Source organism: Carettochelys insculpta, chromosome 1 (assembly GCF_033958435.1).
Source record: "Carettochelys insculpta isolate YL-2023 chromosome 1, ASM3395843v1, whole genome shotgun sequence".
Lineage (NCBI taxonomy): Eukaryota > Metazoa > Chordata > Testudines > Carettochelyidae > Carettochelys > Carettochelys insculpta.
Window position 1 is genome coordinate 231,214,576 of NC_134137.1, and position 56,731 is coordinate 231,271,306.

General features: G+C 46.5%; 1 protein-coding gene across 10 annotated transcripts; it reads right to left on the reverse strand.

Moving 5' to 3' along the window:
• Nucleotides 1-483: 483 nt before the first annotated feature.
• ZNF384 (zinc finger protein 384) lies at nucleotides 484-37,147 on the reverse strand. 10 transcript variants are annotated; one of them, XM_075001473.1, is made up of 10 exons: nucleotides 36,691-36,707; nucleotides 33,593-33,673; nucleotides 32,213-32,283; nucleotides 31,827-32,067; nucleotides 31,151-31,469; nucleotides 8,543-8,767; nucleotides 7,775-7,957; nucleotides 6,914-6,992; nucleotides 5,819-5,977; nucleotides 484-5,644 (listed from the first exon to the last, which is right to left on the reverse strand). In XM_075001473.1, exons 3-10 carry the CDS (start codon nucleotides 32,276-32,278, stop codon nucleotides 5,372-5,374), a joined length of 1,545 nt encoding a protein of 514 aa, XP_074857574.1. In that variant the 5' UTR covers nucleotides 32,279-32,283; nucleotides 33,593-33,673; nucleotides 36,691-36,707; the 3' UTR covers nucleotides 484-5,371. The 10 variants fall into 10 exon arrangements, with proteins under 10 accessions (XP_074857574.1, XP_074857537.1, XP_074857555.1 ...); XM_075001436.1 differs by lacking the exon at nucleotides 36,691-36,707 and adding an exon at nucleotides 35,517-36,656 and having other exon boundaries at nucleotides 32,213-32,279; XM_075001454.1 differs by lacking the exon at nucleotides 36,691-36,707 and adding an exon at nucleotides 35,517-36,656.
• Nucleotides 37,148-56,731: the final 19,584 nt, after the last annotated feature.

A 56,731-nucleotide genomic window follows, 5' to 3' on the forward strand; every position in this document is an offset into this window, starting at 1 on the left:
CCGAACAGGATGAGTTACCCCTCAAACACCTACCTGATTTACAGAAAGAAAAACTGTACTGATACCAGGAACTTCAGTTTGCAAGACAGCAGCTTGAGGACTCATACAACCAGTAGAAATTGTTTCTAAAAATTATATACAATAATTTCCTAACAAAAAAGGTATTGCACCCAACATAAGGTAACATTTTAGATCTCATTATTATGAATAAAGATGAAAGTCATTGTACTTGAAGTTGGCAGCGGCTTAGGGACCAATGATCATTACCTATTCCATATAATACAGGCAACGAGACAATGGTCCCAACCAATAGTACATAACTTGATGCTTTAAAGGTGCTAATTTTCCAAAGCTGAGGAAAACTATGAGTGAAATTGATTGGGAAGAAATATTCAGACAGTAAAATGTGAGTGAAAATTGGGCATTCTTTAAGAAAAGTTTATTTGATGGCCAAAAGGCCATGATTCCACAATCATGAAAGAGGAATACTTTGGGTAAAAGACCGTCCTGGTTCAGTGGTGAAGTGAAGGCAGCAATTAGAAATAATATTATATATCTCTATATATATGTGTTAAAAATTGGAAAAGGCAGAATATATAGCAATTTATATAAATTAGAAGTTATGAATATAAACAATCAATAAGGGAAGCTAAAGACATCAAGGAAAAGTCCATGGCTGGCAGAGCTAAATGACAAGAAACATTTAAAAGTATATAAGAAACAAAAAATATCCCAGCAATGGCACAGGCCCATTACTGGATGGAGATGACAATATTATTAATGATGCAGGAAAAGAAAAGTTCAATAAATATTTCTGTTCTGTATTTGGAAAGAAACAGGATGATATTAACGATGACACTGAAGTACATTCCAATTCACTAGTAACCAAGGAGAATGTTAAATATAATCTATTTGGGATACACCTTTTTAGATAAGGAGGCCTGGGTATGTAAGAATCCTAAAAGGGTTGGCTGATATCTCTGGCTCATTAGTTAATTTTTGATAACTCTCAGAATACTAGAGAAATTCTAGAGATTGGAGTGCCATCATGCCAATATTTTAGGGTAAGTGGGATGTGTGACAGTCCGCAGCCTTACATTCACCTCTTTTTTAGGGGTATGATAAATTTTATACTTTAATACTCAGAATTTGCTGATCGTTATTGTCCTGGCAAAATGCGTGTAGCAACATGGAATGTAAAATTATAAGCTTTTGCTGTACAATGTAAGATTTCCAAATCTGGGGAAACGGGTATAAACCTGTTACTTTGAGAAAATAGCCAAACTGATGCTTCAGCCAGGTGTCAGTGAATTAAATGGACAAGCACCTGGTTTTTGGGGGGGAGGGGAAATGTAAGTGAGAAATTTACATCTTACCCAAAGGAACAGTTGGAATTTTTAGTCCCCACAAGCTTCCTGTCTCTTGAACTCCAGTTACAGATGATTCTCAAAGAACAAGAAAAGATACAAGAACAGGGAACAGATGCCCCAACATACTCCTTCCTGTCTACCTATGACAGTCAAATATCTCGGGAACAAAAAAAAACAAACAAAAACAAAAACCACACTTTGAACTGCAGAATGGGTCTTATCTTAAAGTAATTCAGCGAGACTACTGCAACACATGGTGAGCAAAACTATTGTTTTGAATTCACATAGCTTATCAAGTTAGGTATTGGCTTACCTTTTATTTCTTTGTAACCAATTCTGACTTCAATGCCTCATTACTTGTAATCACTTAAAATCTTTGTGTATTTAGTAAACTTGTGTTATTGACTTACCTAAACGAGTGTGCTTGGACTGAACTATTTGGGACACTCCATTTGCAGTAACAGAATTTATGCATATCATTGCCTACTAATAAATGACAAATTTTATAGATTTTGTGTTGCCCAGGAGAGAGCTGGGCATTGTAAGTCACATATTTCTGGCGGAAGTCTGAGATTGGGAATTTCCTGGTGTTTTCCCATAGTGTATTAATAAAGTAGCTGGCCATAGCACTCAGGACATAAAGGACTAATTTACATGCTGGATACTGAGTGAGAGCAGACCAGGAGTGGTACTCTCAAATGACGCAGTGCAGAAGGCATCCCAGCTTGGAGAATTGAGGACACAGCTGTTCAACAGTCTAGGCTGTGCCTTCTGGGTAATGTTGCAGGATGACCCAGATAACTATGGAATGGTTAGCCAGATAACAATTGCAAGCAAAGTAATGGAAAAAGACTAAAAGTAGATTTCTATTAGCAAAGCATTAAAGGTAGGAAATACAATGAATGCCAGATAAGATGATTTCTTGGAAAACAGGTCTTATCATGCAAATTTGATTTCATTCTTTGTTTCAATTACACATTTTCTTCATAAAGATAATTGCATGGCTGTATCAAGCTTTTGCAAAGTGTCTGATTTAGAAGAGCACAAGAATATTCTGATTTAAAAATAGCACTATTTAATACCACTACAGCACGTGTTAAACTGGGTGACATCTCAAAAAGTAGTTGGCAGTGGGGAATTATCATTGAAGGAAAGCATTTCTACAGGGGTTCCACTAGGCCAGATTTTAGTCAGTGATCTGGACATATTTATAAAAAAAAAAATCACTGTTTGCACAATTTGTTGATAAAACACAGATTAGCAGAATGAGGAGGACAGATCAATTTTACAGGGCAATTGAATTGCTTGGTATTCTAGGCCCACTGAAAAGAAAATTAATTTTAATACAGCCAAGTGCAAAAATTACACATCTAGGAACAAGGAATGATGGTTCACACCTACAGACTGTATCCTGGAAAGCAGGGACACAAAGGAATTTAGATGTCATAATAGACATGCGACACCCAGTGATACAAAGAGGACCAATATGATCCTTGGCTACATAAACAGGGGAGCACTGGGGAGAAGTAAGGAGGTGATTTTGCCCCTGAACATGATAGTAGTTAAACTGAATACTGCATCCAGTTTTGGGGTCCATATTTTTAGGATGTAGACAAGCTGGATGAGTCATAGAGAAGAGTCACAAAAATGATTACAGGGCTGTAGAGAATGCTTTATAGTAAAAGATGTAAAGAGCTCCATCTGTTTACCTTCTCAGATTGAGGAGTGAGTTGATTTTAGTAAGTATCTAATTATCTTTGTGGGGAGAAAACACTGTGTACTAAAGGGTTCTTTAATCTGGAAGAGAAAGGCATAATAAGAATTGCTGGCTAGAGTCTGGAGCTAGACTGATTTAAATTAGATATTAGACAGGATTTTTAACAGTGAAGGTAACTAGTGGAACAAACTGCAAAGGGAAATGGTGGATTCTCTACTGCTTCAAATCAAGCACGGGTGCCTCGCTGGAAGATAAGCTTCAGCCAACACAAAAGTGATTGAGCTCCACAGAGCAGTAACTGGGTAAAATTTAATGGTCTGCGATATACAGATCAAAATAGATGACCTACCTAGTCCTTCCCAGCCTAAAAATGATGATACAATCCCATGGCTATTTGCAGCACTGCATGCAGAGGAGCATAAGGATGTTAAAACTCACAGCTCCAGCTCACTCAGGCCCAATGCGCAGAGGCAGGAGCATGTTCTTCACTATCAGAGCTGTTCACAGTCGAAGGTAGAGATGCACGTTTACAGTTGCTTACATGGATGCCCTGGGGCACATAGGTAGAAATGGAGTTCTCACCCTCTTACCTTGTGCATAGGAGCAGAAAAATGCTCATGCTCACCTCAGCATCTCCATGCCTCTGCAAGCCTTCTACCCCAATTTCTTTCTGTACAACGTTGGAAAGCACCCCTCTGTCCTCCCCCCAACCCCACTCGTTATAGAAGCCTGGGGTCTTGCAGGGTTGGCATTTAATCCCCCAAAATAATTCTTCCCTTGCTTCTTTGTTCTCTTTCTTCTGAGCCAGCTTTCATGATCCAAGTAAAAGTCAGGTAATTACATAATACTCCAGAAACCACAAGTACCAACAAAGTAGGGCAAGGAAAAAAACTTGACAGAGAGAAGGGGGTGGGAATTGAAGATTGAAAATAAAAACTTGCCAGGATAATGCATTTTATAAACACAGAGATAGAAACAGTTACAGCAAGGACAGAGCGGGCCGGGGTAGGAAATAGATTTTTTTTTTTTTAATAAATTCAAGGGGCCTTCAGTTCATTCTTGGTAGCTCCCCCACTTCATTAGTTTGGTCTCTCCTTGCAGGGTGCCTGTTCCTTTCCCTCCATCGTCCACCGTCTGGGGAATCCATCTGGTCCTGTTTCTACAAGAGGCCACCATTACCATTTGAGTCCAGCCCATCTTGGCAAAAGGGAACCTGGAAGAATGCCCACGGTGAGACATGAGCAGGAGGAATTAGCCTTTTCCTGCCTCCTGCTGGCTCCTTGAAGAGGCTGCTCTGTTCTGCCACTCCCTTTAGGAACCAGAAGATAGGCTGCTGAACTGAGAGGAGGAAGGGTAAGAATCCCTGCCTCTCCCTCCTGGGAAGGGGATGTGGGAGCGGTGGGGCAATGAGTACTGAGGGAGTCTCTTACCCTCCCACTGCTTTTTTGGTTTCCTGATGCTGCCCGCAGACTCTCTTTTTGGGGGAGAGGGAGACTGAGCTACTATTGCATTAGCCACGGAGGGGAGGTCCAGCAGTGACCTGGAACCTATTCCCCTGCATCTCTGTGGGTCTCTCTCCTACAGTTGGGGTGGGAGACAGACAACGACCAGACCAGAGACAGACCCTGCCCATGCTCTTCAGTGGCAGACAGGAGAAATTGCAGCCCTGCCACATCCTAGGCAATGTCAAAAGCCCAGAGAATATGCCTCACCTCACATGTGCCCAAGAATTCTCCCTTCCACCCAAGGAGCAGGGGAGCTATCCTCGCTTGGGGCAGGGGAACTGCCACTTCCCCACTTTCACAAGCAGGCGAGAGAATGTTTTCCTTTAGCCACTTAATGAAATCCAAAAAAAAAAAAGAGCCCTCTCACTGTGAACCCTGTCAGAATCTTCAGTGCCAGCATGTGTCCAAGCCCCTCTGCACACGAACAGCCTCCTTCCATCCCCTCCCGCCACATGTGGCCCCAGAGGATGCCCCCTCCACCAGCCTTCAAGACTTGCTTTAAAATTACACAGGAAGCAAAAACGAGGCCTTTCCTCTGCGTGTGAGCTCAGGGGCTTTTGCAGGCGAGAGTATCTCCCTTTGAACAGGCTGTTGCACAAGATGCCTGCGGAGATAGGCTATCACTCCAGGAACTGCCATGAACAGGGTATGCTGCCAGGAGAGGCTGCTGCACAAGGAGAGGCCAGAGGCTGTTGCACAAGGAGGGGCCGTTGCACAAGCATTGCCCCTGGGCGCAGGCTATGCACGAGAGGTTTTCTGCTCCCTGGGTCAAAGTCTCCCTAGGAGCTGGAGAGATGTTCCACCTGGATGGTGCTGGTGCTGACAGTGAGGCAGATGTTCTTGTGGTGCTCTGAAGTCTTGTAAGGGGTCAGGTCAAAGGAGCAATGGGATGGAGGGTTGGGGGGGTTAGTGTCTCCAGAAGGGCCCCCTGCTGCCCCACCACCCTGCGGTTGGAAGTGCTGCTGCTGCGAGGCCTGAACCTGGGCCTGCGCCACTTGCTGTTGTGGGTCAGGGATGTTGTGTTTCCGCATGTGCTTCATCAGGTAGGTCTCCTGTTGTGGGGAGGAAGGGAAGATGAGGGCGCGCTCCTGGGAAAGCAGGCATCAGCGATCCACTGGGGACAGATCTCAAGGTCTCATCCACCCAGCATCTCCTCAGGATGAGAACTAAATCTCTGCCCACCAGGGGAATTCAGCCCTGCCTGCCCCTCCTTAGGTGATACTCACTGAGGTGTAGGCCCGGCTGCAGATAGAGCAAGTATAGACCTTGGCGTGCTTCACTGTGTGCGTAGCCAGGTGAACTTCCAGCGAGGCAGCATCTGTGTATGCGCGGTGGCAATTGTGGCACTTGAACGGTTTGTCTTTGTTGTGCTGCCGCCTGTGGGACTGCAAAGGGGTGAAAGGAGATGGGGAGGGGAATTGGATGTTAGAGCTAGAGTTGCCCCCTCATGACTTACACCATCTCAAGCCACAGGCCTCCTGTAGCCCAAGCAATGGGGCTCGGGCCTCTTTGTTTGTGACAGAGCTCTGAGTTCTAGTCCCCCACCATCCTAGTCTCCCACCTCTTGGTATACTGGCATTACTTGAAGAGGGGACTCCCAACCCCTCTCTTCCATCCTTCCCTACTCCCACATCCCCTTCTTCTCCCAGGCTCCTGCATCCCATACTGCTCTCCACACCAGGCTCTACCCTAGGCTCCCACATCTGCCAGATTCACTTCAGCCCTAGCGACAGAACAATTCCTCCAGAGCCTCTATTCTTTCCTATTTACAGCTCCTCTCCGTTTAGTGTCACCTACAACCTCCATTAACATGTTGCGCACCCCCCCTTACGGGGTACCAAAGGCAGCCACGTTCCAGGCCACCACCAGTGACATCTCTGATCCCTCTGGTCCTCCACCTCTTCTCCTTTCCTGCCACATCAACGGGTCAGCACAGAGCTCCTAGCTTTTGTGACCTTACCAAAAGTTTCAGGTTATCTGGTGTTTTCCTGAAAGCCCCAGCTCCAGAGTATCACAGGCTTCGCTAGAAAAAAAGTTGCTAGTCCCCATCACTGGGAAGAAAAGATCGAACACGTGACCTTAAAGGCCAGACAGCAAATGAAAAGAACCCAACATTTAAAAAAAAAAAAAAAATCTCATAACATTATGGAGCTTGACTTGTTTTGGGGGTAGCGGTGCTGAAAGAGCCTCGACCTAGGCTGCAGCTCCGGCACACTCAGAGCGGCCCCCCCAAATATCTCTCTCTCTCCTCCTCACCCCACTCCTTCTCCGCAGTCCTGTGTGCTCCCCCAGTGAGGCTTGAGGTGAGCTCACACCCTTACCTGCAGATTGGAGAGTTGGGTAAAAGCCTTTTCACACCCTGGGTGGGCACATTTGTAGGGTCGGTCCCCAGTGTGGATGCTGTCGGGGAGGAAGAGCACAAATGGGATGCAGTCAACAGGAAGTCTAAAAGGATCTCCGTGACCCTGATATCCATAGCCACTCAAATAGGGGTAGGTTCAGTGCTATCTAGACACCACTCTAGCCTGACTAAAACAAGGGAGCCCTGGCTCTGCTCTTATGCCCAGCTGGAAGAGAATCTGGAGACTACATAAAGAAGGCGACAAAGGCGGGAGTGACAGGCCAGCTTGGTATCTGTACCAGTGCCGAGAGAGGTTGCAGTATGTCCAGGTTCTCTGCCCCCACCATAGGCAGCCACACAACTAGAAGTGCCACCTTGGTGCCCCACGTAGCGCCATGAAAAGACCTACATGCTTCCTGCTCAGTGCATGTGCACACAATTCTCTGCCTCTCAGGGTGATCTCATCAGAGGTCAGTGTTGGTGCCTGTGCCCCCTGCAATGCCAGAGAAAGCTTCCACACACTCAGGCTCAGCGCCCAACCCCCACAGTGCCAGGCTGGGATCCCTCATGACCTTTGTCTCTCTCTCTGTGCCCCCCATGGTGCAAGACCAAGGATCCCCCAAGGCCAGGATGTGCCCACCTCTGCCCTGACGTGGTCAGTGTCTCCTGCGCAGCCTCCACTCCGTCCTCTTTCTGGTGGGTGTCCTCCTGTGAGTGCAGCCTGCCGCATCCCCTACCCGCCCCCCGCATGCTTGGCGCGTGTACTCCACAGGTGCATGCCGGCGGTTGGGGAGGCGGGGGGCGGGGCCAGGGCTATGCCCCAGCCTCCTGTGCCCCTTACCGTGTGTGCTGCTGCAGGTGGGAGAGCTGGCGGAAGGCTTTCTGGCAGTAGCGGCAGCTGTAAGGCTTGGCCCCCGAGTGGATACGGAGGTGCTGGGCCAGGTAGGACGTGTTGGCGAAGCTCTTGGAGCAGTGAGGACACTTGTGCGGCTTGACAATCGCCGTGTGAAGCTTGGAGTGGATCCTGCCGAAGAGGAGGAGGAGCAGCAGCAGTTGGACACGACCACCATCTGGCTAGTGTGGGTGGAATGAGGGCACCAAGGGGGTGGGACAGCACCACGCTACCTGGCTACACACAGGAACTCCAGACGTGGACTGAACCCACACTCCCCCCAGGGGTGCAAAACCAAGGCCTTAGCTGCACCAGGGGGCCAGAGAGAGGAGCTACGCAGTTTAGACTGAGGGGTGCTGGCAGAGCTGTGTGTGGGAAGCCCAGGACTGAAATAGCAGAGGGCTGGCAAGACAGGTGGTATGGGCAGAACTGTGCTGGGGGATATGGACACAGCCCTATACCTACTCAAGCATCCCGCTGGTTCCATCAGGCTAGGGTTCGCAGCAAAAATCACCTCTCTCCAGATGTCCCTAAGAACAGGCTGTCCTGACTTTCCCCCCCCGGCCCCATGTATGTGGGAGAACCGCTACAGACCTGGTGTGTGCAGGAGGTACCCAGCCTATGGCAAACAGTGACTGCCCCAGCCTAGTGGGTTTGCAGCATGCTGGGATGACGACAACATGCAGTGTGCAATGCTCCGGCCTTCTCCACCCTTACCGTGTGTGCTGCTGCAGGTGAGAGAGCTGGCGGAAGGCCTTCTGGCAGTAGCTGCACGTGTAGGGCTTGGCCCCTGAGTGGATGCGAATGTGCTGGGCCAGGTAGGAGCTGTTGGCGAAGCTCTTGGAGCAGTGAGGACACTTGTGTGGCTTTGTCTCCGTATGAGACTTGGAGTGGATCTGCATCTCCGACTTGGAATAGAACGTCAGCGAACACATCCGGCACCTGGGACCGGGGTGAGGGGAAGAGAGAGTGTCATATGGGACAGGCCCCAACATGCACTGAAATGAACTGGGTGAGGTCCTCAGCACCAGACGTTGTGTGTCCCAGAGCTGGGAGGGGATAGTCCCTCTGTTTCTCAGGAGAGACTCCACCTGGCTTACTGCACGTATTCCTGAGATTGTGGGCCCCTCAGTCTCAGAAAAGGTGCGACAGGCTGGGGGAGATCAGAGAACAGACATGCTCCAGGGACCAGGCTGGTTAAGTTCTTGGAGAGTTAGAACTAAATCTACTTAGCTTGGTGAAGACATGAGAAATGGGAGACAGGATAGCAATCTAGAAAGAGCATAAGCAGATAGTCATGATGGGAACAGAAATAATTCCCAGACAAAAAACACTGTTAATCTATTATTTATTTGTTAGGAAAGTCTGCTTAAGCAGTTAAAATAACCACCATCTTAACTCTGCCCCCTTTGGGGAAGATATTGTATTTGTACGGTCTGAGTAGAACACTGAAAATGGGAACTCCAGAGAACGTTTTTACAAATGGTTTCAAATGTGCCTTGAATACCAAACATGATGCTTCAGCAACTCAGTTCTTTCACTCTAGCCATAGCATTGCCATATTCCATTGCTTTAGGATTTTGGACACAGTAGTGCTCTGGTCAGATGTGTATCTGGTGGCCCATGGGCTCTTTGAACAGGGAGAAACCTCTGACCTCTTGTTTGTAATCTATCAGGAACTGATAGACAGGTTTTTTCCGAGGACTCCACATGGCTCCAAAACACCATTTGTTTAACGGTGTCCAAAAGTTTTATGATTGCTGCTGCAGTGGCAAGGTAGAGCTCTGTCTCTAGCTACTCTTCTGGATGCCACTACAGGGGCAGAGTTATGTTTGTTGTGCCCTTAATTATTCACTTGCAGACTTTTCGATATTTTCTGGGGTTTTTAGCAAAATGGAACGTGCACTTGGAACTCCCAGGCTAATGTCTGAGAAATAAGAAGGCCCCTGAAGGATTTTTGACTAATTCAAATATTTTTCCAACTTTCATTCTATTTTGATGACTTTTTTTGGGGGGGGTGGTCTGGGAGTTTCCTGCATGTTTAAGAATTGCTTGGTGATAGGAGTCTCAGTAGCTACTTTAAGTCAGCAAGAACCATTACGTGTTCTGACATCCCACTCAAATTCAAAAGCATCTTTTTTTTCTCCCCAAGAGACCGTGCCCCTCTCCCTGTGTTTGTGTCCACCCCCTTTCCCCACATCACAGCTAATTACATTGGGGCAAGGTGGCATTTATAAAATATGGATCAGTTTGACGAGTGTACACAATGAACAAATACGGTTACCCAAATCTTACCTGACCTTTCCCCAGGCCCCATCCAGTCATGCCCTTGTTCCAAGTCCTGTTGCTGGGACTCCCACTTCCTGTGCAGATACCCACCAGTGCCACGGATCACAGCTTCTTCCTCCCCCTCCATTCATAAATTCACCTTTTTTTCCCCCCAGTCATTCGCACATTCATCTTCCCCTGCTTCTCAATCAATCTTTTTTTCCCCTCAGATCCTAGTAAAATGTATGCATCTATATAATGCACTGATAAGGCACTCGGCTACCTAACTCACATGCTACCTGCATGTATGTTGTCTTTTCAAGATAAGACACGTATCTCCTCAGACAACCATGGGCACCAGTGTTCACCACAATCAGAGTGTAAGATATTCTGAAAGTCAACATGAAGTTGTTTTGAAGAGGAGGATCCAAAAGAAGAATAAGAATGATGTCCGAGAACCAGAAGTCCACTTATTATCCCAAATATCTTCAAATGTTTTGTTCAATTTGCCCCAAACCTTTCAAAGGGTTTCAATCTTGGGCTTAAATACAGTGTGAACTTTTGGGGGAATTTTCACCCCATACTTACAGGATGGCTGACTGTACCCTTGAAAGCAGTGATGCTGAAAATATAACTAGTTAAACACAAGCTCTCAATGCAAGGTTGTAGTTAGGAGGGATAACATAACCAGAAGCTGCACAAGTAGTGGAATGTCATGTAGATGTGACTACTGGGTAGGAATAAATACTACCTCCAAAAAAAGATTAGTGATACTGGTACTGAACACTATGTCATGTTTATGGTATCCATACTTCAAAAACGATACCGAAAAAAATAGACAAGGGTCACAGAAGGCCTGTAAGAATGAGTTGCAGCCAATGGCAGATGTTCCCAACACTAACAGGAGCATCTGTTGTGGACTGACAATGGGAACTTTGTCCACCAACCTAGAGAAGCGAGGACCCGGGAAGGCACCCTTCACGACTGAGCCTAGCAGATAGCTCAGCAAAAAGACTGATGCCAGCCCATCCTGTAGAATTATAGGGACAGTCTGGTATACTGAACTTGTAAACGCACGAGGCCATCTGTTCTGAGGAGCCTCAAATGGGTACATGGTGTTGTGATCAAGTGAGCTCCGCTATATATAACAACTGATCAAATTACCTAAAAGCTTGAGTCTGGAAGAAAAGCGCTGGCCTGAGTAGACTCCAGTAGAGCCCCTGTAAAACTGTGTTCTCTGGATCAGGGAGAGGAGAGACTTGTCTGTGTTGACCAGCAGTGCAAGAGCACTGAATGTTGACTAGATCCCAACCAATCATTCTTCCAAGTTGGGGTACACATGAACTCCAGATTTTCTGAGGACAACAGCTATTAAGGTCACAACTTTTGTAGAGACTTATGGAGTTGCTGACAGGCCATATGGTAATGGTAACCTGGTAAAGATTTCGATTTACCAGAAATCTGAGGTACTTCCTGTGCACTTGGGTGACTGCCACATGAAAACAGACATCTTTAAAGCTGATGTAAACATACCAACCTCCTTCCTGGACGGTGGGGACAACAGAAGTTAAGGTAACCACACAAACTTTAGAGAATGTCTTAAGTTGACTGAGGTCTAAAATTGGTCTAACACGCCCCATATACACTCTCCATCCATTTGCTTTTGGAAGAAGAAAATTGATGGAATAAAACCCTGTTCCTCTGACACACTATGGAACTTTTCTAGGAGAGATTGTACCCTGTAGAGGAAGAGTTCCTTGAGAGAGTGGTCCCAGAAGGATGAGGACAGAGGGATTGAAAAAAAACCTGGAAAGCACAGGCCACATCAACAGCATTCAAGACACACTAGTCTGAAGTAAACTGGGACCAAACACAAGGAAATGAGACAGAGTGTTCGCAAAAGTGAAGAAATTTGGGTCCAAAGAGCTGGAGAGTGGAGTGGAGACATCAACAGGCCAACAAAATAACTGTTTGGCATTTCCCGGATATCTTACAGGGCCAGGAGCCAAAGCAGCAGGAAGGGGAGGCCTACATATATGACCTCTGAACAACTTTTTGACAAATTCTGTCCAAGACATGCAACAGAAAAATGGTGCATCTGCTAAGGCAAGCAATGCTTTTTGACTGGACCAGGAATATATAAATCTAATGACTTTAAGGTACTCCTTCAGCCCATGAAGCTTGCTGTCCATCTGGTCCAAGAACAGAAGACTCTTCAAAGGGCAAGTCTTGAATAGCATTCTGAACACTGCAGGGAAGAAGACTGTAACCAAAAGGGATCACCTCACGGCAACCACAGAAGCCACAGCTCTTGATGCTGAGAAAGCTGCATCCAGCCCAGCCTGCAGCAGCACTATCATTCAGTCTGCTCTCATTCGCCAAGGAAGAGAATTCCTGCCTAGGGAAGGAGTTCTTTGAACCTCTCCATGAAGTCTCATGGGGAGAGGGATAGCTCAGTGGTTTGAGCATTAGCCTACTAAAGCCAGGGTTGGGAGCTTAGTCCTTGAGGATGCCATTTAGGGGCTAGGGGTAAATAGATTTTGAAAGAAAAAAAAAAATCTGTCAGGGATGCTGATGAGTCCAGTTCCCTGCCCTCACAGCAAGACCTGATGACCTCTCAAGGTCCCTTCCAGTTTTGTGAGCTAGATATAAATTAAAATCATGCTACCCCAGCAGAACCTGTGCCATATTGGCTATTGAAATCTACAGTCCTCCAGTTAAACAAGTTTTCTGTTAAAGAAGTTCAATCTTTGTAGCCTTTGATTTTTTCTTGCAGGCAGGGGGGTGGGATGGGGAGAGGAGAGGAGAGGAGAGATAGCAGGGACAGCCTGCTGCCCTGTCATACACTCTTATAAGCTCCTGTAATGACTTGCAGGTGGTAGGAATAAAGATATTCAAATAATCAGAAGGGAACCTAGGACTTTGACTTTGCCTGCTTTGAGGTGGGAGGCAATGAAGGTTGTGTCACAGAACCTTGATGGGGGCCCTAATAACATGTCCGACAATGTGAGAGCTCCTTGACCTTCTCAAATATGAATGCCCAAGTCTGAAGCCACCTCTAATGATTCCTGATAAGCTTGAAAGTCACTAGAAGGAGGTGAAGTTGCTTCCAAGGAAGCCATCCCATCCAGAGAGTATGTGGAGGAAGACAAGCCTGGAGGGGGTTAAATTCCTTCTGCAGGCTGTTCTTCTACTTCCAGTGTCTCTTCTTGATGCTCAGTACCGGGCATGGTACTAGACACTACAGATGGAGCAGCTGAGCGTGATGTCACCACCTGCATAGATGAGGGCATGGAGTCAGCACAAGGACAGGAAGATTCAGAAGCGGGGTGGGGAGGGGGGGAATCCCAGAGGTTCCAAAAAGGCCACTGACGTGGGACTAGACCTCAGTGGCCCCCTGACCACAATCCCATCGCAGCTCCCATCATGAGATGACAATGGTAGGCACAGGAGGAGGCGCTCAAAGGGTACTGCTGGGGGGTTGTAAGATGTAAGATCCAACCTCTGAGTGTGAGGACACTTTCCCCTTCCTCTGACCATGGATGGGTTGCTCCAGGCGGTGCGTGGGACTAGCACCAAGAGCCTGGTGACAGGTAAAGTATCACCCTCATTGCTGACTTCCACTTAGATCAGGAGCCGGCAACCTGAGGCCCCAGAGCCACAGGCAGCTCTTTATGGACTTCTTCACAGCTCCCGATGTTATAATTGCAAAGCTACAGAAGAAATACCCTCCTAGTTATTTTTGATAAATGGTGAATGTCTGAAAGACCAACAATGAACAACTCATATCTAAACAGCAAACAACATGTGATCTTGAAACTCTGGATAACTCCCATGAGCATCCTCCAAAGAGAGAGAGAGAGAGAGAGAGAGAGAGAGAGAGAGAGAGAGAGAGAAGGTTCAGGAGTGAAGGTCAGGACGACAGTGGTACAAACACACATGCAGTGCTAGGAAATAGAATATGTAAAAGTTTGTGAATGTGCTGCAGCAAACATGTATCACATTACAAATCACTGCCTGGGGGCTGTTCTTAAAACAGGGGGTTACAAAAAGTACGGTTCGACATTTATTAAGGACCGTTTCATGTGCATTGCAGCTCTTGAATTACTGAGTTTGTTATATCATATTTGGGGGAAAAAATGGCTCTTCTTGCCTTAGATGGTACCGTTGGGCTGACTGTCTCGGAAGTAGGCAGCTGGTGGAGTACTACAACTTGCACCGTTGGTGCTCGTACCAGGCAGGACGATGATACCAGAGGACCTAACTCCTGAACCAACAACAGCTTCAGTATCGAGAGGCAGAGCACTTGCCACCGTGAATGCCTTCAGGACAGCTGGCATGGAGCTTGGACCTCCCCATGGGGCCGTTGCAGTTGATGGGCTGAAAGGTTCCTGAGCCAAGTGTGCCAGCTTCAGCAAGGACTTGGAGGGGAATGGCTCAGGTTTTAGATGAACTCTACTCGTCCCGTTCTTCTGCCAGATTTAGAGTGGAGAACGACTTCTGATCACAGCCTCTTTGGAAAACTTATTTCTTCTTCAGCACACATAGAGGGGATCAGCACCAGGACTCTAGACACGCTTCTCACTGAAGCTGCGCAATTCAGAACCAGATTGGACTGGGACAGCTCCAGTGTTGTGTTGAGTGCCACTTCCCTATCTTTCCTCATTCTAGGTTTGAATTCCTGGTCTTTCATGTTTGCTTTGCTCAGGCACTCAAGACAACTAATGCCTGGGTCACTCACTGGCCCAGGCTTTGAACAAGAAGTATATTACTTGAAACCCAGTAACCAGGGCACAGAGAAAACAATTCTGGACACGAACAGGGGCTACAACTGTCTCTGGCAATAGCAAGCAATAAGAACGAGGGATGGGGTAGCTCTGCCCTTTATACCTGCACACACTAGTGTGTGGCAGCACAGGGTGCTCGAACCGCTCTACAGGTTCCACTGAAAGAAGTTGCTGATTGCCATGAGCAGTGTGCACAGACAGCAAGAATGGGATGCTTATGTGCAGTCACTGGAAAAACTCTTTTTCCATTATAAGAAGCTCTACTCTGCAGACAAAATTAAACCGATCAACTGGAAATTTTGCATATGTGATCCTTGGGTAGAAGATGAGTTTTTGGGGCCACTGTAAAGAATTAGTTTGAAAAACAGGATGTTTTTCGTTTTTTCTAAAAAGTTTTCACAAATATTTTTGTGCCAAATATTATGCATCAAAGGAACAGGGACAAGATACTCACATATTTGTTCTCTTTTGATCACCAAGGTCCAGGGCTCTAACAGAGCAGGCTTCTAGTTCTTGTACAGCAGCTTTTCAGCTATAACTCTACGAATGATTTACAGAAAGGTCTGTGTCTCTCAGCAGTCACTCGATAACGAGTAGGACGTCTTCATGTCACCCTCCTAATGCGAGTCTGTTGATGGCTGACCAGCCCAATTCTGGAGCCACGGCTCTTATCACAGAAGGAGCAGGTGTGGGTAGCTGTTAGAGGGGTGCAGGGCAGGTTCTGCCATTCTTTTCTTCTCCTGAGCCTCTCATCTACACTGCAGCGGGACTTCTCAAATTGCGCCAACACCTCAACAGATTACTGCTCTCCACTGGGGCTGGTCCTGGGCAATGTTCTCCCTAGTGTCGACACTGATGCTGGACTTGTTCATGTGTGCCTTCAGCATGTCCTTGTATTGCTTTCTCCGGCTCCCAACTCTCTTCTGTCCTTCCTCTAACGTGGAAAACAGAATCTGCTTTGGGAGGTGCTGATCAGACATCCAAACCTTGTGACCAGTCCAATGAAGTTGTTGATGAATGATAATGGTTTCAATGCTGGTAATGTTTGACTCTTCCAGGATGCTAGTGTCCATGCGCCTATCCTCCCAAGAGATATTTAGGATTCTCCCGAGGCAGAGTTGATGATATTGCTCAAGTGCCTTCAAATGACGCTTGTATATTGTCCAGGTTCCACATGCATATAGTAGCACTGGGACAACCACTACGTGGTATTCAAGGACCTTTGTCTGGGCACAGATGTCCTGGATCTTGAAGACCAATTGTCTCAGGTGGGCAAAAGCAGAGCTTGCACAGCTCAAACGATGATTTCCAAGGTACGGGAAATGCTCCATACTTTCCAGCAGTTCTTCGCTGACTTCAATAGAAGGTACACAAGATCGTCCCTTTGGCGAGGGTTGGTGGAGCACCTTGGTCTTTTTGACGTTCAGCGTGAGGCTGAGATTCTTGTATGCTTTTGTGAAGGTGCTTAAGACCCCTTCTGGCAGGCCACTGGCACTTTATTTACCACTATGTCCATAGGTATGGCCACATGAAGCTCCCACTGACTGCAGATTGCTGTTCTCAGCCAGTGGGAGCTGTGGGAAGCAGTGTGGACCAGGACATTGCTTCTTACAGCTCCCATTAGCCAGGAATGATGATCTACAGCCAACCAGGACTTGCTAGCGGCCATACCTGCAGATGCACAAGTACATAATGTGCCAGCAGCCTACCAGGGGCTAACCCTAGCAAACTGCATCTGGCCCACGGGCTGCTTACAGCCAATCTGTGGCTTTGCTGAATTCAAAGCATGTTAGATATTTATATGGATAATGAGACAATCCAGTTACATCAGCTATAACAAATAATTTCCATTCATAATTTTTTAATTTTCTGCCTCTCAATTTTATTGAAGGTCTCTTTGCCCTTGCATTATGAAAAACTTTAATGAGGGCATCTTAATCAGCCTTTTTTCCACTTCAGTCATTAGTTGCCTCTAATCATTTTCACTGCCTCTCTCTAAACACCACTTTTTTAGTACATTCTTTTTGAAAGGCCCAGAAATCGCAGATGAAGTCCTTTACACAATAACATTATAATATAGTCTCAGAATTATTTCCCATCCCACTGCATGTCTGTTCCAGCACTGCTTTGTTTTGCTTAACTGATGCTGTACCATATAGAATTTAAATGAAAATTTGTTCTCAGTAATGCCCAGGTCTTTTCCTGAGGGGTTATAGTTAATTTAGTTCCCAACATGTAAAAAGGAGTTCAAATTACTCCTTCCAGGTGCATTATCACCATGTTCTTGAGAACAATGTATTTCATTTAAAATAAGTAATTTTTATTTTTAAAAATACCTTTGAAAAGTAAAAACTACACAGAAGCCATCCCAGCTCAGGAAATGCCAAAGTTAATCATGGATGTTCAGCCTTAACTCTGTGTCTATAAACTTATGTGATTGTGACAGTCTTCAAGAAAACAATCACGCTTATATCCACGACATCAGGGGTTAGCAAACTTTTTTACGCTGGGGCCTCCAGCTCGTCTAACTGAATCCAAACTGATAGAAATTTCAGTCATGTTCAGATTAAAAAAAAATCCTTTTGGCATGTGTGGAAAAAATAAGTATGTAGAATGTAAAAGCTTTCTTAATCATTATTTATATGTTAATACACACACAAAAACAAGAACATAATTCAATATTTTCAATTAGACGGATGAGGCTGAGACCCAGCAACAACCATACTGTGCCCCTGCTACTTATGAAATTTCACCCCTCCCCCAGGCCTGCTCCCCACCGTGCTCACCCCTGCACTATCTCACTGCTTCATCTGGTGCCAGGGGTGACAACTGAACAGCACTCCCCACCCCACCCCACAGCGCTCAGTTAACAGTTCCTCTGCCTTATTCATAGACACTGTTTAACTGTATGAGGCAGGAAGCCTGCAGAAACACAACCAGGTAATAGTGATCTAGGCAAGGATTTTGAGTCCAGGGCTAAACCACAGAGTGTATTGTATTTAGTTATTAAAGCCAGTTTTTACAAGATTTCAAATGTATGTATTTAACAAGTCAGCAATGGTTCAGCACACAAAATAAGGGCCTGAGTCAAGGTTACACATACACAAGAGTACTTTATGAAGAGGAAAAAAAGAGCATTCCAAATTACAAATAACCAATGCCTGAAGGCCAGAGATCAGTCTTTAAGAACAATACTACAAAAAAGGGAAATGTTAAATCAAGCAGCTTTAGCAACTTTAACTCTGACTTCTGAGACATCTTCATTCAAAATTTAAGGTTGAATATTATGCCTGCATGTGACAGGGCATTCACAGTATCAGTGGTCTTTATTACACTGTTCAACATTAATCCTACTGATATACATGCTATCAAAGCTATATGTGCCACCTACACCCAACAAGCGAGGCCAGCCATGTCCAATCCCCCTATCACCTGAGGTGGCTTGACTAAACCAGACAACACACTACATCACCTTCCTCACAACACAAAGCAACACAAATACCTACTTGCTTTCCGTAAAAACACGAGTGGCCTGTGCTGTTATTTAGCTGTAAGTTACCCCTAAGTATCTTCTCAGAGCCCAGTAAACAGAGGAAGTGTTGGTACCGTGCTAGACAACATTCACCTCCCGTGGCCTGGGAAATGTCTCATTCAGCACCAGCCAGGTCCTGAGGGTGCCGAACAAGAGATACTCAACCTGTAATCTATGGTCTAGTCTTGATTTTGCAGCCCTAATTTTCTTTTAACAAGTGTGTGGGTGTGGGTGTTTTATTACATATTAAAAATTTTGCTGGGTTTCTTAAAAAAGCTAACTGGAAAAACAAAAACAAAAACAAAAGAATGCCATGCTGTGGCACTGACATCCACACGGGTCATTACATCCACTGCACTGATCTATGCTACTTGAACTAAGAGTAACTGACAGCAAGTTGTCATTCCTTGTGCGGAGTATCACTAAAGGGGGAAAAGACAGTTTGCCAATGAGTTTCACAGGTATTTGCTGACGGCAGAAGAATGAGACTCAAGCATGTTGGTTCCATTCCAGGCTCTCTAGAGGAATGTTCTCTAGTGGTCACAGAGCCCTCTGCCTGTTACCCTCAAAGCTGACCTCATCTGCCCAACCCTGTTGCATTCCCTCCCAGGATCCTCACACCAGATCCATTTTCCTTGTAGACCTCATTCACATCTCTGCTCCTTAGGCCTGTCATCTCACCCTCTTTGCCCACGCAGGACTTGTCTCCCCTTCCACACCACCTCTTCATCCACTCTCAGATGCTCCTTGCTCTGCTAGTCCCAATTCCCCCTGCTCAGACTCCTTGTTCAGTCTGTCTCTTCCCTCTCCCCCTTGTTCTCTCAGACATCCTTGCTTCAACTGTTCCACCTATAGTCCCACCAGCTCCTTGTCTTCTCTCTTGCCATCAAATTGTATCTCAAAATCTCTATGGATTGAAATTCCATGCTGGAATAACAAGAATGGAGCAGTGCAAATTCACCACCACCAACCTGACCAGGACGGTGATGGTGACTGTGAAATGCTCAGAGAGATTAGAAATAGGAAACTCAGTATTAATGGGGGATTTCAACACCTGACTGGGTATAGTTCTTAATTTAGTCCTAAGTAGTGACCACGATCTGATCCAGGAGGTGAATACAGTTGAACTGCTCAGTAATAGCAGCCATAATTTTCTTAAATTGATATCCTTGTGGGGGAGCGGGCACTAAAAAGAAACCCACCATAGGAGGATTTAGCTTCAGAAAGGGGAACTACACAAAAATGAGGAAGCCTGTTACACAGAAATTAAAAAGGACTATCACAAGAATAAAATGTCTTCTAGCTGCATGGAAACTTAAATACACCAGAATACATGCTGCGCTTAAACATATATCCCAAATTTCAAAACAAAAAACCACAATGAAAGCATCAAAAAGTGCCACCTGGTTAAACAGAGGCATGCTTCAAAAATAAGTTAAATCCTTCCAAGGAAAATAAAGTGTGAACTCTGCAATTGGAAGTGTAAACCTATAATTGTGCAGGCCAAAAAAGAATCTGAAGAGCAATCAGCTAAATTATCAAAAAAAAAGTAAGTACATCAGAAGCAGGAAACCTCACAAAGAAGCAAGTGGGGTCACTGGACAATTGAGGTACTAAAGCAGCATTCAAGGAAGATAAGGCCATTGTGGAAAATAAATTATCTGCATGTGTCTTCCCTGCAGAGGATGTGACCCATTCTGACAAATCTGAGGGCAAATCTACACCCAAAATGCTCCATCAATTCAGCTGCACAGCTGCAGAACTCTAATGAAGACACTAACCAGAAGAAGCTCTCCTGCTGACATCGTGCTGCCAACATAGCTTTGTAGTTCTATATAAATACAAAGCTAGAGTGCAGATCAGGTCCGAGAAACCATTCCAGACTCAGGTGTGGACAGAGGTAGCTATGGAATAAACTGATAAACTAAACAGTAATAAGTCAACAGGATCATATGGCATTCACCCAAGAGTTCTGAAGGAACTCAATTCTGAAAATGACGAACTACTAATCTGGCATGTCATTTAAATCATCTTCTGTGTTACTTTACTGCAGTTTCAACCAGTTTGCGGGGTACTTGACGTCAGGCTTACCAGCCTGTAATTGCCAGGATCGCCTCTGGATCCTTTTTGAAAATTGGTGTCTCATTAGCTCTTCTTCAGTAAATAACAGAATTTGAGACACAGCTGAACGTGATTTGTTGCAGAAGAGTCAACACGGCTTTGGTAAAGGGAAATCATGCCTCACCAACATATTGGAATTCTCAGAGATGGATAACAAACATGTGGACAGGGGTGATCCAGTGGACATAGTATACCTCAACTTTCAGAAAGCTTTTGAAAAGGTCCCTCGACCAAAGGTTCTTAAGCAAGGTAAGCTGCCATGAGGTATATGGGAAGGTCCTCTCCTGGATCAGTAACTGGTTAAAAAGACAGGAAAAAATATAGGAAAAAATGGACAGTTTTCAGAACGGAGAGAGGTAAATAGCAGTATCCCCCAGGGAGCTGTACTGGGACCAGTCCTATTCAACATATTCATAAATGATGTGGGAAAGGGAATAAGCAGTGAGACAGCAAAATCTGCAGACAATACAAAATTACTCAATATAGTTAATTCTAAAGCAGGCTAGAAGAGTTAAAAGGAATTTCATAAAACTTGACAACAAAATGGCAGATGAAATTCAATGTCGATAAATGCAAAGTAACACACACTGGAAAACTTAATCCCAAATATACATACAAAATAATGGGACATCAATTAGCTGTTACCATTCAAGCAAGAGATCTCAAAGTCATTGTGAATAGTTCTCTGAAAAGATCTGCTCCTTGTGCAGCAGTCAAAAAAAAAAAGCTAACAATGTTAGGAACCATTAGAAAGGGGGCAGATAAGGCAGTAAATGCCACAAAACCTCTCTCTCTTACCCTGGGGAACGGGGGATGCTGCTTAATAAAATGAGCTGGATATTCAAGCTGCAGTTGGCATCCAGCCCTGCTCTGCACCCCTGGCCAGGCAGTGGGCAGCCAGCCTTACTCCGATGGCCCCGGATGGGCAGATGGCTTGCTTTGCCAGTTCCAGCCAGTCAGCCCACAGCATGACAATTAACTAAACGTGCATGTTATGCAAATACCAGATAACTGAGCTTTTACTATACTATAAGGACACTATGTAAACCTATGGTACACTGACACTTCAAATACTACATGTAGTTTTGGTCACCCTATCTCAAACAGGATATACTGGAATTGAAAAAAAATAAAAGACTGGGAAGAACAACAAAAGTGACTAGATGGGTGGAACACCTTCCATGTAAGATCAAAAAGACTGGGATTTCTCAGCTTAGAAAACAGATGAGTAAGTGGGGCTATAAGAACATAAGAATGGTCATACTCAGATGAAGGGTCCATCTAACCCAGCAGCCTGTCTTCCGACAGTGGCCAATTCCAGGTGCCCCAGAGGGAATGAACAGAACAGGTAATCATCAAGTAAACCCTCTTGTCATCCATTTCCAGACAGAGGCTAGGGACACCCTTCCTACGCACCCTAGCTAACAGCCACTGATAGCGCTAACCTCCATTAACTTATCTAGATCTTTTTTGAACCCTGTAAAAGTTCTGGTCTTTGGAATATCCTCTGGTAAGAAGTTCCACAGGACCGCCATGTGCTCCATGAAATAAAACTTCCTTTTGTTCGTTTTAAGCTTGCTACCCATTATTTCCATTTGGTGACCCCTGGTCCTTATGTTATGGAAATAAATAACTTTTCCTTATTCACTTTTTCCACACCAGTCATGATGTTATAGACGTCTGTCATATCCCCCTTTAGTCACCTCTTTTCTAAGATAAAAAAATCCCGGTCTTCGATGTATCTTCTCATTTAGCACCTTTTCCAAACCCCTAATAATTTTTGTTGCCTTCTTCTAAACCTTTTTCAATGCCAATATATCCTTTTTGAGGCGAGGCAATCACATCTGTATGCAATATTCAAGACTGCATGTAGGTATTTATAGAGAGGCAACAAGACATCCTGTCTTATTCTCTACCTCTTTTAAAATGATTTCTAACAGTATGTTTGCTTTGATCTTAACTATCATGAGCATCTTCGTATCATGCAAATTTTGCCACTTCACTATTTACCCCTTACTCCAGATCATTTATAAATAAGTTGAATAGGACTGGTCTCAGGAGGAACCCTTGAGGGACACCACTAGTTACTTCTCTCCATTCTGAAAACAAAGAATTTATTCCTACCATTTATTCCTTGTCTTTTAACCAGTTATCAGTACCCGAGAAGATCTTCCCTCTTATCCCATGACAGCTTACTTTATTTAAGAGCCTTTGAAGAGGGACCTTGTCAAAGGCTTTCTGGAAATCTAAGTACACTAAATCCACTAGATTGTCTTTGTAAACATGCTTATTGATCCCCTCAAAGAACTCTAGTAGATTAGTAAGGCATGATTGCCTTTTACAGAAACCCATGTTGACTTCCCCAATAAATTGCGTTCATATATGTGTCTGTCAATTTTATTTATACTATAGTTTCAACTAATTTGCCTCATTCTGACATTAGACTTACCGGTCTATAATTGCAAGGATCACCTCCACAGCCTTTTTAAATATTGGTGTCACATTAACTATCCTTCAATCACTAGGTACAGGAGATGATTTAAAGGACAAGTTATCAACCACAGTTAACAGTTCCACCGTTTCCCTTTTGAGCTCTTTCAGAACTCTTGGGTGAATGCCATCTGGTCCTGGTGACATTTTACTACTAAGTTTATCAATTTGTTCCAAAACCCCGAGTAATGACGCCTTAATCTGGAACAATTCCTCAGATGTGTCACCTAAAAAGAAGGGCTCAGGTTTGGGAATTTTCCTAACATCCTCAGCCGTGAAGACCAAAGCAAAGAATTTATTTAGTTTCTCTGCAATGGCCTCATTGTTTTTGAGTGCTCTCTTTGCATCTTGATCATGCAGTGGCCCCACAGGTTGTTCAGCAGGCTTCCTGGTTCTGATGTACTTAGACATTTTGTTATTACCTTTTTCAGTTTTTGGCTATATGTTCTTCAAACTCCGTTTTTTGGCTTTTCTTATTCTGTTTTTACACTTAACTTGACAGAGTTTATGCTCCTTTCCATTTCCTCACTGGGATTTTACTTCCACTTTTTGAACAATGCCTTTTCATCTTTCATTGCTTCTTCTACCTGGTTGTTAAGCCACAGTGTTGCTTTTTTGGTACTCTTACTGTGTCTTTTAATCACAGTATACACTTAAGTTAGGCTTTTATTATGGTGTCTTTGAAAAGTTTCCATGCAGCTTGCAGGGATCTTATTTTTCACATGGTACCTTTTAATTTCTTTTTAACTAACCTCTTCATTTTGGTGTCATTCCCCTTTCTGAAATTAAAACCCATAGTGTTGGGCTGCTTAGGTGCTTTCCCCATCACAGGAGCATTAACTGTATTACAGTAAAACCCAGATTTACACAATTTTGACTTGTGTGTTATGTGGATTAACGCGAGTCGAAATCAGCAAGTGAAGTCATCCAGGTGGTGCAGCACTCCTCCTGCCAGCCTCAGTCCCTGGCTCCCCGAGCTGGGGGAAGCCGGGAAACAGCCACACTGGTCTGTCCCCCACTCCCCCGCCACTCACTGGAGCCGGAAACCAGGCAGCAGCCTGGCTCCCTGCTCCCCTCCATTTGCACTGACCAGCGCTGCTGTGCTGGTCAGTTTCCGGGCTCCAGCAAGCGGTGGGCAGCTGGGAGCCTGGTGCAGCAGCAGTCAGTCAGTTTCCAGCTCCCCACCACTTGGGGGAGCTGGGAAACTGACAAGCGCTGCTGCACTGGTCGGTTTCCTGGCTCCCACAAGTGGCAGGAAGCTGTAGGGAAACTAGCCAGTGCTGCTGTGCCTGGCTCTGCACTCCCAGCTGCTTATGGGAGCAGGGAGCCAGGCGCAGCCAGGACAGATGACCTGTCCTGACTTATGCAAACTTTGAATTACATATGGTTGCTCAGGTACGCAACTTACACGTAAGTTGGAGTTTACTGTACATTATGGTCACTATTTCCACACAGTCCAGTTATATTTACCTCTTGGACCAGATCCCGTGCTCCACTTAGGACTAAATCAAGAATTACCTTTCCCCTTGCGGGTTCCAGAACCAAGCGTTCCAAGACACAATCATTTGAGGTCCCAAGAAATGTTCTCTGCACCCCACCCTGAGGTGACGTGTACCCAGTCAATATGGGGATAGTTGGAATACCCGATCATTGAGTTTCTTATTTGTATAGCTTCTCTAATTTCCTTTAGCATTTCATAGTCACTATCACTATTCTGAGCAGGTGGTAAGAAATATATCCCTACTACTATATTTTATTATTATTAGAGCATGGGATTACTATCTGTAGAGATTGTACAGAACATTTGGGTTCGTTTACTTCATTTGAGTCTACATTTTCTTTCACAAATAGTGCTACTTCTCCACCAGCAAAACCTGTTTTGCCCTTTGGATATATCCTGTACTCTGGTATGACTGTGTCCCATTGACTGTCCTCATTTCACCAAGTTTCTGTGATGCCCATTCTATTAATATCCTTCTTTGCTATGAGGCACTCTAGTTCACCCATCTTATTATTTAGACTTCCAGTGTTTGTTAATAAGCACCTTCAACATTTGTAACTATTTATCTGTCTTCAATTTCCTGATACATTAGACCTTTTCATTTGATTGTTTCTCATCTGATCTTACCCATAGTTTATCATCTTTGAGCCTCTCCTCCCGGCTAAAGACTAAGTCCCCTCTAAGCTGCACTGCCACCCAGATTCCTATTAAGCCTGCACTGGGACTCAGGGCTGCAGTGGGGAAACAAGACTCTCCAAGCCCTGCAGCTGCAGTGGCCGGGAGAGACACCTCTCTCCCAGGTCCCACCACAGAGCAATGACAGGGGGAACAGGAAGGGGAGGCAGGCCTCATTGGACTCCACATGCTGCCCCCATCCTGAACACTGGCTCTGCATGCCCATTGGCCAGCTCCAGGACAATGGAAGCTGAGCGGGTTGGGCTTGTGGCTACAGCAGTATGCCAGGGAGCCTCAAGCCCTTCCCCACAAGAGAGGATACAATGCAGTGCCCCAGGACAGGCAGACACCAGGCAGTCTGCCTCAGAACCACTGGCCAGAAGCCAAACAGGTAAGCTCTAGCCCCAACTCTCTGAGCTCCCTCTAGCCCAGAGCCACCTCCTGACCTTCAAACCCCATATCTCTGCCCACCCCCACAACCCAGAGGCCATGCCCCACGCCCTGCACTCCAACCCCTAGTCCAGAGCCCATACCACCACCCTCCCTCTTCTCCCCAAACCAGAGTCACACCCCCTCCTGCACCACAACCCTGGCTCAACAGCCACCTCCCTCCTGCATTCCAGATCCCTTGGCCTCACCCCTCAGCCAGGAACCTCCTCTTGCACCCTAAGCCCCTCAGCCTCTGCTCCGAGCCAAGGATCTCACCCCCTCCTACACGCCAACTAACTGCCCCAGCCCAGCTGGAGACCCATTTAGAGCCCTCACTCCAATCCCTCAGCCCCACCACACACTGTCAGAGTGAAGAACGTTTTTTGTTATGAGATATCCGCATCATCTCCATATTGGTGCACATAATGAAAGCCATTCCGCAAATGGACATAAAAATTAGAGGGCAGACTGACTAGAGGTCTATAAAATCATGGAGTAAGTGAATAAGGAAGTCTGATTTACCCCCTCATAAAACACATGAGCCAGGGGGCACGCAATTAAATTAACAAGTAACAGGTTTAAAACAACCAAAAGGAAACTTCTTCACACAATGCCCACTCAGACTGTGGAGCTCATTGCCAGGAGATGTGAAGGCAAAAATGATAACGGGGTTCAAAGAAGAACTCATTAAGTAGATGGAGAATAGGTCTCTGGACAGCTATAAACCAAAATGGTCAGGAATAGAACCCCATGCTCTAGGAGTCCCTAAATCTCTGACTGCCTGAAGATGGGACTGAACAACGGGGTGTGGATCACTCAATGAATTACCTAGTATGGTTACTTCTCTCTGAAGCACACGACATTGCTGTTGCAACACAAAGTCCTGGGCTAGGAGGGACCGTTCATCTTAGTATGACTGGTCTTATGAGAGTGTTTGCACCAAATTAGAACTTTAACCATTTCCGTGATTCTGTGGAATGCATTCAAGTAAATATCAGTTCAGAGATTAACTGGTTTTTAAACAAAACTTATAATTTCCTTGTGTATTTAGCTGACAGAAAGCTCTAGGAAGCAGGATTTCCTCTCTCCAGCCTCTGTGTGAGGAGTTCTACGACACCAAGCCAAAGAAAGTTCATTGGGACGCAACTCTAGCCCCCTTTGATTAGACAACCGGAAGCCTTGGGCTGGGGCAGGAGAAATGGAACTGGAGGTTCAAGGTAAAAGAGAAAAGTTAGCCATCTTAAAGTCCTGTATAACCGTGGTACCCCAGCCCAGGGCTCCTTTGTCCTGCCCTTTTTCCTGGACCATGGGGTCCCCCAGCCACTCAACTCTTCGTCTTTTCCCAGAAACAATCCTCTGCCCCACATTCTGCACCCAACCTCCAATCCAAACTCTGCAGCTCCTCCATCAATATCATGAACAGTGCGACCCTTGACCACTTTCCAAATTCTTAGTGTGCCCCCATCAAAAATTACCGCCCACATCCGATCTACGCTGTCCTCCCTCCACTACAACACCTACAGCAGAGCATCTGAAGGTGTGGGGAGAAGCAAAGTGCTCCACTGAACCCCACAAGCCACCACTGAGCTCATCCTCCACAAATGCAACCAACACCATCCCAAGGATGTCACGATGCTGCGATCGGCACTTAGCCAAGGCAGCAGCTGGCAGACTTCGCACTCAGGCCAAACTAAAGTGGTGCTATTCAGAAGGGAAGAATTTTCAGAGAACTGGTTTAGACGCCGTCCTCTGTCTCTGCAGGACAATGAAAACCCTCGGGGTCTGGTGGACTCTTCGCTAACCCTAGAGGAGCAGTTAGTGACAGTACCAAGATGATCCTTCCATCTCCAGCTCGCTGAAAACTCCACCTTTCCCTCTCACAAGATTTAGCCACTGTGGAGACTCACAATTGCCTCCAGCCCGAGTTTAGTGCAACTTCCATGCTAATTGCCGTCCACTCCTCTGTGGGCCGAGGTGCTGAGCTGTGTTCCTTCTATTTTTCACCTCCATGTGCAGCATGAATTTTGTTATGTGTACCAACATGGAGGCAATGGGTGACAGTATCCCGACTGATGTACGTAACAAAAGTCATTCCGCACATGGAGGGCGTGTGCTGGGAGTGGGGCTGGAGGGTTCAGCCTGTGAGCAGGGTTGGGATGGTGGCAGTGCAGGCTCTGGCTTGGAGTGTGGGGTCCGGGGCAGGGCAAGGAATGAGGGGCTTGGGGTGCAGCCTGCCCCAGGAAGAGAGGACTACCCCCAGCACTCTCTCACTGCAATTCACGAGATGCACCACTCCATGGCTGCAGCAGGTCCTGGCTAAACTGGATGGGGAGGGGTGCCTCTCCCTTGCCCGGGGCAAGTCCAGAACAGGTCCGGGTTGGGGCCAGCAGGAAGAGGTATTGTGCAGCAGATCCATGCTGGCAGAAGAGTCGTCTTCCCCCAACACAGCCCTGAACCCTTGCACAGGGCTTAATAGGCAGCTGTGTGGCCATGCATCTTAGGTGCTGTGAATACTCCACCTCTGTGCTCCCTCCCTTAGCCCCAGCCTATTTCTTTGCTGCTCCGGGGCCTTAGTCGTCATCTTCTTTAGCGAGCCAGAAGCTAGGCACTACCAGTCACAAGCACAGAAACAGGGGCCGTGCATCTCAGGAAGGCCACAAAGAAACACACGGAAGCCAAAAATTAAGTCACCTTAGGGAAGGGAGCTGCAGGTGGAGAATGAACTCCTAGACAGTGGACCAATCTAACTCATCCCTCTTCAGAGCACCTGGCCAGACTCAGCAATGAACCATTTCTACGAAAATCAGTGTTTTTTATTAAAAAAACCAGCACACAGCACAAGCAAAGCTCCCTCTGCCGAGGGAGGAAAAAGAGAAGATAGCTAGGAACCTCACCTGGCTGAGATAATTTACCTACCAAGCACGTTGATACCACAGCAGTGAGCGCTGCAGGAATGCCACTCGATCAAGTGACAGCACCTGGGGAACCTCAGCAAAAGAGCCACTTGGAAAGTCTGGCCAGATGTGCCCTCCTGGGGGCACAAGTTTGATGTTACCCAACAGAAGATTTTGCTCAAAATTAAACAAACCAATCAACCAACCTTCACTTGCCTTTGGACTGAGAGTAAGCATAGAAGATGGCAGCAAAGTGACCAGAAAGGGGGCAGAGCTGCCAGTGAGCCTCAATTCAGTTTCCCTTCCTCCTGGCATAAGTGCCTGAGGAATGACTGCTTAGGATCCAGGGGAGAAGACAGATTTCACAGCCACAGAAATTGGCCCATCATAGGGTTCATCCTGGTCACTGGTACCTGGTTACAAATCCATCTTCCTTTGTTGCAAACATTGGCCCGAGAGGGAAAAGCACAAACTGTGACTTTGTGCTCAGGTTTGTGCTGAGTCATTCCACCTACTTAGAAGCACTTCTTACACTTATAACCCAACAGGGCTGTCACTGAAGTCTTGGTGTAGCTTTAATTCTAGTGTTCACGGCCAAGCACACCCTTTATAACCTAACGAGCAACCCAGAGTGCATGATGCTTGAGTCACAGAGTTGTGGTTGGTGCCCAGAATAAATGGTGGGCCTGAAAGCAGCAAATTTCCCCACACCTCCTGCAGGATGATATTTTCAAAGTGTAAAACCAGGACACTGGTCAAAGGGCTGGCTTCACACCTAGTTTGTGTGTCGTTTTAACATATCAGTGCAACTGAAGTGATACAACCCCCAGTTCAAACACAGTTATACAGTAAAAGATGCTCGCACTGACATAATGCAATGTCTGTAACGAAGCTGTGTCAGTACAAGAACTCTGCAGAGAAAGCCAAAGGGCATTAAGGAAAGGTAATAAAGAAATGAGAAAAACGCTCCCGCCCCAAATGCGGAACTGGGGCATTTTGCTGTAAAGGGCAGAATGGGAGAAAATATTTACCCTTACGACCCCTTCAGCTCTCCCAGCCCCAAATTCTCCAGACTTACCACTTATCCCACTGCCACCCGCTCTCTTCCCCACTCAGCTCAAAAACACCCCAGGCCTCCTCACCAACATTCGATGCTCATCTTTTCAGAAACACTCACGCTCTACCTCAGGGCAGGCAAAAATACGGTCCACAAGCTGGATCCAGCCCATCAAACTACCAGATCCAACCTGCTGCCAATCTGCAGCCCAGCAGGACCCTCAAGCAGCCTCCCTGCCTTCCATGCCTGGGGGCGGGAGGGCGTTTTGCACGCTGCCCCCCCACCTCCAGCACAATCTTGCAGAAACTGGCCAACAGAAGCTGCCTCGGCCATGCTTGAGCAAAGCACACACCTGCTTCCAGAGACGCACGGCACGCAGAGAGCACGATGCCCTTATAGCTAGTTGCCCACATAAGGGTCCCGCTGGGCAGCTGGCCAGGAGCCGCTGCGATACGCACCGTCTGGCCAGAGCCTGCACCTAGCACCCTAGCCCTGCCTTTCCACCCAGCCCTCTGCTCCCCTGCCCGCACCCCTGCCCCAGGTCACAACCCAAACCTTCTGCACCCTCACTCCCGTACCCATCCCCTTCCCAGACCCTGCACCCCAGTGCTCTGCCCCAGATCACAACTCAAACCCTTGTCCCCCTGCCCCAGGTCACAACCCCCTCCCAGACCCTGCACCCCCTCCTATGCCCCTCCTCTCCTGCACCCAGTTCCCTACTCTGAGCTCCCTTCTGTACCCAACCTCCGTCTCAGACCCCCCCACCTCTGCAATTTACATCACAGAAAAGTGCAGCCCTTGCACTTACCAAATTCTTGGGAGTGGTCCGCATCAAAAATTACTACCCACCCCTGCTTTATATTCTCCCAGACTGGGACCATTTCCTCTTCCAACTTATCCTTCTCCACAGCTCAGACCCAGTCCTCTCTCACCACTGCCTCATAAGCATAAAAGATGCAACCATCCCAAATGCAGAAAATGCACTTCCACACATCTCTCCCCTCTTATCAGACACCTACCGCCAGCCTCACAAACACTCCAACCCCCGCTCAGAAATCCCTCAACATACTGCTAGGGTGGAACAGTAGCAGAGCCATCGGGGAGCATGTGACCTGAAATTACCCCACAGAACTCGATATCTTGCTCACTGCCTCCTTCTGCTGCCTAAGGCCTATGTCCTGCAGAGCCAGGAGTAGCCAGAGCCTACTGGCCCTGTGGCAGACAGATGTATTGCAGCTCCTAATGGCAGCAAATGGTATTACACCCTGCAGTACCTCTGCCAAACTACACAGCTTTTTTGTTTTGCTATTGGTAAGGGTCACACACTAATTAGTTTCTCCTTAACCCGCTGCTTCAGGAGCATTACTGTCAAATGACAACCTTCAGTCTCAACTTCTCCACATTGCAGCAATTTAAATTCATACCCTTAAATGACCGCTCAACTCTTTCTGCAGCTGGAAGCGTCTGGGTACTGGGCCTTCCCAGGGAAAAAGCACAAATCTCCTCAGCCCCATGTAATCCCTTCCCCCATCCCATTTAGTCAACAGCCATGGTTGAGCCCTACTCCCCACCTGTATGTCTTGCCATCCTTGTGCTGGTCCTCATCATCCTCATTCGGCAGCACAAAGGGATCGCTCATCTCTGGCAGCCCTGACTCCGGCAGTCGCTTCTTCTTCCGCCCCCGGGGAGGTTTGGGGGCAACTCCCCCACCCCCACCTTCAGAAAGCGTGCTTATCACCTTCTTTGAAAGGTCAGGCACTACCTGGAGGGCAGCCTGGGAGCCAGGGGGTAATGCAGAGACAATCATTGGGGCAGAGATGGGGAAGGTTTGGGCAGAGGAAGCTGTGGTCACCAGGGAACCCGAGGGGGAGGTGATCACCAGGCCAGGACCTGCAAGGAAAGAAAGGGAAAGAGGTCAAATACCATCCCCTCCAGATATCAGGAGGAGGGTCAAATAAAGTGGGGCCTTAAAATCCATTTTTAACCTGATCCAGAAAGAAGAATATTGCCCTCCCCATCCCATCCGGCTGTGCGACACTCGGGTTCCAACGCCCAGCACCACCTGGGGAGGAGAAACGCCAGAACTACACTGGGTACGACAAAGAGGGGCGTGGCCAGGACCCCACAGGCCATCTGCTATCTGAGGCCTGAGTCAACCTACCTCCTGAAAAGAGAACACCCAGTGGCCTACGCCCTGCATTCCCTCCAGATGCTGAGATCACTCCACAACCCCATGGTGCTCCCTACCTGCTGTCATGAGTCCAGCAGACTGCACTGGCACCACGGTGATGTTCTGGGTCACAGAAGCCTGGCTGTGTGGGGTCAGCTGCTCTGACTTGGTGTCCGAATCCATGGAGATGCCGGTGGGCAGGGCCACAGAGGTGGGTACCGTCAGCAGAGTGGGGTAGTGAGGGGGAGCCAGGCTGCAGCCCTTTTCTGGGGGCAATAGCTGCTCCTTCATCTTGTTAATGAACATGGTATTCTCAATCTAGGTAGGTACAAAAGAGTTCTTTTAGAATACCCCAGAACTGGCCTATCCCAGCAGTAAGCACTGGAGGAAACGGGTCAGGAGCACTCTGGTCCCAGCAAGAAGCGGAAGCAAGCAGCACAGGGTGGAAGATAGAGGCCCTTACCTGTCCAGAGACTGTGGGCGCTGCTGGCCAGAAGTATGGGGAGGAGTTGAAATGAGATTCTTCCATCCTAGCTGGGCAGAGAGGGGGAAAACAAAGACAGACACACACGCAAAAGGAAAACATTAACACAGACAGACTGTGATAAGCCTAATAAAGGGAGCTCCCTTTTATTACTAAGCAACATGGTCCCTCTCTTCAGCCCCTACCACCCAGCAGGGAAAACAGGCTGCTGTTCTCCCCTCATCCAGGGCTAGGTTCCTCTCAATTATCTCCTCTGTGATGCTTCAAACTTACAGTCCCCCAACCCAAAGATGTCTAACTTCTCTTGCCCAAAGCACCTCCCCAGTCACCCTATCTCTGGAAGGGGATAAGGGGGTACAGCCATGACCCTCATGAGTGGAAACAAATTCTCACATTCTGCCTATAATCCAGCCCCCAAAGAGTGCAAATTCCAGATTCTGCCTACGTTTTCCCCTTCATCCTAACGTAACATCAGGCAGTAACTATCCCTCACCCACAGGTAGCAGGACAATGGTAGCATAGTGTTATATGCAGAGGTGGGGGAGAGAGAGGAAAAGAGACTTGCCCAAGATAACACAGCGAGCCAATAAGTGACCAAGAAATAGACCAATCTGAGGCTAAGTCTACACTGCAGTCTCTACACCATCCTGGCTACCTCAGCACAGCTATGCCAACCTAACCCGGGAGCACAGATGCAGCTGACATCAGAGAGGGCGTTTCCGGTTTCCATGGGTGCAGGAACACACCCTTCCCAAACAACGGAAGCCACACCAACAAAAACATTCTTCCACCGCCACAAGTGCATCCTCACTGAGGGTTAGGTCAGCATAGCCACATCTGTTGGGTTATGGATTTTTCACAGCCTTGACCAACGTAGCAATGCTGACCTAACGTTTATGTACGGACAAGCCAGAGATCAAACGGCAGCTCTCTCCACACTGATGGAGCTTACCCTCGATGAGCACAGCAATTGGAAGAGACCTAAAAAAACCACTCCCTGAGGTAATGTGTTCAGCTGGCAAAGCTTCCTACACTCATGAAATGACTGGTTAAAAACTAAGGGCATTCATATACAAATATATTGTTATGCTAGAGTGAAGGCTTCAATTATTTCCTCAAGCATAAGTTAAAAGTGATCATTCCATTCAATAAAAACGATGTTTGGACAACATAAGTTTGAAAAATGATGTGCTCATAGTTAGAAAGTACCCACAGTAAGGTTGGTCGTGCAACTTCAACTTGCTACACTTCTACCTATCCCTGCAACAAACCCCACTGCCAACTTTGTTTACATCTCCATACAAGTGACAGCATCACAGGACAGAACCACATCAGCCACAACTTCAGGGGCTCATATACCTGCACATCCACCAACTTTATATATGCCATCAAGTGCCAGCAATGTCCCTCTGCCACGTACATTGGACAACTGGACAGTCTCTGCACCAAAGGATAAAAGGGCACAAATCAGGCATCAAGAAAGGGAATATATGTACACCCTTAGGGGAACACTTTAACCTCCCTGGACAACCAGCAAAGGGTTTAAATGTAGCCATCCTTCTAATTCTCAACACTCAATTACAAAGGAAACAGCTGAATTTGAACTCATTTGCAAATTCAAAACTATATAATTAGGCCTCAATAAGGATCTTAATTGTCAACTCTCCATCAATCAACATTCATACCTCCCCATGAGCTCCGCTGAATGGCCACAATCACCCTGATTTAGAATGGATAGAAACTTTTTTCTTTTGCTGTAATTTTCTTATATCTATATCTGCCTTTTTCTCTCTCTCCAGTTCAGCTGATGAAGATATTTTACCCATGAAAGCTTATGCCCTAATAAATTCGTTAGTCTCTAAGGTACTACAGGACTCCTTGTTGTTTTCATAGAGACAAAGATCACTATTCCCCTGAGACATTCATACATCAGTTATGAAAGTCATTAATTACATGACTGTCTATTATCCTTCTGTAGATTCTGTCTCATTCAATAGACAGGCTGCTGAACAGTGTGCAATGGATAATGTAGAAATAAAACATTTTGAAAAAAGGAATAAAATAAAAATGAAGATGAACACTGTACAGACTACAGCTCCTATACATCAGCTAAAAAGTCAAAGAATTTTAAATTAAATTACTTGTTCATTTTTAAAAACAACTACTTCCTTTCTACTTAGTGAACTGACCTTTGCCTCATTCACTACCTACTGTCCAGCTCGTACATTTAAAGGCCAAATTTTGTTCTTAGCTACTTCAGTATACATTCTCTGTAAGTTAATGGACTGATTCAATTACTCTAGATTTACACTGTTGTCATTCAGTCATCACTTGGTCCAGAAAATTAGGGTGATACAGAAGCCATCTCATCTTCATGCCCTGACTGACAGAGTCCTGTGTACTTTAGGGTCTAATTACCTGATAGAACATAATCACAATGCAAAAACAGGAGAGGTGCAAAATTAATGACTTTTTGAGAGAGCTTCCTATGGCATTTCTACCATTTCCTAAAGCATTTTAAGAAATCCACAGGATTTAAGAACCTCCACTATTTGCACATATAGCACCATAAAACCAAAATGAAACAGGGATTGTACAATATTGAGGTTTTTATGCACTACGCAAACAAAGTTGATGGTGGTGCCAGATTTCCACCATTTCATGTGAAAGGTTTTAGGTGTAGAACACAAAGACAAAAAAAAAGTACATTCCTGATTTTGCCACACATATACAAAGACATCAGACAGCCTTCTTTTATTTAGAAAACTGGAAGATGGTTCAAGGCAATTCAGTTTTCAAACTCAAATCCAAACTAATGTTGATAGCAACAACCAATAACTCCCGCCCTAAAGCAAAACAATAGCTACAACTATTTTTAATTTAAACAATTACATCCTTATAAAAGCAAAAGTATATTTTCTGCTAAAGTGGCTCTTAGAAATGTGTAACACCCCCCCCCCCACTTCAAAAATTAATAACTTTCATTTCTGGGCAGAGAGGAGGCCTGGAAAAATTCAGTTCAAAAGGTGAAAGATTGACAAAGTTATAAGGATTATAAAGAACTGTAGGCTCAGAGGAGATGGAGGTGGGGATGTCACAACAGTTTTCATGCAATGTGAGCAGCATGCCAACCCTTCCAAGTAGGGAAATTTTATGATAAAGTTCCTCCACCAGACTTCTGTCCTCCTACCTTCAGCTACCCACCCACTGTAATCTAATAACCCCTTTGGCTGTACATATCCCTATTCACCATCACACCCCTTTTAACACAGCTCACACTTACTTTACCAGAACTCTGCATGTAACCTTTCCAATTGCTCTACCACTATCACATACGGGATGGAGCTTCAACCCTGTACCACAGCATGTTCCCACTGAAGTGCCTTCATCATCTCAGCTTCCACAAACAGGCCACAGATGGGACCTTCTTCCCATTCACCAGTCTAGTATCAGAAAGATGTCAACGTACCCTCCTGATATAAACCAGAAACAATACCTTCCAAGTACAAGCCACAACTTTTGAAGCACTGAACAAACAATTGAACAAACAAGAGAACTTAATTACTGCTTGTCATGAGGAACAAGATATCATTATTATTACAGTCCTCACAGGGTCACACAATTCTCAGGCCAGGCTTACATTTCACACAGTTACTGCACTGAATCACTGGCACATATATGAAAAGCATAGCAAATACATAGAACAGAGAAGAGGTGTGTAAAAAGGGGTACTATTAAGACTAAATATAGAAGAAAAAAGGAAGTCAATTTTAAATAAAATTATCCTTACTTTCGGAGTTTATTTAACTGTGATGTTTCATTTCCAACTTTATAATAAAAAAAAACTCTGAGAATAACACTTGGGAGTGGTACCCAAGTATCATTATGTCTGAACAAGGCCTGATTTCACAATGGGAAAGTTTTAGGCCCAACTGATGCTGGGAACAATTCATGCTAAAGAGCACACAGTGAACACCAGGCATTTAAGGAGATATGCACATGTTCCAAGAGCTCTAAGGAAGAAGAATTACAGAATTCTATAAAACAATTTGAAAAATCATATTTGGTGGCATGTTGCCAATAGATCAACTATAGTGGAAGAGAGAAAAAAAAACTAGGTTCTCCTTCAACAACCATCCCTGCTAGTGCCCTGGAGATCAAAAATCTTTGCATTCCCTCAGACATCCATCCCACCTCCTCTGTGACTTGGAGACATACAGGTACTGATCCCCTAGAGGTAAAGGGCCCTATAGCCTATTCCCCAATCCCTTAAACAAGTGAGTCCCTGGATTGGAAGCAACTCCCAGGAAAAAGGCAGGCCCCAGATCCCATCCCCTGCCCTCCTCAGCCTACAGAGTGCTGGGAAGTAAGACCACCCTACAGAACTGGGGCGAGGGGTGGGCAACAAATACCAAGTCATGCCCGCAGCTCCCCAGATTCTCCTGGAAGTTTCTTACCCCCTCTCCCTCCTCTCACTCTCCCTCCTCTTGCATCTCTCCTCCTTCCACGGCTGTCTCTGCGAACAAACCACCAGCGTTACTGGACGCGTTGGCGAAGCCAGGGCTCGAGGGACTCGCATGGTGGCGTCGCCGGGGGTGGGGGTGAGACAGGCTCCCCGCAGCCAGCGCAGGGGCCCAGCCAAGGGACGAGGAGGACCCCCCCCGCACACACATGCCACTGTTGCCCGGAGGCAGCACCGCCCACGCGGAGAGTGTCCGCCACCGGGCGAGCCCCCGCGCACACGGCGCGCTCCGAGCCCGAGGGAGGGGTCGGAATCTCAGTCCCCCCACGGCGGAACCGAGAGGCTGACAACAATCTGCCCTGACACGGAATCAGGCCCCCCGCTTCCACTTCCGGGTCATTCTATCCCGGAAATACCCTGGCTCCAGGTCTCGCCCACCGTCGATTACCGGACACCACCCCCCCAGGTGCGACCCCGACCCCGGCTCCAGCGGCGGCAGCAACCTCCTCACCGGAAAGGGGAGCGGCAAGCCACTTCCGGTTCAGGAGGCGGGGCTTGTTTCGACTCTTCCGGGGCGCAAGAGGACGGAAATGACGTCATAAACGTAGATTGGTAGTGCAGGAGGAAATGAATGAACGGATTTACAAACCGGAAGGGCTGATGAGGGGTGCGGATAACGGAGGCAGCACGGAACCGGCAGCAGCGCCAACCGCTGAAGCGCTGGGCTCGCCGCGAACAAATAAGAACGAACGGAAGCCTTTGGGGAAGAAATGAACCTTTCAGCCGGAAGTAGGTAACGAGGTCAGCGAAGGCGGTGACTCCGAGCCGGAAGTAAGGGCGGAAGTAACGTGTTTTGACGGAGGGTGATGCGCCGCTGTCTGAAGCGGAAGTAACTGGAGCGCCTGGTCGGTTACGTCATGTCCGCTCAAGAGCGGCTTTCTCGGCTGAACGCGAGGCTGGGTCTATCTGCTGAATATTCATGAGGTCCATAAATAATTCAGTATCAGGTGATAGACTCCTGGAACCTACTGCCGCCTCCCCGCTCGGCAGAGCCCAAGCGCCACAGGGCGGCTGGTGCGGACGTGCTGCGGGGCCGGTCCCGCTCACCGCCGGCCGCCGCGGGAGGCGGGAGCGCGGATGGCCCCCGCCTGCGGGGATGCAAAGCGGCTGGGCCGGTTCCATACGCGCTGCCGCGGGGGGCGCTGCTCTGTGCGCTACCGCCAGAGGCCGGACCCCGCTCCGCTCGGCGCAGCCCCGGGGCGGCGGGGGATTGCAAAGCGCCGTGCGGAGCTCGGGGGCGGTGTGCGGGCACAAGGGGCTGTGGCAGCGAACAGGGGGCTGATCCGCAGCTCCGAGCCCCTGTGGGGCTGTCGCAGAGAAAACGCAGCTCCCAGAGCCGCCCACATCCCTTGCCCCGTTCCCTACCTACCGGCGGGGGCAGAGGGGAGCTTGAGGCGTCTGCCCTACAGCACTGGTGGGGCTTGTGGTTTCTGTCAGCCATGACTAGTGCCTGCTGGGCGAGCACTGCTTAAACATCCAGCTGCACCCTTCCCCACAACGGCTTGAGTCACCCACACCCAGCACACCCGTTTTTACCCCTTAGTGGCACCTCTCAGCTGCTCCCATTTGTTTTCTGCTACATCTATCCACAGCCACCCCTGCAGGTTCTAGCTTGCCAGCTCCAGCAGCTGTGATGCAGGAAAGGGCCCTCATAGCACCATGTAACTGAGCATGGGCAGCAAAAATTGGGGTGGCACATGACCCCACCTGTCCCCCTCATGCATCACCTCTGGTTTCTAGCCTGTGTGGTGGCTTCAGCCCTGCACAAGGTATCTGCCAAGGCTCAGAGGTTAAGAAAGGCTGGGGCTGAAGCCACCAGGCACCTCCCACAGAGCTAAAGCACCATGTGTCCCATTATGTGGTGGAAATCCCTAGTCCTACCATCCAACTGTGGGGCTAAGGATCCAGACCCTGGCAGGCGCCTCCTGCAGAGCTCTCCTCCAGTGGGGCTGAAGCTCCAAGACCTGTGCAGGCTGTCAAACTTCAGAAGAGTGTCATGTGCAGCGCAGAGGATCCCTAAGTTTGGCTTCCCATGAGATAAAAGGATGTGTTTGAACTGACACAAGGCTTTCTTTGATTCAGCAAACTGCCAGGGCTTTCTGTCCAAGGGTTCCAATCTGAGCAGGTGGGTTGGAAGACACTTGGATTGCTAGAGCCCGAGCAACCTATCGGTGGGTGATCTCAGATAAGCTTGTAGCACATGCACAGAGGAGTTTTTATGTTTTCTCTATAGTTCCTTTGCCTTTAAGAATAAATGTATCTCCCTTTGTGTATGCTGGTTGGTAACTGGGTGGTGTAGATCTTGAAAAAAGGCGAGCCACAGGTGCTGTACTCCGGTTAGACTTGCTGGGGAAATCAGTGAGATGTAGAGGGACTGTAAACCTTAACTCACTGGTCTGCTTGGTGAGAGAAAGAGACATTGGTCTCCTTCGAAGAGGCCGGATGGCTGGGAGTGTTGCACCTTAAACAGGTGCCCTCATGAAAGCCCAGTCATGAGGTCAAAGTCACTGTTAACCCTGAAACTGTGACATGGGTCTCGAGCTGCAACAAAGACATGTGCTAGAGAAGTTGCAGGGGAGGAGGTTGTAAGGGAGTTGGGGTGGGAGCTGGGATAACCAAATCACAGAAAGCAGCAAGCAACCAGGGATCTCAACAACAATGGAGTGTGGCAAACAGCAGGCAAGAGAGACCTAAGATTTTCAGGTCACCTGAAGCAAAACTAGCTGCTCTTCCTTGTCTGTGCTGTCCTCATGGAGTCTGCAGGCTGGCCAGGGGAATGGATGGGCACAGGGTCATGTTAGCTTTACTGCATGCTCAGCAAACTAATTGCAGACCAGTACTGAGGCGAAGTGATGTGGAAAAAACTGCCAGTGGGTACAAAGGGGACAGAACACTTGAGCAGCAACTCCCTGTTTCTCTCTGATGAGCCCAAGTAGGTGGGATCTCTCAGTGCGCTCGCTGGACTCCCTAGGGAGCCTCCTACTGGGAAACGCTGGCATGACTTGTGCAATCTTCATAGGCTCCATCAGGTACAGAGAATTGTTGATTTATTTAAATAAAGGGAATTGACAGTCTAATCAGTTTGGTAATTAATTTCCTCGTTAATTTGGGTTGTTTGAATTGCCTCCTGCATATTCATGAATCCTGTAATTTATTTCTATATTTGACAGTTCAACCCCGAAGGTGACATTTCTCCTTGTGTGCCAAAAGCCCAGAAAGTGAGTTAGGATCTTAGGGGCCCAGATCTGATTTCTGTGCAGAGGGGCTGGAGCTGGGTCCTCCTGCCTACCCTCCTCAGTGGGCTTCAGGCCAGACATGCCTCCTCCCTCCCCGGCTGTACCAGTCTCCCTTCCCCTCCCCTTCCTTTCCATGGAAAGTCAGATGCAGGGGGGATGGCTATCATAAGCTGAGCAGCTGGATTGCCCTATGAAAATGTTACATGCCAGACAAATTAGCTGTCTTAAATGCTGACTGAAGGGGTGGGGGATAGACAATTCTATTTTATTCTGTACTGCTTTTTATGCCACGCTGATCACTCCTGAGCACTTCCAGTAGTGCCCTAAGGGACATGACTAACATCTGTCACATTTGATTCATTCTCTCTCTCATTCCTCCCCAGGGGGAGACAAAACAAAAGAAACATGAGAATAAGTTTGTCTTTATTACTCCAGGGTATGACACATCTTTTTGAGCCAGTCCTTGACCATTTTTTCCAGGGCTTTGTTGACCCTCCTGCCTGAACAGTCTCTCTCCTTTTGTCTTGCTCTACACAATAGAAGTTTGTCACGGTCCACATTGTTTCTGCCGTACAGGTGTAGTGCTACCCACATCTACCTGCCAAAGCTCTCAGTCTTCTGGTTATGGCTGTCAGTTGTGCTATGTAGAGCTTTGGGCATTTTAGTGGTTAAAAATCAGAATCTCAACTGTAATAGCTCAATCATTTGAATGCCGTTGTGGATGGAGATCACTGTCATGTTAGCACACCCTACGGTACCCAGCTGGGAGCATTTCAGGGCCCTTTCTGCTTTGTTCTCTGCATTCAACCGTGCAAGCACTGGCTGAAAGCCAGCTACCTGTACAAATAGCCTGGTGAGCCCAAGGTGCCATCTGTGTCTACCATCACAATTTTTTTCTGATGACTCATCTTTGAACCAGTCTGTGATCTGTACAATTCTTTGACAGTCATGAGCCTATGCCGGCTGCAAGCTAGCCCCGACGCTAAAGCCTTCATTGCTGCATAAACCAAGGCAAGAGCACAACACAACTTCAATTGACTCAGGTCTTAATTGATGGGGTCTAAATTAGCTGTTACTACTCAAGAAAGAGATCTTGGAGACATCATGGATAATTTTCTGAAAACAGCTGCTCAATATTCAGCACCAGCAGTTCAAACAGCTAACTATATTCAGGACCATTAGGAAAGGGATAGATAATAAGACAGAAAAATCATATTGCTTCTGTATAAATCCATGATATGCCCACGTCGTAAGTACCGTGTGCAGATGCAGTTGCTCCATCTTAAAAAGATAATCTGGAAAAGATACAGGAAAGAGCAAGGATTGCATAGGCCGGCTTCCTTATGAAGAGAAAAAAGACTTGGTGTTCAGTTTAGAGAAGAGATGAGTAAGTGGGGGATAGGATAGAGGTCTATAAGCTCATGAAAGGTGTTGAGAAAGCAAATGAGGTTTTATTTATCCCCTTCACGTAACACAAAAACCAGGGGACACCCAATGGAATTCATGTCAAGTTTAAAACAAAGATAAGGAAGTAGAGTACTCAATGCCCAATCAGCCTATTGTGCACCTTGCTAGGAGACAGTGTGAAGGCCAAAAATGTATCTGAGTTTAAAACAGAGCTAGATAAGTTCAAGGAAGACAGGCATCCATGGCTATTAGCCAAGATGATCAGGGATGCAACCTATTCTTTAGGCGTTGCTAGGCCTCTAATTGCTAGAAGCTGGAACTAGACGACGGGATACTTTATGTGATACATCGCCCAGTTCTTATCATTCCCTCAGAAACCTCTGACACCAGCTGCTGTCGGCAGTGTGCAGCTGTACTTATGTTCAGGTGGCGGGCATTGCCTGGCATCTGTCAGAGATGGCCGTGACATGAGAGGAGACAGAAGATAAATTATAGCAGAAGACAAAAGACTTCCAGGTTTGACCACCCTAAAAAAAAAAAAAAAGAAGAAGAAGAAGGCATCCCTGTAGTGCCTTAAAGTCTACTGACTTCATTTATTAGGTCATGAGCTTTCGTGGGTAGGACCCACTTCCTCAGATGCAGGTTTGAGGTCGCATTGAAACAGTGCTTTTTCTGTAAAGATAGATGGGATCGTGGAATTGTTTTCATGTACCCAGTGAGATAATCTGCTGGAGAGTGACAAAGCAACTGGTGCTGTGAAGGGAGGAAGGCAGTGGTGGCCTGGGAGAGCTGAGAGAGCCAAGGGATTCCAATTAAGTGTGGCTAAAATTGCCAGACTCCTTCCCCGAGTGAGAGATGGCTGCAGGCTCAACCCTGGATATCAGCACAAGGCATTCACATGCAGTGCACCATCTGAAGCTGGTAAATCCCTTCATGCTGTGCAAATGCATCCCTGGAACTGGATGTGGTTGGGTTGGGGAAGAAACTTCCAGATTCTTGCAAATGCTGATGAGTGTGTTTTGTACAGGAGCAGATACAGCTTCAGTTTAAGGCAAAAATGTCACCGCCCTCACGTTGGCTTCCTTCCACCTGACCACACAGCACAAGTAACAGGTCCCCAGCCCAATAGTTTCTCTGTTATTCCCTTTTCTCCTCCCCTGTCCTTTCCCTCCCCCATGCATGGACCAGCAGAACCAGCCATGAGCACTGTCTAGCTTGTGCTTTGTGGTTGGCGCCAAGCCGGCGAATGAGAGGGAGAATAAAAGGGCACAGGTTCCGCAGAGTAGGAGGTTTAAAGACAGCAGTGTTTCGTTGCAAGAAAACAAAGCCAACGGCAAACAAAAGGAGCTGCAGCAGGTAAACTGGTGCTAGGGGGATGGGGAGAGATGACAACCAGCAAGGTTACCTCTGCCAGGCCCTGGAACCAGGCTGTCTGCATGCACCTTGCACACCCCTTCTTCCGAGGGTGCTGCACTCTGCCTTTGCTCTTGCCCTGCAGTATGGCATAAAGAAGGCGCTCCTGAGCAGAGCTCCCCAGGAATTTAACAGGCAACAATGAGAGGAGCAGCCACAGCATTGGTTGTCGGACCCTGGTGAAGTCATGAGGCCATTTTTCCAGTTTTGCCTCTGGCTGTTCTCTCCTGTGTGATGACTGGCTTCAGCTTCCACAGCCTGCCTCACGGTCTCTCCCTCCGTCACAACCACCCTGTTCTCTCCTTCTCTCCCTTCCTGCCCAGCTAATCCCCTTGCCCTAAAAAATCAAAATCCTGGTGCTGGCATGACACAAACTGTCAAATCGTTCACTCTGCCTGCATGTTACATTCTAGACATGCTGTCCTGTCTACAGCACTTACAGAGCATCTGTTCTGAAGAGTTCACAGTGTAAGTCTTTGTGCAGTGCCTAGCACAACAGGGCTCTGATCTGGATCGACCTCTAGGTGCTGTCATCAATCAAATAGAGCTGTAACTATCTAGTCAAGCCAAGCATGTCCATGCTCTGTCCGTTAGGCCAGGAGTTGGCTAGTGGCACCTGTATTGCAAACTCAAAGAATTTGCTTAAATGGCATGTCAACATAGTAGCAGCTGTTTAGCAAAGTATGGCTGTTCATTCTTACCCTAATATTTAATCTGTTTTTATAAGACAATATTAGACGGTCTCCTAAAGCTAGTATTCTAATCTAGCTATTGAATTTCTCAGCAAAGATGATTTTTCTTGCCATCCTGTGGAGTTGATGTAAGTTCTCCAATCATTTGATTATTCCCTATGGTAGCGTATGGCAGATAACGATGCAGCGTGTTTATTTTTTCTTCCCACTCTGTGGAAACAGACCACGTTCTTTCCTTTTCTGTTATCATCAACTGGATCATATTAAGATGTGCAGTTCTGTTTCTTTTGTCCTTCATGTGTTAACCCTCTTGAGCCTCTAAATATCTTTAGGCTCCCTGTTTCTCTGCTGTAGAGAAGCAAAGAACTGGGTTATCATGATAGCCCAGAGACTAGACTGGATTCAAATTCCAAATCATGCAATCCTGTGATATGCTTTTTATATAATGAAACCAGTAGGCCAAAGAATGTGTCCTGGGTTGCTACAGACATTGACTTGCATTTTACATGCGCATTAGCAGGCCTTTGTGCCTCATTTCCTGCTGGAGGAGATGGAGAGGTAATAACTTTTATTGGCCCCACTTACAGTGGCAAGGTAGACAAGAGATGGTACTTATCACCAATAGAAGTGGGTCCAATAAAAAGTATTACCTCATCCACTTGGTCTCTCTAATGCAGCAAACTCTCTTTTAACCAGTATTCAATCAACCGGTACTCTCAGACAACTGGCCCTGCCACCAGGCACTATCCCAGCGCTAAGGCCGTGCTGCTCACAGGCGGTGAAGGGATCCCTTCCTGCCCCAAGCCATTGATGTCTCTTCCCCTTCTTAAGAAGGGGCTGGTGCTGGGACCTGTGTGGGGAGACGAAGCTGCTGCATCTGCCGCTCCCCATCCCGCCCTGAACCAGGGCTGCCTAGACTCCAGAGCTGCTAGGCAAGTGCTGGGGGAGAGAGCGTCCCTCTGCCGTGTGCCAGCCCCCCCGCATGGCAGCATAGCTGGGGCCTGAGCCACTGGGGGCTACCGAGCCCTGGCAGGCAGCGCGGCAGGATGGGTGGCCGGATCCAGCCCGTCCCCGCTGCTGAGCCCCTGCAGGGAGGCGTGGAGCAGCCTGCATGGGCAGGGGCAGCACTCTGGGGACCGGGCTGCCGAGCATTTTGGGGAGGGGAGGGCTGCTGTATCGCACCCCCACTGTTAGAACTGGGGGCAAGGGGTCCCTCTCTATTAACCATAACGTTTTCATATCCGGCAACCTCCCAGTCCCAGGGCAGCTGGATATGAAAGCGTTTACTGTAAAGTACCGGGTGGGGGGGGGGTGGCCGTGTTAGTCTGGATCAGTAACAGCAACGAAGGGTCCTGTGGCACCTTACAGACTAACAGAAAAGTTTTGAGCAGGAGCTTCCGTGAGCGCAGACTCACTTCTTCAGATGCTGGTCTTGGAAATCTGCAGGGCCAGGTATAAATAAGCCAGAGCAAGGGTGGGGGTAACAAGGTTAGCTCAGTCAGCATTCTTGAGACTGCAATACCCACCTGAGGAAGTGAAAAAACAGATCAACGGAGCCAGACGTGTGCCACGAAGCCTCTTACTACAGGACAAGCCCAAGAGAGAAACCAACAGAACACCATTAGCCATCACCTACAGTCCTCAGCTAAAACCTCTACAGCGCATCATCAGAGATTTACAGCCCATCCTGGACAATGATCCCCCACTTTCACAGGCCTTGGGAGGCAGACCAGTCCTTGCCCACAGACAACCTGCCAACCTGAAGCAAATCCTAACCAGCAACTATACACCTCACCACAGTCACTCTAACTCAGAGACCCATCCATGCAACAAACCTCGTTGCCAGCTCTGCCCACATATCTACACCAGCAACACCATTACAGGACCTAACCAGATCAGCCACACCATCGTGGGTTCATTCAGCTGCACATCTACCAATATAATTTATGCCATCATGTGCCAGCAATGCCCCTCTGCTATATACATCGGACAAACTGGACAGTCTCTACGTAAAAGAATAAACGCACACAAATCAGATATCAGAAATGGCAATATACAAAAACCCGTAGGAGAGCACTTCAATCTCCCAGGCCACACAGTAGCAGACTTAAAAGTAGCTACCCTACAGCAAAAAAATTTCAGGACCAGACTCCAAAGAGAAATTTCTGAGCTACAGTTCATCTGCAAATTCGACACCCTCAGCTCAGGCTTAAACAAAGACTCTGAATGGCTGGCTAAATACAAAAGCAGCTTCCCCTCCCTTGGTGTTCACACCTCCAGATCAACTACTGTAAAGTGTTTCTCAACTTTTTTTTTTTAATAAAGTACCCCTTTTCCAAAAAAAATAGTATAAGTACCCCCAGACTTTGCTTGTGTACCCTTATTACGGGTACCACCAGTTGAACATCATGATCCTAAGGTAATCTGAGGTCTTGAAAGAAGTGCCATTCAGCTTGTCCAGATTACTGTGCCCTTTTCAGGAGTCACATATGTTTTGCATACCACCAAGTTACACCTCAGTTAACCACTACTTACTTACAAAAACCTGCAAAACGATCACAGGAGACTGCTACTGAAAATGTGCTGACTTTCTACCATCATATTATCAAATAAATGCATTGGAATAGAAATATTGCACTTACATTTCAGGGTAAGGCATATGAAGCAATAGAAACAAGTCTACTTGTGTGCGAATGAACTTTTAGAGTGTACTGACTTTTGCTAGGTTTTTTTAATGTAGCCTGTTGTAAAGCTAGGTAAATATCTAGCCGAGCTGATGTACCCCCGGTAGACCTTGGTATACCCCCAAGGGTACTTGTGCCACTGGTTGAGAAACAGTGCTTTAATATCCTGGGACCAGCAGAGCTATACCACTTCCTTCCTGAGGGGTAGTCCAGGCTTCCAGCAAAACCACCTGGGACCGGTGCCACCACAGTCAGAACGGCCACCATGCAGGACACAATCTGCAAAAGCAGGGAGGCTCTGCTATACCTCCAGAAAAAGATGGCTCAGTAACATGACTAGTGCTCCCCATTGTTAGGAGGAATATAAACAGGACAATAGGTAAGATTGTAGCCAAGAGATAAGACAGTAGTCATTCAGTATGATTAAGACATGCACAGAGCTGAGAAGAAATAGTAAATAGGGTACAACTATTTCAAAAAATTTTCCACACCCAAAGGGAGACTACCAAAGTACTGCATTGACAGGCTTCCCCTACTGCCCCTCCTGATCTGTACTGTGCCCTCCAAAAGTGGGAAGACTTAGGCATGTAGAAAGAGCCTTATAGTCTTTTATGAACAGCTCCAAGACCTTCCACCTCAATAGCATATTGAGGGAGAGGACAATCTCCCTGTTATCATGGGGATTTGCGTTAACAGAGAACATGATTTTGATTTTTGTCAGATTCATATTGTTATGGCAGCGAGCCACAATTAATTCTTCTTCTGAAAGATAACATCTCTGATCTTTGCACTTCCACTCAATAGATGCAGAAGCAAAGACTCAAATGACAATCTGGCTTCCTTGCCTGCCTGTTCAAGAGTCCTCCATCACCATTCAGAAAACCAACCTGCTGTGGAAGTGACAAGCATGCGAAGCACTTGGTTCGCCAGAGTGTGCCCCTGGTGGGCTGCCAGACGTTTCATTCACCTGCACATCCACAGGTACAGCCGCTCACAGCTCTTGTTGGCCACAGTTTGCCATTCCTGGCCGGTGAGGGCTGGGGGTGGCCTGGCCCACAGTGTTTCCCGCAGCACCCACTAGCCAGGAAAAGGGAACAGTTGCCAACAGGAGCTGCAAGAGGCTGTACCTGTGGATGTGCAGGCGATTGAAGTGGTTGCAGCCAGATGCTGACTCTGGAGAGTGGCATCAGGACACTGGGCCACCTTTTTTCCCACCCCTGGGCTAGATGCGGGGAAACAAGGGACTTTAATGCCATAATACTTGGCATTCCAGTAACTAACTTTTAGGCTCCTAGAAACCCAGTGCTATTCCGAGCCCCGAGTTAGCTGCTCAGACTCCCAGACTACGCAAGGGAAGAATTAGGTGCTTAAGGGACACGATTCATAAAACGCCAGCCAGTTAACTCAGAGCCACATAAGTGAGCCAATAGGAAATGCCAATTGCCTGGGCCCAGCCCCTCAAAAGGACTTAGAGCAACTCCGCACTCTTGTGCTACCTTGGTGCAGCAGCGCTAGTGCAGCATGTCTGGTGAAGACATACTGTTGCTGACAGGCCGCCGTAGCATTGTGCAGGCGCTGCTTTAAGTCTTTGTAACCTGCATCGCTTGGGGTTGGTTTTATACATCCCTGAGTGACATAAGCTTCATTGACTGAAGCTGTGGGGTAGACCGGCTCTTGGGTGCCTCAGGTCAGGTCTGTACGAGGAATTTAATTCAGTAGAGTTCTATCTCTTGGGGTCTGAAAAAGGCACATCCCTGGGAGACATAGCTACATCGACCTAACCCCAGTGGGGACCAGAATTCCTCCATTGACCTAGCTCCTACCTCGCAGGGAGCTGGATTGCCCACGCTGTTGTGAGACGCCCTCCTGTCAGAATAGGTAATGTCTACATTGCAGCACTACTGTTGCTCCACTGTGACACTTTAGATGTATACACACCCTAAGCCTGCTTGGGATTCACAGCTCTGAACCTCTCGAGCAGTTCAGTGCCTCGGCCAGGCCGGCTCCTTCTCCAGGAAAGAGAGTGAAGGAAGAAGTGGTGCTGTAACCTTTAGCCCAGTAGCTCGCGCAGACCCAGGGTGTGGGAGACTCTGCGTCGGCTCCCCTCTTTGGCTTGTGTGGAAAAGGAAGTTGAAGTTGGATTTCTCGCCTGCCAGGAGCAGGCAGTAGGTAGCTGGGACTCTCTGGGATATTCTGGAGCAGGGATCTCTCTGCCTGGTAGGCCTCGTTTGAGGGCCCTGCTGCATCTTAGGCGTGCAAGAGCAGTCACATGCATCCTCCCTGGCAGATTTTCCAGCTCCGCAAGCTCTTTAATGGTGGACGTTTCAGTGCCTCGGCTGCCTGTAGGCTCCTCCAGGATTAGACAACAGTTGTGCAGAAGTTTTGAGGATTTCAGTGGTGCCTACAACGTTGGGCTTCAGCCTCTATTTAAGACCATTTGGATCTTGCCCTAGACTACAGAAGCAAAGCTGAGGTTCAACTGTATTGAAGGGAATCCATCATTTACTCTCCTGCATACTCATCCTGAACCAGCAGATGCACACGAGACATTGCAGCACAACTTCTGCAAGTAACGTTCACGGCCTTGAGTCCCACTGCTCCAGTTTCTGGCTGCCGAAAGGTAGAGGCAGGAAGTTTGGCCTGGGTGATTGAGTTCAGCTCTAAGTCTCTACTCCACATTTGCTTCTCCGAATGCTGTGTAAAATGCAGTAGGCAGCTGTGCCAGCAGTAGCCTGGGCTACTCAAACATTATTGCCTATGAGCAGATGTCTCCATCTGGCTTTCAGTCTCCCCAAGGCATACTCAGCCAATCCTACACTTGTTCCAGCTGTGGCTGAATTGTCCCTTGTTAGCTGATCTGGGAATGGCAACAGAATGAGCCAGAGCTTGCAGGGTCCTCCAGGATGGCAGTGGGCATCAACACAAAGAACAGCCTGTGGAAGATTTTGCCTGTGAGTCCAGAGAGCAGGAGACCCTTCCTGTGTCAGCCCTACACAGGGCAGCTCGAAGATGCTTATTTCCCCAAAAAGCAAGCTTTGTTCCTGAAAGCGTAACGTGAGCACTTCCTGGGGGACAGGATGTCCCTGGGCATTGCCAGTGAGTGACCGAGACTTTTGCCTCTAAATCATGGATGTGAACCCAGCCCAGATCGGTCAAGACTGTTATTCTCACCTAGGGGAGGTCTGATAGCACCTCGCTGAGATGAGCTGGTGGGTGTGATTTCCAGCTGTCACGTCACAGACATGACAGGCTTAAGGTGGTTGGAAAAACTCCCTCAAAATGTTTTTCCAAATGGCAACAAACTATATTTTGAAAATACCAAAATCTTCCAGGAAACAGCATGTCCTCTCCTCACCCAGGCTGTCTCACAACTAGGCTTTGCACTGATTAGCAGGCTCAGCGGAGAAGCCAACAACTGCATGGATCATGGAGGCTGAACTATTTCTGTTACTGCTGCCTAGCTGAAGTTACTGCAGACCACAGCTGAGCAAAGGCTGGGGCAGTGTGTGAAGGAAGCTTGCCCTGCTGTTATCCTGTAGATCAACAGACAGGTTCATTCACCAAAGAGCCTGAGTACTAAAGCCAAATAATTTTTGATCCACAATTTACATGCAAATTAGCTTTAAAGACACAATTTAGCTCGGTAAAATATTTTGCATAAAATGTTACATATAGAGCTGCACAAAATTTGGCGGTCGTATGAGCAAAATACAATTAAAGCAGCATCAGTGTGGATACACTGAATCATTGGTACCAAACCAAACTGAATAATTCTTAAATATATACAAAAAATCTTACCATAATAGGGCCTTGAAGCTGCCAAGTCAAGCCCTCGAAAGTTAGAAACTGCCAGAATTAAAGTTACCCAGGAAACTTTGATTTGGCTCCTCTTGTGCATATGCATTAGGATAGTCTTTGATCACAAGCTGTTTCTTCCATAGGACTCCTGCTTTATTCAGTTCTCAGGGAGCGAGGCAGCAGTTGATATTTCTTTTATCCTTCTCACCGAATGTGGCCCCACACTTATTTTAAACCTTCTAAACCTGCACTGATTACAGAATTATTGACTTCCACATGGGCATTGCTGCAGCTATTTCTACAATAGCTAAGAGTTTCGCTACATTCATGAATTCATCTTCCCAACTGCCTGTGGAATGAGGACAATATCCTCGCTGTACACAAAAAGCAAGGGGGCACCAATGTCAAGGTCTGGCTAATTTGTGTGCCCCAGCAGAGATGCAGGGGGGTCTGGGTTTTCTGTAGGGACTTTAGCCTTTTACATGTCAGGAGCACACCTCCTGTTGACTTCAGACTCACCTGTGAGTTCTTAGCATTTCTTGCAAGTCAGAACCCAGGTATCACCCAAAAAATGGTGGACACACAGTTCGGGTTTAAAGAAAAAGAAACTGACCAAAAAAAAAACCCATCCTTTGGCAACACTGACATCCCTGTGGCTCAGCAGCAGCTCTGGAAACTTCCCAAACTTCCCAGTGGTTTCCAAACTTTTTGACATGTTGCCCGTCCCTTTTGGTTTTCACTAAACCCTCATGCCCCCCACCCATTTTTGATTGAAATGAATTTAACCCTTTGCACTATTATTGTTCATTATCAATTAACTCATAATTATTTTACCCATTAAATATTTTATTGAAAATTTCCAAATGAACAAACAATGTCAATGTATATATTTTAATCAACACTTGTAATGTTATCACAAAAACACTTCAGATTCAAACCACTTCAAAACTATCTAAAACTTGACTAAACTTCAGTAACCAGAATGAGACAGCAACCTACTGGTAGTTGATGGTTAACGAAATGATTTTTTTTTCCCAGTATTTACTTTTGAAGATAAAACAAAAATTTAAGCAAAGAAAAACATTAATCGAATTAGTTGAATGAGACAGATGATACTGTTTTCTCCTCACAAGCTCACAGGTTCTAGATCTGAAGGAAGAAAAAGCACGATGTAAGTCACTTCCTACTTCCAGCTGGTTATACAGTTTTGTTTTGGAGAGTTGAAAAAGAAGCTTTGCAAAGGTAAGCAGAAGAAAAGGAAACGATCAAATGCAGTGGTTCTTCAGCTTTGTGGTAAATGAGGAGGTATTTTACCCAAAACTCTTCCAGACTCATGGCTTCAAAATTATCCTTTGCACTTAAATCACACTTTAATTCAATGGCTTGTTCTTGCAAAAGGTCCAGCAACGAATCTACATCAATGTTGAATGGATTTCACACTAATTTCCAAACAGGATTATCTAGGTGGCATCTGGAAAACATTGCATGAACTCCTCAGCAAGGTGTAATCCTTGTTCTTTTGATCCAGGTAATGCTGATCAAGATTTCCTTTTCAGCTAGGAGCTTGCTGAGATGAGGGAACAACACAAAATTTCCATCTTGAAGTCAGCTCTTCCAAAGCTGCATTTTCTCCACGAAAGCTCTGGTTGCATTATAGTGAGTCATGAAGTTTGTGTTTCTTCTTTGTAGCTCGAAAGTGCGGTTGTTGGTAACCTCAAAAAAATCCACAAGTTACGCCAGTGAAAGCTGAAATGTTTCATCTGTGAAAGCACCATACAATTTTTCTTTTTTCTGACCTTGGAGAAAAATTTCCACTTCGTGCTTGAGTTTGTAGAGTTGGCTCAGCACATTTCCTCTGACAGCCAGCAAACGTTCACGTGAACCAAGAGAGCCTTATGATCCAGTCCCAGCTCTGCGCAAACATCTGGGAAAAAACCTTGTATTTAAAGCTCTCCTCGTCACAAAATTGACAATGTTGATTGCCAAATTCATCAAATTACACAGGTCATCTGCAAAGGTCTGTGGATGACGCAGTGAGTCCTAGTTATGGCTGGATTTTGGCTGGATTCTTCTCTTTGACCAATGTCTCAAATCCGGAGCAAGAGCCAAGCATTGCTGGGGCACTGTCAGTGCAAACACTGACTCGCTTTTCCCATGAAAGACCATTTTCTTGGGGGGAAGAAAAAAAGTCAGAAGCTGTTACCAAAATGTTGGCAGCTTTTGGTGTGATCTCTAGTGCTTTCAAGAAAAGCATTTCTTCTTTCACAGCTCCATCATTTACAAATCGAGAACAGATGAGTAACTGACAGTGTTGAGCTTCGTCAGTGGTACTGAACTGGGGAAAAAAGAATGGTGCTATTTTTTCCAAATCTTGTCTTTTTATGTCCTCTGCAAGTGCATCAAGGAGACATTTCACTGTGTTATCAGAGAGCAAATTTTCTGATAACATTTTTCTGGCTTTCATCACCAAACACAGTATTTGCAGCTCTCAACAAGCCTGGTTTCACAAGTGTCCTTCCAATCGTGAGCGCTATCTGTGCTTTGTCAAGCTGCATCCACCAGATCAGCTAGCTTCTGATGAAAAGATCCAGTAGTGTCCAGCTGCATGTGTTTCAAGCACTGAAGTTTGGCAGTAAAAAGCTGTTTTGGCTTGTCTTTCAATGCCTTGTGGTTTGTCTTCAAAAGTTGCTCCAGACGGTCAGGTCTCATGGCATCATTGCTGAGGAGTGCATGGAGTATGATGTTCTGAGGAAGGTCAATCCCATTTTTTCCAGTGATGACAAAGGCAAACTTCATATACTCTTTATCATACTTCCTTTTCTTTGTTGCAGACATTTCTACAAAAACTGAAAAAGAATTCTTTGGGCCCAATATATCAGAAACATTTCAGCCTCTCAGCTCACAGACATTGAATAAAATACCGTTAAAATTGCTTAAAAATTCTGTAATTAACAAAGCCTATATATATATATATATATATATAGAAACAAATAACAGTAATTTCTTTTGATGACATAAACTTAGGTGCTGAATTTAACAAATATCCATGTTTAATTAAAACAATTATAAACTATTGAAAAGCATTACACACACAGACAGATGTGTCAAAGTATTATAGGCCTATAATCACTATTTAAAATTTAAGAAGAATTGAATTTACCTTCTGCTGGAAGAAATAATAAATAACACAGACACTAGCCTCAGAATGAATACCAGCAAACTGAGCAGAATATGTGGCTTGAATGATTTTCTAGGCAGACAGTTGAAAGCCAGAGAACGTTGGTGTTTGTAGAAATAGCTATGATACAAAGAAATTAACTTTACATGCTTCAGCTGCCTCTTTGTTAAAAATAATTCTTTCCTCTTTTAATGGCACACAGGGCTGCTGCATGGTGCTCTTTATTTGGTGATGAATAATGCCAACAAATGTTGAAATCTAACCGCTCTAATTTTTTTTTACATGTTTGGAATGGATTAACAATTCTGACAGGTGCTTATGGAAGAGATGATTGAATGCAGCTAAAATAATTGAGTACTTCAGCTGAAATTGACATAAAGAATTGGTGTTTTTTTCTCATGGCCTCACACCCCCTGTCAAGGGTGCCTCCCCACTCTGACAGGCCAAGTTCAGAAAGTGGGTCCTGCAAAACCTGAAAAATACCTTGCCTATAAAAGGCTTTGCTTAAAAAGCTCCCCAAGGTCACAGATTCCTTGACCCTGAGGAGTAGTTGCCACCACCACCACCCAAGTGAGAAAAAACCTTTTAACCCAGGAAGATGCACTTGTGATATCTCCCTGTTGGGTACCCCCAAGCTCTTAAGAGCTTAGAAACAAAGAGTTGTAATCTGATAGCTGACCTTTGAGTCTAAAGCATGAATGTTCACAGACCATTCTCTGGACACAGGAACTGTATCATTTGCTTTAAAAAAAATGGAATATATTTGCAAAACAAGAGAAATCATACCTGTTGCAGCACACTTACTTCACTGGGATTCAGCTTCGAAGTTATAGATTACAGTGGAAAGAATCAAGTCATTACCCAGAGCAACTGAAAAAAAAGGGTAGTTCACACCAAATTCAAAATAACCATAATGCATCTAACTACACATTTCTCTTCTACTTAGATACCTTTGGCTGATTTTGAGACCATCAGGACATTTACTGGATTCATTCCAACTGCTTGGGAGCCATCATTTCTCTCTGTCCTCTCTGCATGAGCCATACAGACAAAGACCCCTCAGACTGCAATTGTTCTCAGTTCAAAAAGTTTCTCTTCCTGCCGTTGGCTTACCTGACCCCTCCCTGCGGAGAGTTGTCTCTGTCAAGCTTAACCCTTTCCCTGCATTCATTCATCTGCAGACCTCTGCCACTTGTGCTATTTGATTGACTGCTAGCACTAGTCAGCTGTTATCTTCTGTGGCCACTAGAGGTGACTGAGAGATACTTTGCCAGCGAGCTCCATGACTGTCTGCAGTTAGCAGGGACATGTTGGAACACAGGAAGCCTCGCTTCTAAAGGAAAGTGTCCAATGATTATAAATCCTTTTGCTCCAGTCTGCTATGTTCCTGTACCCAACTCCAGCAGAATTTCTACCCCTACTCTTGGAGCCCCGTCCACTCTTCTTCTTCTATCCCTGTCTCCCTCAATCCGCTCCTCCTCCCCATCCTTCTTCAGTTCCTGTCCCATCCATCCACCCGTCCATCCATCCATCTGGTCCAACTCCTCCTTTCTCCACCAGCTCTTACTCCTGTGCACCCTCTTCTTCAAGTTCCTACCTCTCGTTACTCATCTATTCCCCCTCCTCTTGGCTCTTGTCCTGGCAGCTTGTCCCGCCCCTTCAGTTTGTCAGTCAGACCGTTCATTTCTCTCCACCGTGCTGCTTAGAGACCAGCAGCAGGAGCAGTGAGTCCCACCCCAGCCTACATCCACAACTGCAAGGAAAGTTTTGGGCCTGAGTATGCTCAGTTGCTTTATGGGGCAGTGGATAGTCAGTCCTGAGAGCAAGCAGGAACTGTGCAGGGATAGAGCATGCTCAGCGCAGACAGGCTCTTAGAGAATTTAATTGCAAAACTCCTACAAGCTTCTAGTGAACATGTGTTCACTGATTTTTCAGAGGTTTATACGTTGCTCAAATGGTGGTGGATTTTTATGGGGACAGCAAAAGGTACGTGTGTGACACCCTATCAACCCACTGCCAAATTTCAGATCCCTGTTCCAAAACATGGGGGTTCAAGAGCATATCAACAAAAGAATTGTAAGAATTTTTCAAGACGAGCCAAGCAACGCAGTTTTGGCTAAACTCATGCCCAGAAGTGGCTGAATTGTTAGAACTGCAACTTTAAAAAAAAAAATAGCCAAAGGGCAGGTACATCATGTGGTGAATTTCAGCCAGAGTGGTTAAAGTTTGATTAAAATTTTAAGCAATAGAAAACAGAGTATTGTCCACCTTAATAGGAGGCAGGGCAATCATCTCCACCCATCATTGAATGTGAAAACTCCCTGTAATATTGACCAGCTCTTAGGCCTTTTTTTTTTTATCCCCAAAGTGCTATGTTCCTTCAGGCTCTGCTCATTAGGAATTCCTGTGCCTTTGGCTGTTGATTAGTCGTAGCTGGGCCAGTCAGATTATAGGTCTAGCTGTGACAACAATGGCAGATTCATTCTATTCCTGGTTTTGACTACAGAGCGTTACATTAAACACAACAGCTTGAGAGAAAACACAAGTGCTGTACAGTCTTCCACCTTCACATGGAGCGGCCATTGAGCAGATGCAGTCCTGCCCTTGGGGACCAGACTGGAAATGGAACAATGGAACCTGCTCAAGCTCCACCAGTACAGATACTACAAAGGCTTGTTTCAGGGCTCATGTTTCGCTACAAAGTTTACCCGAGTTATAACCTGCATGCTGCTCCTCAAGGTTTCATTTTATGACATCTTTAACGAAAGATTAATCTTTAATCCCTCCCAGATCCTCCGGGATAGTTGGCAACCTTAAATTTGACATTAGTCTGCCCACAAAAACTCAAATGTGGTCGTGTTTGTAACTCAAGTTGGCTGACCTGCTGGCTTTAGGCTAAAGGTCACATGAGCCTATTTTGTCTGCTATCATAACCATGCCACGATATCGGTGCAGGCATGTGTCACTGGTCTTCCAGTGCCTGCTTCAGCAAGCACTGTAGAAGACTTCATAGTGTGACTCTGCTTATTACATGACTCTGTTAATGAACATGGGATGTGCCCAGATGTCTGGACTATAATCATGGGCTTTAAAAAGGAGCTATCTTGGGTACCCGAGCAGGGAGGCTGTGACAGCGTTGACTCACCCTTTTTTGCCAACCACGAGTGATTGCAGCACCAGACTGAATTACATGCTGAAGCTTTTCTTGGCAACTTAGGGCTAGAGAGTTGGTCCAAATAAGGTGTCCCAGTATGGGGGAGCTTCAGAAGTACTGAGAATGCAAATGTTGCAGTCAGTGGAAGCTGAAACTGCTCGTCTCTGAAAACTGGGTCCCATGTTGAGCACCTGTTTTCAGTGGTCACTTCTGGAAAACGTTTGTATTGTCGTTAATTGAAGCTCAGATTGTGAGCCATAAAGAGCATCTGCAGGGAAAGTACTGACGCCCTGAGCAGCTACGAGCTGACCCGGTCTGAGTGCTGTACCCCGTTCAGCTTTCATTCTAAGGAAGACACTACAGACCATCCTAACACACTGCACATTTTTAGCTTATCACTTTGGCAGTAGTTTG

Coding starts and splice junctions, on each gene's coding strand:
- ZNF384 (XM_075001428.1), bottom strand. CDS start 36,812: ATGCGAGTCCCTCGAGCCCTGGCTTCGCCAACGCGTCCAGTAACGCTG. Junction 8,768..31,150: donor AAGGATGGCAAGACATACAG/GTGGGGAGTAGG, acceptor CCCCGGTCCCAG/GTGCCGGATGTGTTCGCTGA. Junction 5,645..5,818: donor GCAGCCGGGCCTACACCTCA/GTGAGTATCACC, acceptor TCCCCACAACAG/GAGACCTACCTGATGAAGCA.